General features: G+C 40.1%; 1 protein-coding gene and 1 long non-coding RNA gene across 4 annotated transcripts; both read left to right on the top strand.

Annotated features, from left to right (window-relative positions):
- The first annotated feature begins 17,374 nt into the window (after positions 1–17,374).
- Positions 17,375–48,477, top strand: LOC136170700 (uncharacterized). Of its 2 annotated transcripts, none has more exons than XR_010663665.1 (3): positions 17,375–17,473; positions 30,243–30,314; positions 48,350–48,477. It is a non-coding gene; the product is annotated as an uncharacterized lncRNA (long non-coding RNA). The 2 variants fall into 2 exon arrangements; XR_010663664.1 differs by having other exon boundaries at positions 48,347–48,460.
- Positions 48,478–48,479: 2 nt separating this feature from the next.
- NPY (neuropeptide Y) lies at positions 48,480–56,104 on the top strand. 2 transcript variants are annotated; one of them, XM_065939119.1, is made up of 4 exons: positions 48,480–49,194; positions 50,137–50,324; positions 54,047–54,127; positions 55,910–56,104. In XM_065939119.1, exons 2-4 carry the CDS (start codon positions 50,137–50,139, stop codon positions 55,932–55,934), a joined length of 294 nt encoding a protein of 97 aa, XP_065795191.1. In that variant the 5' UTR covers positions 48,480–49,194; the 3' UTR covers positions 55,935–56,104. The 2 variants fall into 2 exon arrangements, with proteins under 2 accessions (XP_065795191.1, XP_065795190.1); XM_065939118.1 differs by lacking the exon at positions 48,480–49,194 and adding an exon at positions 49,246–49,381.
- Positions 56,105–72,089: the final 15,985 nt, after the last annotated feature.

Raw genomic sequence — 72,089 nt, 5'->3', positions numbered from 1 at the left:
GCTCCAAAATCACTGCAGATGGTGACTGCAGCCATGAAATTAAAAGATGCTTATTCCTTGGAAGGAAAGTTATGACCAACCTTGACAGCATATTAGAAAGCAGAGACATTATTTTGTCAACAAAGGTCCGTCTAGTCAAGGCTATGGTTTTTCCAGTGGTCATGTATGGATGTGAGAGTTGGACTGTGAAGAAAGCTGAGTGCCGAAAAATTGATGCTTTTGAACTGTTGGAGAAGACTTTTGAGAGTGCCTTGGACTGTAAGGAGATCCAACCAGTCCATCCTAAAGGAGATCAGTCCTGGGTGTTCATTGGAACGACTGATGCTGAAGCTGAAATTCAAATACTTTGGCCACCTCATGCAAAGAGTTGACTCATTGGAAAAAACCCTGATGCTGGCAGGGATTGGGGGCAGGAGGAGAAGGGGGCGACAGAGGATGAGATGACTGGATGGCATCACCGACTCGATGCACATGAGTTTGAGTAAACTCCGGGAGTTGATGATGGACAGGGAGGCCTGGCGTGCTGCGATTCATGGGGTTGCAAAGAGTCAGACACGACTGAGCGACTTAACTGAACTGAACTGAACTGAATGAACTGAATGAACTGAATATGGACTGTTCTGATTTTCCACCACCAAATAGCCTTCTGTTCCATTTCAGCTTTTCTAGTAGGACTAACCCTTAATTAAGAAATTGCCGTTTGTTGATTATCAGACGTGGTTCTTTAGCTGCACCTGTAAACAAACCCCTATATTTGATATGAGGTGATATAGCTTATAAATTTGTCTGTGGTTAGTGCCTCTTAGGTGAGTCCCTCTTCCAGAGACTAATACATCTCAAGGCCAGTTTTTTTAAGTTTCCAAATCTGTAAAACTGATAATCAAAACTTGCACCAAGGAAATTAGGCTGAAAGCCCTCAAACAGCAGCACGAATAACTTGATCTTACATTCTGAATAGGAAAAGTGGGCTTGGAGAAAGAGACAAGGAGTGATGAACAGATATCTAAGCTGAAGATCACATACTCTTATAGACATGTATTTCTATAAACTAATTAGCTTGAATGAGATTGCTAAATAGGAGAATGGTGGCACTATGACATGGAGGCTGTGTTAGTTCATGTGTGTTTTTTCCCTAGAGTAGGGGAACCAGAGAGGAGAGGAACAAGGTTTAAAACCATCAATAGGATGAAAGAGTGCTTTGCTTGGCTGTGGGACTAGAAGATCCCTTTTAGCTGTGTAACATTGCATTTGAACAGAAATGCCTATTTTCACAGGAAAATAAACCATGGATATATGTAAAAGGTATATCTATATCTATATGCCTACACAAATTAGCTAACTTACAAATAGGTAATGAAGTACAGGGGAGCCTGGCCTGCTGCAGCCAGCGGGGTCACAAAGAGTTGCATATGACTTAGTGACTGAACAATAACAACAAATAATATTAAAGGATATTTTTGTTTAGTTAAAACCAGTGACATCCCTTGTAAAACTTTTTCTGAGCTTATAATCAGGTGAATATTCTCCCCATTTTACCTTAAATTCTATGTTTTTCAAGCTATTTTTTCCCTCTGAACTTGAACAGGTCCTACAAACCATTGTCCTAAACACTGATATGTTTTAAATATTGATAGATCAACTGCTGCGAGCAGGTCTTGTAACTTACAATCTGATTGACAGTGATCTGGTGGGTCCAGTGTGATGGAGCCCGATGGAGTTGTAGGACCATGTTCTGGCATGTCCTATGTGATGGAACCAGATGGAATTAGTAGGACAGTGTTCTGGTTGTGTCCTGTATGATGGAACCAGATGGAGTTAGTAAGACCCTGCTTCATGAGGCACAGCCTGAAAGACACATGCGTTACCTTATTTGGTAATTAGAACAGTCAGGTACTCAAGGGAGAGGAGAGCTGCCCATGATAATTTCCACTTCTGGGGGATATCCTCTGTCCCAGATTCAATGCTTCTGCTAGTTAGAGGTCATATCCCCATTTTATAGGAAATGTAGACTTGAAAGGAGTAACTTTCTCGTGGAATACACACTCCAGTTTCCAAGTTCTTAATATTATATGCTATCAAGGGATAGTGGAAGCTATGTATGGGTTTATGCAATTGATGTGAGTAGGGATAAAGACAAAAAAAAACCTAATGAGGGAATGTCAAGGCTGACAAATAGGCCCAATGATGTCACCACACGAAGGTCCTGGTAAGCATGAGTACTAGTGATTATAGACTTTTCTACTTTCTTCTGTCGTTTAGGATATAACTGAGATTTAGGCAGTCCCTGGCTCTCAGAAAATCATGCCTGGATGACCAGAAAAAGATGAACCATGCTCCTATCTGAGCAGTTCGTACAGGAAGCAGACTCATCACTGAGGAAATCAGGGCTTCTCTGGGGAAGGTAAGTTCATGTCTCTTCCCATCACATATATATTAATATTATGATGTAAACAGCTCCTGGTATCACACTCATGTCAGTTTTGCTAAGCATCATATTTTCAAATTTTATGGTCCAGATGGTGACAATCTATGGCCAGGATGCTGCTGGGAGTTGACTGCAGGCAGAAAAGTTCCAGAGAAGTCAGAAAAAGAGATTGTCATTCATGTCAATATTTAAATAAATTCTTCCTGGTGCCTGAAACACTGCCTGAAGAGTGAACCCTTGATTAACTTACATTCTGTTAACCAGAATTCTCTACAAACTCACTCTGCACATCTGTTCCTCACATATAGTTATGATGAAGATGCTGTGGGATTTCAAGAGAGAGTTAAAAATCACCCAAAAATGTTTAAATAAGGTTGACAAACATTATAGGGCTTAACTCACTTTTTTGGGTTTCAGATTCTTAAAAATTGGTATTCTGGGAAGTAAAGTACATACAGTGATTTTCATAAACAACTCCATGACAAAAAGGACCTCTCCAGTTGATAAGCTTGTTTTAATTTCCTTACTCTAATGTTCAGAAACTAGTTCTAAAGTTCTCCTCTTATAACTACAACCATGACAGTTCAAATTATAGAGTTGTAATAGTGAAAGAAAAATACAGTGATTCCTAGAAGGAAAAGTAGGGTATTCTTTGTTGTCCATCTTCACTAAGAAAGGGATAAAAACAAAATACAATTGAGAAGTTGGAAGTATGCACCCTGAATCATTGTGACAAAATGTGGAATATAAGAGTCTGATGTTTAAGTTGGTGCTTCACAAATTGAATTCCAAATGAATTAATGAAGAGAAACATTACCATGACTACAAAGATAGCTTAGAAACCAGAATGATGCCTTCTTATCAAATGCAAATACTAAGCATTAAAACCTATAAGGTTAGAAAGAAAATGATAAAGTGTCACTGTATCATTGACAAAGAAGAGTGAAGAGCTACAGTCTGCTGTCTCAGTGTTTGGAAGCACAATCCTGGTTCATTCCTTTACTTCTTTTTCTCTATAAAACTGAAAAACAAGAGTATGCAATAAGATCAGCAGAAATGGCTGCAAGAAGCAGGGTTGGGTACGAAAACCTGGACTGTAATTCACGAATTGCTGGAGGCTTAGTGTATACAAGTCTGAGAGTTGAAAACTCCTGGTGGACCCAATCACATGGGGCTCTCCACAGTATTGTGAGATTTACCTCCTGAAACTTGACCAGATTCCCACAACAAACATGGGAGAAAAATTGTCTCATGTTTCTGGCAGAGGGAGGGAAAAAGAAACCTTTGAGAAAGACCCTAGAGCATTTTATTCTTCTAAACAAGCCTGCCCTCAGCAGAAACTAGTTAACCAGAGCCTAATGTGCTGGGGAATTATCAGAGCCCTGCTGACCTGGGGGAAAGGAAATACCCAACTCAAGCCTGCTCTAGCCATCCCATTACATTTAAGGGGAGAAAAAATATTGAAAAGCACTTGTGAACTTCACAGTCTCACTTAGAAACTGAGACCTAATCACAGGACCAAAGAATGCTTCCTTTCCCCCATATCTAACCACCACATCACTAAAGGCCTATTTATAGCAGCTCGTTTTGCGTGGTACATCATGTCTGGCTAGCAAGAAAAAATTACAGGGCAAAAAACACAATTTGAAGAGACAGAGCAATCATCAGAACAAGACATGGCAAGGATACTGGAATTATCAGACCGGATTTAAAACATAGTATGATTAACATGCTTAGGGCTCTAATGGACAACTTGGATAGCATACATGAACAGATGGGCAATGTAAGCAGAGAGAAGAAATCCTAAGAAAGGACCAAAAGAAATGCTAGAGATCAATTATACTGTAATAGAAATGTGGAATGCCTTTAATGGACTTGTTAGTAGACTGGACACAGCTAAAGAACGATGCTCTGCACTAGAGAATATAACAATTCAGGCTCCAGTCAAAAGATTACTCTTGTAAGGCCCCTGACTTTCTTAAGAACAGTTGACAATATGTTCCTCTCTTAACAGGAGAGTTTGGAGGAATAATTAGTAATAAACTGTGCAAAAGATAACCACTAACCTTGAAAAAAAATTTTCATGGTAACCATTAACTTTAAGCATGTACTTCTGGCAAAGTAGTGCTTTTTGGTGTGCCAGTAGTAATAAAAGTGCCACACTTTTATCTTGGTTAAGTAATAAAGGTTATATGTGCTCAGATAATGTGCAATAGAAGCATTTTCTTTGACAGAAGACTCCTGGAAAAAATTATATTTAAAAAGACTAGTTTGTTCGGAGTAAACATATTCCACCATGTGTCTCCCACTGAATGCAGCTGTAAAACCTGGAAAGAATGCAATGAGGAACTGTTGGAGGGCTCTGAAAAGCAGTACTATTTAGAGGAAATTTACACCATTAAATGCTTACATTGGAAAAGAAAAAAAGTTCTTTAATCAATAAACTTCTTAAGAAACTAAAAAACAAGAGCAAAATAAAACCTAAGCAAGTAAAAGAAAGGAAATAATAAAGAGCAAAAATCAATGAAATTGAAAACAGGTAAACCAGTGAAACAAAAGGTTGTTTTATGAAAGAGCAATGAAATTAATAAGCCTCAAATAAGACTGATAAGAAAGAAAGAAAGAACTTACAATTATCATAAATGAATAAAGGGAAATCATTACAAGTCCCACAGACTTTATAAAGACAATAGGCAATACTATCAACAACTGTACAAATAAAAACTTAACAGCTCAGATTAAATGGAACAATTCCTCAGCCATGATAAAATAGATAACTTTATAGTACTATATCTGTTTTAGAAATGAATTTGTGGTTAAAGGCCTTCTGAAAATGAAATCTTCAGGCTAAGATTGGTTTCATGGGTGAATTCTATCAAAAATTTAAATAACATTAGTTCTACATACTTTCTTCCAGAAAACAAAAGAGGAGGGAATATTTTCCAGCTCATTTTATGAAGCCAACATTTCCATGATACTAAAACCAGACAAAGACAATACAGGAAAGCTATAGACCAAAGTCCCTCATGAATCCTCCTCAACACAGTCCTCCTCAACAAAATACTTTAGTAATATCCATCAGTGAAATCAAATCCAGCAACGTGAAAGAAAGAACAATATGCCATGGCAAGTGCAATTTGTCTTTAGAATGCAAAAGCAATTCAGTATTCAAAAATCAATCAAAATAGTCCATCAAATTAACAGTCTAAAGAAGAAAAAACACATGATCATATGCATTTGTGCAGAAAAAAATATTATAGAAATGTGTATCCAAAAAAGTAAAGTTTAAAAAAATCTCTGAGATATAATTTAGGCCATCAGCATTCTTTCAAGTGAAATAATATGTAATCATCTCAACTAGAATCTATTGCTAAAGATGGAGATTCCACAGTCTCTCTTGATGACAGTCCTAGGACCAAGCAGCCCTGGCCTCCCTTTCCACCATCCCTTTCCCACCTCTCTTAGATTTCCTTCCCACGCTCTGTCTCTGTGTGTGTTCACCTTTAAACTTGCTCCCAGAAAATATTCTTATGTCAACCACTGGATATGAGACAGAGAATTACTTTGTCCCAAGCTCTTTGCATTTTAAGTCTTCATTCTAAATATGGAATAAAAGTTTCTTTCTCCTTTTGAGGGATTTGCAACACCTAGCAGAAAGGAGTTGTTTTAGGGACATCCTTCCAATACCTCTGAAACCGCTTATTTAGGCAGCTCTTTGCCCATGGATAATATTGGCCCCACTGGTGGCTGTTTGGAACTCCTCAGCCTTGGCTTCAAACTAAGGCTCTTTTACCTCATATAACAATTGACAGTCAGTGGAGGTCAGGGCTCTGTGCCTCCTTATTCAAATTCAGCAGGAGAAAATGTTAACCTGTTCCTCAGTAGTAGAATGTAATGTACCATTTTCAGGAGACCCTAGAACAGATGGTTATCTCTAAACCAGTAACAATTGCCAAGGGAAGTAATGGGCTGAATGGCTTGGATTAATCAGCAGAGGGAAACTATCCCTATAGTGTCTTTATTAGTAAAGATGATTTTCGTACCTCCTAGACCCAGGCCCTAATCCTGGCTCTCTCCTAGCTAGTTTAAAGCTGATGATATTTTTTTTTAAAGATGTTATCTATAAATTGAAGTTATCTATAAACAATTTGGTAGCTGGGAGGTACTCAGTAAATGATAAGGTTATAACTATCCCAGGACCAGCTCAGTCAGATTAGAAAGCATTCTAGTGATAGAAACAAACATGAAGGGGAAGAAATGCTGTGACATGCATGGTGGAATTTGAATGGGGAATATAATTCACTATTCTCTAAAGTAAAACTTGAGCAAAAATATTTGTAGCCCATTCATCCCTGGATTTTTTTTTAGCAACCCCTAGTGTACAAAACAGATTAGAGAAATTGCTTCTCTGTCCACTCATATGTATAGAAATACATTAGTAGGGGCATCCTGAAAGTATCAGTCAGTCAGTTCAGTCGCTCAGTTGTGTCCGACTCTTTGCGACCCTATCCTGAAAGTATAGTGAGTCACAGAAATCTGCATAAACAAGGAGACTCGAATTTTATTTCTTCAGTCTGAAGGGGAAAATAAAAACTTTCTACAGCAGAGGTTCCCAACCTTGGCTTCCTTCCATTAGAATCATCTGTGGACCTTTTAAAAGCCCTGAACACTAGGCCATATCCCAAACTAATGATATCAGAAGTCAGAATGGGAGGCAGTGGGTTACAATGTACTGCCAGGATTGAAGGCTCATGCTATCCAGGTATATGGTGCTTTTTGATGATGGAGTGAATCCTTACAGGAATGGACCACATTATTAAAGAACTACCATTGAAGTCACTGAGGTGTTGTATTGTCTCAACTGCTAAAGATCCTTGAAACCATACCCTACTGGAACCTCATAGAAAATATAGCCACAAATGGTTTTTAGGTGCTCTCAAGAGAGCTGAATGAATATATTTTTGGTTCCAGTGAAGAAGTTAAATTTTTTGCCCCAGTAAGAGTTCCATCACTTTTTCTATGACTTGTCTATTTGCCACCAGTGAGTGAATTTTACATTTGCAGAATTGAAGGCAGTGGAGCCTGGTCGGCTGCCATCTATGGAGTCGCACAGAGTTGGACACGACTGATGTGACTTAGCACCAAGGAGCATCCTGAGAGATAGAAAGATTATGCACAATAAAACAGAAAGCCCTATGATTCAAATAAACATTTGTAAAACAAAAAAACTGTCACTGTAGCAACCTCAAAAAAGAGGTGGAAAGTAACTGTCATCAACATTTAATTTAAATGGAGAGCCTCACTCTCTCACTCATTGTCTTGCAGGAAGAAATATATATCTTAAATATGCCAAGATAATTCAGACCTGCCTTTGTAACTGTGAATTTAAATAACAATGGCATTAGCTTGTCATCTCTAATTTTCTCACTTTCACCTCTTTCTGGAAGCCCATTTTAATATTTGTCAAATTCATGTCTTTTTAAGTAATTGCTGTTGTTACAACTTAATCAATGGGTCTTTAAACAGTTTTGCTGAATTATGGGGTTAGTTTAATTGTACTAGAATTATCTGCTGTAATTCTACACATAAACTGAGGGTGAAATAGAAAACTTAATTTTTTCTACTAAATTCTCACAACATTCTAATAGATAAAGTTATTACAGCAAAAATTGCATTTCTAGAGCTTTTCCCAAGCCATTACAAAATGTTTTTTATAAGGAGAAGCAGGATATTATCAGTTTACCTTGAGAAAGTACTATGTGTTGCAAGAACTAAAAAGCAGAAAAGAATCCTCAATGGATGCTAAGTGGATATTTATATAGTCTCAAAGTTGTTGTTCAGTCACCTAGTTGTCCGACTATTTGCAACCACATAAACTGTAGCACACCAGGCTTCCCTGTTCTTTACTATGTGCTGGAGTTTTCTCAAACTCATGTCCACTGAGTCAGTGATGCCATCCAACCATCAGTCATCCTCTCTCATCCCCTTCTCCTCCTACCTTCAGTCTTTCCCAGCGTCAGGGTCTTCTCCAGTGAGTTGGCTCTTTGCATCAGGTGGCCAAAGTATTGGAGCTTCAACTTCAGCATCACTCCTTCCAATGAATATTCAGAGTTGATCTCCTTTAGGATTGACTGGTTTGATCTCCTTGCTGTCCAAGATGCTTTCAAGAGTCTTCTCCAGTACAATTTGAAAGCATCAGTTGTTCAGTGCTCAGCCTTCTTTATGATCCAATTCTCACATCCTTCCATAACTACTGGACACATAGCTTTGACTATGCAGACCTTTGTCAGTAAAATGATGTCTCTGCTTTTTAATATGCTATCTAGGTTTGTCATAGTTTTTCTTCCAAAGAGCAAATGTCTTTTAATTTCATGGCAGCAGTCATTATCTGCAGTGATTTTGGAGCCCAAGAAAATAAAGTTTGTCACTGTTTCCATTTTTTCCCCCATCTATTTGGATGGAACTCGATGCCATGATCATAGTTTTTTGAATGTTGAGTTTTAAGCCAGCTTTTTCACTCTCCTCTTTCACCTTCATCAAGAGGCTCTTTAGTTCCTCTTTACTTTCTGTCGTTAGAAAGCTGTCATCTGCATATCCGAGGTGGTTGATATTTCTCCTGGAAATCTTGATTCCAGTTTATGCTTCAACCAGCCCAGTATTTCACATGATGTACTCTGCATATAAATTAAATAAGCAGGGTGATAATACACAGCCTTGATGTACTCCTTTCTCAATTTTGAACTAACCCATTGTTCCATTTTAATTGTTGCTTCTTGACCTGCATAGAGGTTTCTCAGGAGGCAGGTAAGGTAGCCTGGAAGAAAATTCCCTTCTCTTTAAGAATTTTCCAGTTTGTTGTGATCCACATACTCAAAGGCTTTAACATAGTCAATGAAGCAGAAGTAGATGATTTTCTGGAATTTTCTTGCATTTTCTATTATCCAATGAATGTTGGCAGTTTGATCTCTGGTTCCTTTGCCTTTTCTAAATTCAGCTTGTACATCTGGAAGTTCTTGGTTCACGTAGCAAAAGACAAAGGAGAAAGGGAAATATACACCCAACTGAATGCAGAGTTCCAAATAGCAAGGAGAGATAAGAAAACATTCTTAAGTGAACAATGTAAAGAAATAGAGAAAAACAACAGAACAGGAAAGACTAGCGATCTCTTCAAGAAAATTAGAGATACCAAGGGAATACTTCATGCAAAAATGGGCACAATAAAGGACAGAAATGGTAAGGATCTAACTGAAGCAGAAGAGATTAAGAATAGGTGGCAAGAATACACAGAAGAACTGTAAAAAAGTCTTAATGACCCAGATAACCAAGATGGTATGGTCACTTACCTTCAGCCAGACATCCTGGAATGTGAAGTCAAGTGGGCCCTAGGAGGCATTACTACCAACAAAGCTAGTGGAGGTGATGGAATTCCAGCTGAGCTATTTCAAATCCTAAAAGATGATGCTGTTAAAGTGCTGCACTCAATATGTCAAGTCAACTTGAAAAACTCAGCTGTTGTCACAGGACTGGAAAAGGTCGGTTTTCATTCCAACCAAAGAAGGACAATGCCAAAGAATGTTCAAACTACTGTACAATTGTGTTCATTTCACATGCTAGCAAGATAATGCTCAAAATCCTTCAAGCTAGGCTTCAACAGTCTTAAAGTACCTTCCCACAAGTTATTATTAATTTCAAGGGAAGAAAGTAACATCGCAGTGGAAAACCTGGGAAACACCTAAGCTGAGTAATCAAAGAGAACAATACCAGTAATGGAACAAACACAAATCTCATGTCTCCCGTTATGATGCACTGAGAAGGACATGACATCATCCTCTGGTCTTCCTACCTGATATACATAACTTGAGTCTAATCATGAGGAAACATTGGACAAATTCAAACTAGGGGCACTCTACAAAATAACTCACCAGTACTCATGAAAATTGTGAAGTTCATGAAAGTTTCAAGAAGTTTAAAATGTGTTTACTGGATTTTTTTCTGTAAATACACTAGAGGATATGGTAATGATAATTTTCTGCTTTTGTCATTTAAACAGTGGTTATATAATGTCTCTTTTTTTAAAGAAAAATGCAACTTGAAGTATTTAGGAGTAAATACCATTAACTTGGTTTCAAGTGTTCATTAAAATACATACTTATATATTTTCCATATATGTATGTATACAGAGAGGATGATAAAAATGTTGGTAAAATACCACCATTTGGAGAATCTGGGTGAATGGTATTGAGTCATTCTTTGTAACCGCTGTCTTTTATGACTGTAATTATGTTGAAATACAAGTTAGAAAATAAAGGAGGCAGAGCTCTCAAGGCTTCAAGGGCAGTAAGATGCCAAGGCATAATGGCAGTTCCTGTAATGCTTAGCCATCTGGCACATCTGGAGAGTGTAGGAAGGTCCTGCTAAACTGGGAAGGACTTTGAGAGGAAAGTTTGACCAGTGCACAGTGGAAGCACATTGAGTGTAAATCTTCTTTTGATTTACAAATCAAGGCACTGAGAGTTTGTGCAACTCCCTGAGCATTGTGGAGATTTGAACTCAAGGTGCTGTAGCCATTTTTCATCTTATACCTCCAATGTGTTTAGTCAAAAGAAACACTGAGACTTTCTTCTAACACATCCTGTTTGGATTATATCAGTTAAAATGGTAAGATTTTTGAAACTGTGAACTATATAAGGTATTTGGATCTCTAGAAATAATGTCACTTGCTATTGCTATTATTTGTGAACATCCACGTAAATAAGTACAAGATTCAATAAATGAGAATGTTTTACCAGTCAGTCATGGTCTATAGAGGGAGGCTTCCCTGGTGGCTCAGATAGTAAAGAATCTGCCTGCAATGCAGGAGATCCCAGTTTGGTCCTGGGTCGGGAAGATCCCCTGGAGAAGGGAATGACAACCCACTCCAATATTCTTGCCTGGAGGGGTCAGGAAGATCCCCTGGAGAAGGGAATGACAACCCACTCCAATATTCTTGCCTGGAGAATTCCATGAACAGAGGAGCCTGGCAGGCTACAGTCCATGGGGTTGCATAAAGTTGGACATGACTAAACATGCACACATGGATGGTCTATAGAAATATACTCATAATAAAGTGAATGAAATTGCTGCTCTCTTCTATGTATCCAGAATGTATTTTTATCCATTTCTAGAGGTGAGTAGTCTTTTCTGTGCCCAACTTATTTTCTAGATGCTTAGCAAAGTTGCTTTCATAGAACTGACCCTAAAATCTGTTGGGAGAGATTATCTTAAGTGTACATTTCTTTCAACTGCCTTAGTCAGAACCTGTAGGGACCAATTTCTGGATAAAATAGATCTCTGTTCAGTGGAACAGTGATTCAGCTGCTGATCAATTGCTCATTGTTTCCAACTCTTGCGTGTTACCTTAACTCTGCATAGACCCGTATCTCTTAAACATCTTTCTCATCAAGTCATAGCTGTCAATATCATCCCAAGCTTAGTGTGTAAGTAATATTTATGACAGAATGTTTAGTTTATCAAATACATGTTATCTACTATATGCTTGGCTTTGTGCTCATTTATATGAAATGTGTTTATGTAAAAAATCATTTAAAATGAAAAAGAAAAAATATACTTACTTAGAATGGTAAGCCTCACATGCCACCTTCTGTAGAAAGTATAGCTTCAAGTATCCACCAGATATTCGCCAAACCTGGAATAGTAGTTTCCATCCAGCAAGTTGAAGGCAGGAGGGGGTTACATTAGCAGAGAAGGGCTGTAGAGCACATAGGCCAATGCTATCATCAGTCCCATTAGAGGGGGAAGGGGTGCAGTGAAGAAAAGGAAGGGAGAGTGATAAGCCCAGGGATAGTAAAGTTAGAGAAAATTTTTTTCTTATTTGACTAAGTCTCTAAGATTTAAATAAAATAAGGGAAGGTAAGTGGCACAAAAACCCCAACCACCAATAAAGGAAATTAGGTGAGTTATAGGGAATACTTGGGCCCCAAGTGGAACTTGAAATTTTAAGTATTTATGGGTAGAAGATTCACTGCTCACCATCCTCCACTCCTCACCTCCTATCCCCCACTCCGTCTCTCCCCACCATTAGCTAATTTTTGTAGGTATTTCAGTAGGAACTAGTGACAAATGAGTGCCCCAAACAGCAGATGTTGCAGTTACACCATGAGATTAAACATGGAGAGTCTCCTTCTTTCAGTTCTGTTGAGACCACAACACAATAAATGAGGTACATATTCAGAGAAAGAGGAGAATGACTGTCTTCCTGTTTCTATAATGTTAGGCTTGTAGGCAGTGTGCTTTCTGGGTAATGCCTCATGTCTTAAAAACAACACACAAAAAAACTGCTTGGGGCTATTGTGTCATCAGAAAATTATACTTACACTGTGTAATATGTGATTATTGAAAGCTCTCATGGCCATGAGCAGAGCCCTGGCTTGTTTATAGCACCTTTATTTTCTTATATTTGTCACAATTTACTCTCATATGGAAGTGCATTTTTTATAAAGGTAGCCATACTATTTCATCCACAAGAAGGCTTTATCAGTAGAGCTATAATTGGTGAGTGGACCTCTAAAATTACTCATACATAGAACTATTGCATTAGTGTAGCCAGAATGCAAACCCACTCACCCGGAAAACGGAAATTACTTGGGGCGGAAAAGTCCTCCTGCTGTGGTAAGGATGAACCTTTTTCTCATTTCAGCTTTCTTTCCCATTTAGCTTTAGTCCCATATCTCTGAAAAGCTCTGTTAATTTATTTTTAAATCACCAAAATATAATGACTTTAGGTACTTGTCCCAGAGTACCAATCTCATAAAATTTCCATATATATATGTACATTTTGTGGTCAACAGCCAAATGCAAACTTTAGTTACGGGCAATCTATGATGCCACAAGGTGAAATTTCTCTCCTCGTTGATTAAGGAGTCAAGCCCTTTTCTCCTTTTGTTACAGTGGGTAGAAGAAATAAGAGCAGCTCAGTTTAAGCCACAAGAGTTCCTTTATTAATCTTTTTTTAATTATTATTATTTTTATAAATTTGTTGGAGCATAGTTGATTTATAATGTTGTGTTAGAATTCAGCAAAGTGAATCAGTTATACATATACATATGTCCACTCCTTTTTTTAGATTCTTTTCCCATTTAGGCCATTACAGACTACTGAGTAGAGTTCCCTGTGCTATACAGCAGGTTCTTCTTAGTTATCTATTTTATGTATAGTAGTGTGTATATGTCATCTCAATCTTTCAATTTATCCTTCCTCCCACTTAGCAACTGGTATCCATGTTTGTTTTCTATATCTGTTCTACATCTATGTTTCTGTTTTGTAAATAAGTTCATTTGTACTCAATTTTAAGATTCCACATATAAGCAATATCAAATGTAGCATTTCTCTTTCTGACTTATTTCACTCTGTATAACAGTCCCATCCACATATCTGCAAATGGTATAATTTCCTTCCTTTTTATGGCTGAGTAATATTCCGCTGTATATATGTACCACATCTTCTTTGTCCATAACTCTTCAATGGGCATTTAGATTGCTTCCATGTCCTGGGTATTGTGAATAGTGCTACAGTGCACTTTGGAATGAATACATCATTTTGAATTATGGTTTTCTCTGGGTAGGTACCCAGGACTGGGATTGCTGGGTCATGGGTAGTTCTAGTCTTAGTTTTTAAGAAACCTCCATACTGTTCTCAATAAATTTACATTCCCACCAACAGTGTAAGAAGATTCTCTGTTCTCCACACCCTCTCTAGAATTTACTGTTTGTAGATTTTTTGATGATGACGATTGTGACTAGTGTGAGGTAATAACCTCATTTTAGTTTTAACTTGCATTTCTCTAATAATTAGTGTTGTTGAGCATCTTTTCATGTGCCTTTCGGCCGTAAGAATGTCTTCTTTGGATAAATGTGTATTTAGATCTTCCACCCATTTTTTGATTGGGTTGTTTTTTTGATATTGAGCTGCATGAGTTATTTGTGTATTTTAGAAATTAATTCTCTGTCTGTTGCCTCATTTGCAAATATTTTCTTCCATTCTGAGAGTTGTCTTGTTTTTAGTTTTCTTTGCTCTGCAAAAGTTTTTAAGTTTAATTAGATCCCATTTGTTCATTTTTGTTTATATTTTCTTTACTCTAGGAGGCAGATAAAAAAAGATCTTGCTGTGATTTATGTCAAAAAGTGTTCTGTCTGTGTTTTCCTCTAAGAGGTTTATGATGTCTGGCCTTACATTTAGGTCTTTGATCCATATGAAGCTTATTTTTGTGTATGGTGTTAGAGAGTATTCTAATGTGAGACCTGGGACCTGCCTGAGATATGGCAGACAAAGGCTTTAATGCCATAGTCTCCTGGGAGAAACACAGGCCTTTGATAAGAAACTAACTCTCTCCCTTACATGTCTATCTTTTGTCTTATATATTGGGTGTAAATAAAAAGCTGCTTAAATCAAATTCCAGTTTTTAGTTTGATTATTGTTACTTATTTTTCCTTATATTTTAATTTTTTGGTAAATCTAAAAGCAATATATATGTGCTACACACTAGAATAAATCAAAGATAATTTGAATTCATCCACACTCCTTTAAGCTAAGTATAATAAATTTCCTCTTTCATGATCAAACAAAAATACAAGCATAGGGTGATTTTTCTCTCCAAATTAAACTGTGGTGTGTATATATACACATATATATGTATAATATGTATATGAAATATGTTACAGTGTTGTGATTACATATCACAAGACCACAGCATATTTCATTTATCAATATTACATGTATATTCTCTAGCTATAGCTATGCCTTATTAAAAAGTAGCTGACTATGTTCTATACTGTGTATAGAAATTTAGTCCCCCATTTCTCTTTACTGGATATTCAGTTTTCATTCTTTTGCCAATATAGTGTTGCAGTTAACATTCTTATGCATAAATTCTTAAATTTCCTTATATTTCTTTCCTTCTCTTAGGTTCAAAAAAATGGGCTTGCTGAATCAGAAAGAATGAATACTTTCTTGTTCAGTTGCTAAGTCGCATCTGACTCTCTGCAACCCAATGGACTACAGCATTCCAGGCTCCCCTACTCTTCACTAAGTCCCAGGATTTGCTCAAACTCATGTTCATTGAGTCAATGATGCCATCCAACCATCTTATCCTCTATCCCCACTTCTCCTCCTGCCCTCAGTCTTTCCCAGCATCAGGGTCTTTTCCAGTGAGTCTGCTCTTTGCATCAGGTGGCCAAAGTATTGAAGCTTCAGCTTCAGCATCAGTCCTTCCAATGAATATTCATAGTTGATTTCCTTTAGGATTGACTGGTTTGATCTCCTTGCTGTCCAAGATACTCTCAAGGGTCTTCTCCAGCACAGTTTGAATGGATCAGTTCTCCAGCACTCAACCTTCTTTATGGTCCAACTCTCACATCTGTACTTGGCTGCTAAAGAAACCATTGCTTTGACTAGATGAACCTTTGTTGGCAAAGTAAGTCTCTACTTTTTAATGTGCTGTCAAGGTTTATCATAGCTTTTCTTCCAAGAAGGAAGCGTTTTATTTCATGGCTACGGTGGCTGTCCACAGTGATTTTGGAGCCCAAGAAAATAAAATTTGTCACTGTTTCCACTTTTTCCCCATCTATTTGCCTGAAATGATGAGACCAGATGCCATGATATTAGTTTTTTGAATGCTGAATTTTAAGCCAGCTTTTTACTCTCCTCTTTCACCCTCATCAAGAGGCTCTTTAGTTCCTCTTCACTTTCTGCCATTAAGGTAGTGTCATCTGCATATCTGAGGTTGTTGATGTTTCTCCTGGCAATCTTGATCCCAACTTGAGCTTCACTCAGCCCAGCATTTCTCATGATATGCTCTGTATAAATTAAATAAGCAGGGTGAATATATATAGCCTTGACGTACTCATTTCCCAACTTTGAACCAGTCTGTTGTCCCATGTTCGGTTCTAACTGTTGCTTCTTGTCCTGCATACAGACTTCTCAGGAGACAGGCAAGGAGGTCTGGTGGTCTTATCTCTAAAATTTTTCAGTTTGTTGTAATCCACACAGTAAAAGGTTTTAGCATAGTCAATGAAGCAGAAGTAGATTTTTTTTTTTAATTCCCTTGCTTTTTCTATGATCTAATAGATGTTGGCAATTTGATCTCCGGTTGCTCTGGCTTTTCTAAATCTAGCTTGTATATCTGAAAGTTCTCAGTTTGCATGCTGTTGAAGCCTAACTTGAAGGATTTTTAGCATAATCTTACTAGCATGTAAAATGAGTGCAGTAGTTTGAACATTCTTTGGCATGGATATTTTAAATATTAGTCAGTACTTTGCAGGGCTCCCCTGGTCCTCAGATGGTAAGGAATCTGCCTACAATTCAGGGAACCCAGGTTTAACCCCTGGGTCAGGAAGATCCCAAGGAGACGGGAATGGCTACCCACTCTAGTATTCTTACCTGGAAAATTCCATGGACAGAGGATCATGGCGGGCTGTAGTCCCTATGGTCTCAAAGAGTCAGTGGGCATGATGGAGCAACTAACATTTTCACTTTTTCACCTCAAATATCTTGCAGTTCCATCCCAAAACATTATAAAAATTCAACTTCAGCTAGCAAGCTATGAAAGTATTTGAGTTTCCACATTCTAGAAGTCATTGAATTGTATTACTCTTTTAATTTTTATCCATGTCTGGGCAGGGAATATATCCAATGAGATTAGGATATCTTTAAAACACAACGAGGCTTTCAGAGACTTATGCTATTCTGCCAAACAGTCACTTAAGCTGGTTAGAAGGATGTCACACTAACAAAATTGGGACAAATTAAGCATCAAAAAGAGTAACAGTTGTATTGAATTGAAATGTTTCATATAACGTACATATATATGTATATCTTCTTCAATTCCTTCATCAAAAGGCTATCAGGAACACCTGTAATTGAACAAATTGAATTAATTTTTCTCACTCATTGCAGAAGGGAAGAGCATATACCATGGGGAAGCAAGGTGTGAGGGGGCAGTGAAGGAGGCACCTCAGGAAGGAGAAAGAACCTGCTATGGACTTCTGGCTTTGGGTAGGTAATTTGGGGGCCGGTCTAAGGATATTTGTTCTCGATTGGGTGTTGTCAGAAAGCAGAGGCAATGCTATAATTGAATATCTCATAAATTTTATGTACAGGGAGGGCAGAAAAGCAAAGATAAAAGTTGAAATGGCTCAAGAAGCAGAAGTCACTCATACCAGCTGCCAGAGAGGAGTGTTTGGTATTTCATGGATTACATGGAGATTTTGAAGTGGATGTTCTGTGAGATTGTTTACTTCCAAGAGGAGAACAGCATGGCTCTGCTGTGAGCATTAGGTCCATCTGTAATGACATGAGGCCTGGCTATGGTTTTTGGGTTATTCTCGGATATCAGGGGCTGCTTGATTTCCAGGTAAATAGGTAAACAGAGAGCTAGGTGGATACAGAAAAAGAGAAAGCCATCTTTTTTAAAGTAAGAAAGAAAAGAGGAACCTCATGAGTCATCCCTGGAGGTAGTTATTAGACCCACTTCTTCCTCTGTAAACTGCTGATAAAGCAGGAGGAATTAGTGAGTTTTCCTGCCTTTTTGGTATAAATTCTCTACAGATTTCCCCCACTATCCAAAAGCAGAGCATTCCCTTGAAACTTTTCCTAAGCTGAAATGGCATAATGTGGAGAAGCAATTACCTAAGGATACATCTTGCTAATGAGTGCACAAAATAAATCAAGATCAAGCTCAGGTGCTCACACACACAGTTAAAGCTAAAGTGTGGCCTAATGATGAGATACTGACTGTGGTTCTAAGAGAAGGAGCTTGGCGGTGCCGGTTTCCCTGCCCAGGGTGTGTGCTGCCTCTGTAACCACTGGCTGTGAAACACACTAAATGTGTTTTCATTTTTCACTTTTTCCCTAAAGGCAAAAATCCTCTTCAGATCTCTTTCTATTAGTCAAAACAGGTACCATTATAGATCTATTATAAAAGTGAAGTGGCTTAAAGTGAATTTTCAAAAAGCAGGAGATACCTGTATAGGGATCACATTAATAAAGAGGGACAGGTCTTAGAGAATTCCAGGTAATAAATGTTGTACAAATAATAAAAATTTTGCCATTTTTCAACCCATGATGAAAAAATTCATTCAGGTTAAGATTATCAGTAGATGCCAAAGCAACTGGGGAGAAGGTGAATAGAGAACTGTATGTTTAAATGTTGCCAGAATATCACTTCACAAATAACATACTGATCACAGCTGGGAAACACAGCTTTACAGTATAGGATGAGGTTATTGCCACCTTGACCCAATGCATAATCCTAGAACCAGTAATAGTGGATACCAGACATTATCTGCCCCCCCTGCCCGTATGGTGGGTGTGACCCCAGTGAAATCTTCCTGCCCAATACTTAGCCTAAATCTAATCAAACCTTTAGATCTAATTTCAGTTTACAGAGAACACAGGGACAATAAGGAAAGCTATAAGGAAATAAGCCAGGAGGTGGGACATTCTGTGATTCAACTGGCCAGTCTCTCCAGCAGATCACTACCATGGAAAAAAGGTGTGGGGATACCACTGAGGATTAAAAGAGATTCAAGAGACATAATGAGCAGATGAAATAAGTGATTTTTATTGGGTCACACTTTGGATGAATCAGTTGTAAAAGATACTTTAGGGTCAGTTGAAGAAATTAGGCTGGGTATTAGATAATATGAAAGAACTACTGTTTTTTTCTGCTAGTTGAAACAGTATTGTGGTTATTTAAGGAAATAAGATATGATAGAAACTACAATAAATTAATTTATTAATTTGAGAAGTATAGTATACCTCTTCATGTTTTCAGAACTTGTATTATATCTCTCAATAAAATTTTATAATTTTTTTACACATATGTTAAAACTTTCTTTTTCAACTTACATAGATAACCGTTACTATGGGGAATAAATCACTCTCTCATCCTCACTTTTTCATAATCTAGTTTAGCATTTCTAAGGCCGACAATTGCTGTGGGCTTAATATATCAACTCACAATTCTTTCTTGTCTATGCTTTTGTAAGCATTAAGATAAGTCCAAGCATGAAAATGGAAGTAGGGTATAGATGAATGAGGAAGTAAAACACCTTGAAGAGAGATGTCATTAATAGCATTTTGATATATTAATAGAGAAATGAAAGTTCCATCCTGACAGATAAGAAGGAAAGCTATGCAGTAGAAGAAAAGAAAAACAAAGCTGAGCTTCCAAGTTAATTTGGGAAGGAAAGAAAACAAAGAAATAACCCCTGAATCAAAAATAAGGTAAAATTACATATTTTCTAGAAAGAGGTAAAGTATAAACAGCTCATAGAAAAGACTATTAGCACAGATACATTTCTAGTCTAAGGAAATTTTAGAGTTCCAAAATTTTTAGAAAAAAATAAGGAAATTAAAGAGTTTTTCAACCATAAAAAGTTAGAAAAAGAAAAATCAAATTAAACAGAAGAAACTAGAATATGGTAAATGATAAAGATAAAAGCAGAAATCAACAAAATAGAAAACAAAAATGGTAAAAAGGAAAAGTAAAACCAAAAGTTGGTTCTATGGGAAAAATAATAAAATAATCTTCTGACAAGTCTGATTGAGGATAAAAAGAACAAACACTATGTGAGAAATGAGAACATGAGACAGAATCCTGGATGCTGAAGAGATTAAATAAATTAAAAGATAATAGTATGTGTAAGTGTAAGGTAATAAATTTAAAAATCTAAGGTAAACAATTTTTTAGTTAAAAAAGTCTACTAGAAGTGATTGAAGAAGCAATACAAAATGTGAACAGACCAATAGTGATGGGAACAATGCAATATTTATTTTTTTTTAAATTGAAACTAGAAGGTTTTTATAGCTGAGCTCTATCTAATCTTTAAGGGAAAACCATTTCAATATTTAATTAAAGCATTCCAGACCACAGGACTCTAGCAAAATCTTAATATTAAAATCTTTAAAAGATAGAGCATAAATATGGAAACAGAACTATCTCATTTATGAATAAAACTATGGGATTTCAAAATAGAATATTATCATATCAAAGAATAGTAATTATGATAAAATAGAATTTATTATAGAATGTAAGGATGATACTGTATTAAGAAATCAGTAAAATAAAAACTCCTTGATTAATAGATGCTAAAAAGATATTTGGGTCATTTCAAGAACCATCCTTTGTTTTTAAAAAAAGTAAAAAAGAATAAAAGAAATATACAGTTCTTAAAATTGAAGAAGACTGTACCAAAAAAAACAAAAAAGGAAGCAAATGTTTTATTAAATGAGGGAATTTCAAATCAAGAATAGGAGAGATCTTTGCTACCACTACTATTATTGAATATTATTTTTGGAATTTTAATGAAAGCAATAAGACAAGAAACAGAAATTATCAGTAAACAGGAAAATCTGAAAATTACGTTTTCATCATTAATATGATTATTTACTGAGAAAACTATCAGAAAGCCAAAATCTGTTTAAATTAATGACATAATTTAGAAATTGGATATAATAATAAATTGCTGTTTTAAAATCCATAGTATTGTCTGCCCCAGAAATGATAATTAGAAATGAAAAGGCGAGGGTTTGAGACAAATGCTATGGTTCTCCTTTCCTTCTAGTCTCCCTCCTTCTCTCCCTTTCCAGTTCTATCAAAGTATATGGACTTGCAAATAGGATTAGCTGTTACCTGTCTCTTGTTTGTTTGTTTTTTCCAATGGAGAGAGCATATAATTTGAGAGTACAGATAGAAAAGCAAACTATCTGTTTTTAAACCCAGGCTTTGCCTTTTGCCAGCTCTGGGAACCTGGAGGGTACTATTTGGAGATATTTATCTAGATTTTCTTTTGTGCATTTATATGTGTAAGTATATGTTTATGTTGTCTTCACTTCACCCTTGCTGTCCTTTAGAGATAGATATTCAGAAATGCAGAGATTTAATTTGTTCAACTGTGTTTATGGAGCACCTATCTGTGTACAGGTGCCAATTTAGGTGCTAAAGATATGGCAATAAATAAGACAGACAAGGTCCCTGCTCTCCTTAAGCTGGTATTCTAGTGGAGGCAAGTGAGTGAAAGTCCCTCAGTTGTGTCTGACTCTCTGCAACCCCATGGATTATACAGTCCATGGAATTCTCCAGGCCAGAACACTGGAGTGGAAAGCCATTCCCTTCTCCAGGGGATCTTCCCAACCCAGGGATCAAACCCAGCTCTCCTACATTGCGAGCTGATTCTTTACCAGCTGAGTCACCAGGAAAGCCTACCAGGGAAGTCACCAGGGAAGAGGAGGAAAAATAGATGGTAAATAGCTAGATCACAGATAAGTAGATGGTGAATAGATACATAGATAGACACATAGAGTAACTAAATAAGAAAACCATCAGATAGTGATAAATGTTATACAAAGAATTGAAATATTGTGATAATGTTCCAGTTATCTATTACATGTGTATAACAATCTTTTATAAAGCTTAGTGGCTTAATAAAACCACCATTTTATTATCTAATAATCTCGTGGGTGAGAAATTCAGGGAGGGCTCGGTTGAGTGTCTTCTCCACGTGGGGTTGTCTGGGTGGTATTCAGCTGATGGTTGGTCTTATACAGATATGTGGTGCCTGCGGGGGCTGGCTGGGAGGCTAGGACTGTTGACTAGAGAGCCTAAACATAGCCTGCCCCTTATGGCAGTGTCCAAGGAAGCCAGGCTTCTTAAGTGGCAGCTCAGGGCTCCAGGCAGGGATGTTCTTTAAGTTCCGGCCATGGCAGAAAAGGAAAGATGACCTCATCAGAAGTAGGTTACCTTTATTCAGGCAAGGAGGGGCGACAGTCGGCCTAACAACCAGGCTGAGCACCGAGAGGGATCATGGAGGCTCCATATTTATAGGGAGGTTTGTGGAAGCGATAAGGAAGCTGATAAGGGATAATCAGGCGGGATATTTTGAGTATTCTTTAGTTGAGATGGCATTTGTAGTTGGGCAGGGGGTGATAAGTCTTCTGGGCAGGTGTAGGGGGTGGAAGGTTTTTGGACAGGGGGTGGTAAGTCCCAGATAGATGCAACTGGCAGAGCTAAAGTTCTATTTTGTTTTCTCTGCAGTTAGATGATTCAGCAAGGGCCTTTGAGACTGTTGTTTTCTTTCCTAGGCCCAAAAGACTCCTTCATGTTCCAAGAGGCCCAGGCAGATGTTGCAAGGAAACTAGCTTCAGAAGTCCTACAGTGTCGCTTTCACTGCATTCTATTGGTCAAGCAAGTCATTTAAGGCCAGTGCAGATTCCTGGGAAAGGATATTAGACCCTTCCTTTCAAAGTGAAAAATGACTTGAGTGATCAAGAAGGCTGACTGCAGAGGTAAAATTTAAGCTGAGAACTGAATATTAAGAAGTATTGGACCCTGAAGGTACAAAGAGAAAGCTTATAGTCCTGTCAGAGGGAATAAAGAGCAAGAGTATGCTGTGCATGAGAAACCAGAAGTGACTGGGAGGGTGATGAGCAAGGCAGTGTATGAGACAAGTATGAGATAAGTCAGCAAAGCTACAGGGGATCAGGTTATGTAAGATTTTGTAAGCCTGGCTGAGAAGTTTGGATTTTGTTCTAAATGCTTCTTATTCCAAGAATCTATAGTACTAAAGGGTTTTTAAGCAAAGGCCAATCAAATCCATAGATTATCTACATAGGTGCTGGTCAGGGAACCTGAGGCAAGAGCAGAAGCAGGGCGGTTAGCAGGAATTTGCAATAGTACAAGAAGGGAATGAGCATTGTGGCTGTGGGAAAGGACATATTCAAGATTGGTTTGGGAGGCATTATTGATGAATTACATGATTGGAATGTAGTAAAGTCAAAGATTCAAAAAAATCCCTACCCTGAAAACAGTTTTAAGGAATCTAAGAGCAGAAAACTTCTCAGCTGTATCTTCTTAATTTCTCTCCTTCTTTACTCCATACAATCCATCACCAAGTCCTGTTCATTCTACCTTCCAAACATATTCCCAGTCCTACTGCTTCTCATCACTTCCACCACTAGGTGCAGCTTCCAGCAACCTGGGTTATTGTAACTACCTCCTAAGAGGTCTCCTGCCTCTACTCTTGTTCCACCTTGTGAATTTCCTTGAAGCAGTCAGCATGATCTTTTACAAATGTAAATCATATCTCAGGTCTCAAAACTTTCCAATCATTTAGAAAACTTCCTATCATTTAGAATACAATGTAAAGTACTCACCATGGCCGGTAGGGTCCTTCTCCATTCAGCCCCTGGGTCTGTTAGCCTCACCCCCACTCTTCTCCTTGTCACTCTGCTAACACTGGCTGTACTATTTGGATCATAGGGAGAATACAGCTGCCTCAGAGCCTTTGCACTTCCTGCCCTCTCTGCCTGGAATGCTTTTTTGAGTTATTCACCTGGTCCCCAACTTCATTCAAATATCTCATCTCCAGAGACACCTACTCTGACCTAAGTTCCTCACCCCCTCACTATCTCCCTCCTTAACCCTCTTTTATAAATCTTTATTGAATAAATTACCCAGCTGAAATTACGTTTAATTTGTTTATCTGTTAAATGTGTATCTGTTATTTATTTAGTATACATCTTGTCTATTGGCATGTAAATTCCACAAGGAAAGCAGGCTGACTCTCTGGCTCATTGGTATATACTCTGGGCCCAGAACTGTGCCTGGTATAGAGACATTTGTAGAAATGAATAGAAGAATAAATGTTAGCTATTATCATTGTTAATATTATTATGAGTCACTTGCCATATACTCTCTTTTTTTCCCTTCTAAATACCTTCTTTTCATACCCATTGCTATCACCTGAATCCAGACCTCTCTCACTCCACACGTGACAACCACTGAAGCCTTCTTCCTGGGCTTCAGAAATCTAGTTACTCTCCTTCTCCAGGCATCTGCCATGTGACTGCCTGGTCACTCTTTCTGAAACACTGCCTAATTATTTCAAATCTCCTTTCTAACAGCCTGAGTCTAATCACAGTATAGTCTTGGAGTCATTTCCCTCATAGTTGGTCTCTCTCAATCTTCTTTTCCAGCTGCATTTCCCATTACTTCCTCATATGAACCCTTGCACCCGGACAGACTGTTACACTTGCTTGTCTGTTAGTCGACTTTCACCATTTGGCCCATCTATCCCAAACCTCCCCTGCTATTCAAAGTCAAGCTCAAATCTCACATTCTTGGCGACTGTCCCAGAAGCAAGCACACACTCTTCTATATATAGTCTTACATTTATTTCCCTATTTGAACCTTGTATTGGCTCAGTCTTTTTATTATACTGACTGTACACTTTGTGTATGAATGTATAGGTATTCTCAGTCCTGTCTTCACAGGTATAGAGCCGGTATGTCCAATCTGTATACTTTAGCTTTAAGTTTTAGTCATGTCCACTTTAGCTTAAGATTCTCAGTTATATTCCTGCCGTGTCTCTTATTATGTGTACTTGGACATATTCTATAATCTCTCCAAGTTTCTGTTTCCATTTCAGTAAAATGGGGATAATAGTCTCTTTCCCATAGTGCTGTCATTAGAATTAGATGAGTTCAAATGCGGTGATTAATACACAGTGGGCCCCAATTAATTGTTATTTCTTTTTGTGTTTCCCACAGTGCCACTTCATAGTATGGTTGATGGCTTTGTAAATAGGCAGGGAAATATCTGCAGTAGGCATTATATGACCCACTAGCCATGTGCTGCATATTTCATAAAGACTACCACTTCAAAATAAATATATATTCCTAGTGCCTTCCTATTCCTGTCTTGCTTTGGATATTATTGTTTTCACTTGATTGATGACACCTGAGTCCATCTGGGTGACTCTAAGCTCTCCCTAAATGTTCCCACTTCTGTGGGAGTACCAATCATGGTGTCTTTCCCACAGAGAGCATCTCAGTAATGCATGACGATGGGAATGAGGATAGGAATGACCACTTTTGCAACCAGATTTCTGGAAGGTAAATGATTCACGCAATGTGGTTCCAGAAATAAGCTTAGATACAAGGGAAATGTAGCTGCCAACATCAATATAACCCCATTTATACCCACAGATTAATGGTATCTGGAGCAATACAACTTAGGCTGAAATAATTTTTGCACATTGGTTTATGTAGTTCTTTTGTACTGTAGTTAGCAAGGTAATCCATCTAAATTTTAAAGCATGTTTTCCCCCCATCTTGTTCTAAATGTATTTTATAAGTTATATTCAGAGTAGAGGTCTTTGAACTTGTATTTATGATATAAACTGGTTTGGTAATCTCGTGAAACTCCTCCTTAGAAAAATGTTTTTAAATGCATAACAAGAAAAATTTCCATATTGAAAAACAGTAATGAAAGCTTTTAATGTTTTAATGTGATATAAAATATATGTGTGTATATATATATATTTATACTTAATGCATTAAGTAATGAAATCTAGCAGTGGGTCTAATAAAGTGGTGTATCTAGTAAACACCACACTTTTGAAGTTTCATTAGCACAGTGCTCTTTTGAAGTTTCTATATCAACTTTTATGTGATGTGAAACTTGTAATTTCTACTATTGTCAAAGTCAGAGGTACTGCTAACATGGCCATTGTCACTGCCCACCTTGATAAATGAAGGAAATGGCAAATTGAAGTTAAAGATTAGTGATGACAGAGATGTATTTTTCATTCAGGTTCATGTACATCCTGAATTCTGTCTACAAACCCCTTGTTAAGAACTCTTACTAGGATCTCCTAAGCCCTTTTTCAACTGAAATAGTAACAAAGGCAGCATGAGACTAAACTGTTCAGATGTATGGTTTCACAGGAGTCAGAGCATATCACACCTCCTAACTCCTCATCTCATGCCATGAAAAATTCTCAATAAAGATTAATGGGCCAGAGAGGAAGAGATAGAGCCACTCCATATTGAGGAGATGAGAAGAACGTTCTAGGAGACTCTGAGAGTCCTGAAGAGCTAAGTTGACTCCAAGCTTTCCCTGAAGCCTTGGCCATAGAGTACGCCCTCCTCCACCCACAAAGTTGGCCTGTTACACACTGAGCATTCAGTCTTTGGAGACACATTCTCTGGTCAATGCCTCAATCATCTGTCTTGTGCACTCCTCCTTCTCACATGGACCACCCACTAGAAGAAAGGGCTTGAACATCTCCCAGAGTAGTCAAAGTCCTACCTTTTTGACCAAAGTTGACTGAATAGAATTGATGTGATATAGGTAAAGATGCTTTCTGGAACCTGGTCCAATCTGCTGGACCTGGTCCAACCGGGCCAAAATAGAGTCTAAAGGGGACACTAATGACGATAGCTATTTTCAAATAGAAAATATCTGAAAATTAAATACAAACCCCACCCAGATGGGTGCCAAGTTATTTAGAAAAGTTATAGTAGTTGTAGTCAGCTGCATACTTGGATACCTCCAGCTTCAGTAACACTGCAGGATTTTGGACTGTTAAGCAAATCTAGGGAATAATTTACAGACTGAAGCTATGCTTGCAGGTGTAGGCCTGAAAAAGCCTTGTTGTTATCAAGAATGGAGGCTCTGGCTCCAAGACAGCTTCCTGGGCAGTGTTGGGCCAAGAGATAATGAAAAGCTGGCAGAAGATAGCATTTCAGTGGCTTGCCCTCTCAGTCACTCTTGTGATCCCAGAGAAGCCACACCTATCTGAAGAGAGAATTGTAATTCTAGTAACAAAGATTGAACTTGTTCAGTCCTTTAAGGGAAAAGTGACATAGGGGCAGTGAGAAATGTAGTTTATTACACAGGTCCTAAAGTCCTCTCCCGGAGAAGGCAATGGCACCCCACTCCAGTACTCTTGCCTGGAAAATCCCATGGATGGAGGAGACTGGTAGGCTGCAGTCCATGGGATCGCTAGGAGTTGGACACAACTGAGTGACTTCCCTTTCACTTTTCACTTTCATGCATTGGAGAAGGAAATGGCAACCCACTCCAGTGTTCTTGCCTGGCGAATCCCAGGGACGGTGGAGCTTGTGGGCTGCCATCTACGGGGTTGCACAGAGTCGGACACAACTGAAGCGACTTAGCTGCAGCAGCAGCAAAGTCCTCTCCACTCTCCCTAAGTGCTAGGAGGTCCTAAGAGTTTGCTGGGGGAGAGAAGAAGATAAGGTTGATGACAGCATGGTGAAGCCTTCTCACTGGTCCCAGCCTCTTTGAGTCCTCATGGAAACATGTGTGAAATTTTGGCTTAACAGTAGACATTTGAGACCCTACTTAAGAGAGGAAAACAGAAGACTGAAGCTCAACTCCTCCATTTTGTATATGGGATACTAGGACTCAGAGGTAAAGTGATTTGACTTAGATGTGACATTTTAGGGCAAATAATACAAGACTAAACTGAAGGTTTTCTGATCTCTGATCATTGTGCTCTTTCCGTTATTTAGAAAAAAGTCTGAGCAAACCACAACCACTGTTTACGCCTTGGCCTTCATTGCTCAACCTCAGCAGCAGTAATGAAGGATGAAGATCAACCTGGAGCAGATTGGACCAGGTTCCAGAAAGCATAGACCTAATAGGTACACATTGTAAATTAGCTCATTCAAAACCCATTTGCATACCTTGTCTTCCTATACTATAAAGCTGGAAAGTTAAAACTTTCCTTCCCAGACTCCCTTGAAACTAGAAGAAACCATGTGAGATCTGGGGAGTAAGACATAAGCTCAAGTCAGCTGGTTCTGTCTCTTCTGCTGCTTCTTTCTCTCTGACTAGAATATGAGCTTGATACTAGAGGGGTATCCATCATTCTCAGGATGCTGGGGCAAGCCCCTTGATGATATTTCAAGGTGATGTACTAGCCCTGATTTGCTTAAACCCAGACTTCTTCTCACTGGGATAAAGAAATCCCTTCCTTTAGGGAGTAAGTCCATACTCATTAGATTTTATGGTACTTGTGTCGAGCATAACCCTAACTTGTATCTCAGTCTGTGAATCAAAACTGGACTCAAGGATGGCAAATATAGACTAAAACAGATTTTAGCAGGGTAAATCCATGTGCCAACTGAGTTTAATGTTGAATGGTATGTAATATTAGTTAGCAAAGAGATCCAATTAAGGTAAGAAAACTGTCTAGATATGAAATGCTGTTTGTATGAAGTGGTTCTGAAGGCATACAGTGTGACCTGTGGATATGTCTTTGTAGGCTAACTCTCCAGCATTAAATAATCAAGAAAGCATGATTCAAGGCCATCATTACTTATTTGGAGCCATCTATCCTTGTTCCTCTTGTAAAAATGAAATAAAATGGCCATCAGAAGGTGTGGGCAAGGAAATACTGAGGTGAAAACATGCCTGCAAACCAGACTGCTCTAAGGGTTGTCCCAGTGGGGCCTGAGCTAGCCTATGACCTGTTGGAATAAGAGGGGATAAAACACAGCCTTAGAATGAGATTAGAGAACTTTGGTTTCTTGTCCTAATTTCATCCCACTGGAGACAATTATCTTATGAGGTGATATTAGCTGTAGCATTAAAGTTTAAAGAATAATGTTCTCATGGGTAGACAGCTGTGGGTTTCTGAGTCAGAGAGAATTCTCTAATGGTTTGGTGAGAGCAGCTGAAGTTACATACAGTGTGTACTTCATTTATTCCTGAAGGGCTTCTTACTTAGTTGTGTATTAAACAACCTTCACCAGGGACTAACAAGTTAAAAAAAAAAAAAAAAAAAAAAGACAGAGTGAATTTGAATTGAAAAAGAGGCTTTGATCAACTAAAACAAATGTTTCCAAATGTAAAATCAACAACTATGTTAATTTCTCAAATTAAGAAAGGGGACAATTAAAAAAGATAAAATTAAGAATATCATGCAGTAACATTCCTTGGGAAGCTTGCAAACTGATCCATCCTTATGGTACTAAAATATATTTATAAAACCTAACCATTACTTCCCAATATTGCAAAACCCTCATATTTCTGTAAGGGGAAAAACAGGTATTTTAAAATTTGAACTCTAAAGTTTTTGAAAGTAAAAAGAACTTTCCTTGAACCAACACTTAACCAACTAGAACCAAGGGTACTCTGAAAAATACTTCTGATGAGCTCAGGTAACTCCTATCAGCTTAATTAAAAACAACAGGAATTCTCTAGCCTCATTTTGGGTTCATTCATTAAATATGCTCTGCCTTATGGCTGAGTTAATTTTCATTTCCCTGGGATTCCAGTCCTACTAAGGACCAAGCTTGTATTTTCACTTTGGAAAAAGTCCCTTTCATCCTGTCTCGAGGCAAGATGGAGGGACCAGAAATTTAAGTGGACACATTCATCAACCTAGCCTCAGGTGAGCCTCTGATCCACCACCACTCACAGAGGTAGGCCCTCTACTTCATCCATAAAAGTACATACCCTCTTTCAGAAAACATTCTGTCTCATTCATTACTGGTTGACACATCTTTGGAGAAGGAAATATGGCAAGAGGTATCAACATTTCAAATGCATGCTTTCTTTGACCAAGAAGTTCCATTTCTAGGAATCCAACAGTTGCATCTGCCTACATGGGCAAAAATGAATATCCAAAGTTACTCATTGATATATTTTTTGTAGTACAAGAAGATGGGGGGGGAAAGTAAATGTTCAGTAAGAAAAGACAAAGTAAATAAATTTTTTTCTTTAAAAAGATGGCAGTATGTCTGGAAGCAGAGTTGGGGCTAGTCTCTAGTTCAAACTCCTCACACCTAGATGGTGCAGCAGACGATTGAAAGAATCTAGGTCTTGATGACATAACTGAACTGCAGAATTAACTTTTAGTAGAGATGCCCTATCTTTTGGCTTCTGATTTTGTGAGATTATAAATTTTCATCATGATTTTAGACAACAGAACCTGATTTCTCTTACTTTCAGCAAAATCATCCCAAGAGGGTATCCTATGCAGAGGAAGGTTTGGGGAAAGGCCCTGAGATGATGCTCCTACAGGTAAGGTGGAGGGAGTTCCATGGCTCTGTATGCACTGTCAAACTTTGGGATATCAGCTGCTACCCCAACATCTTATATCTTTAATAATGGCCCACTGTTTCCCACATGACAATTTTCCATCACTTTAAATGAACCCATGGACGTAACTAGGTGAGGGGAAACACCTCACAGTTCAGTTCAGTTCAGTCTCTCAGTTGTGTCCGACTCTTTGCAACCCCATGAATCGCAGCACACCAGGCCACCCTGCCCATCACCAACTCCCAGAGTTCACTCAAACTCATGTCCATCGAGTCAGTGATGTCATCCAGCCATCTCATCCTCCATCGTCCCCTTCTCATCCTGCCCCCAATCCCTCCCAGCATCAGGGTCTTTTCCAATGAGTCAGCTCTTTGCATGAGGTGGCCAAAGTATTGGAGTTTAAGCTTCAGCATCAGTCCTTCCAATGAACACCCAGGACTGATCTCCTTTAGGATGAACTGGTTGAAACTCCTTGCAGTCCAAGGGACTCTCAAGAGTCTTCTCCAACACCACAGTTCAAAAGCATAAATTCTTCGGTGCTCAGCTTTCTTCACAGTCCAACTCTCACATCCATACATGACCACTGGAAAAACCAAGCCTTGACTAGACGGACCTTTGTTGGAAAAGTAATGTCTCTGCTTTTTTATATGCTTCCCTTCCAAGGAGTAAGCGTCTTTTAATTTCATGGCTGCAATCACCATCTGCAATGATTTTGGAGCCCAAAAAAATAAAGTCTGACACTGTTTCCACTGTTTCCCCATCTATTTCCCATGAAGTGATGGGACCAGATGCCATGATCTTAGTTTTCTGAATGTTGAGCTTTAAGCCAACTATTTCACTCTCCTCTTTCACTTTCATCAAGAGGTTTTTTTAGTTCCTCTTCACTTTCTGTCATAAGGGTGGTGTCAAATGCATATCTGAGGTTATTGATATTTCTCCCGGCAATCCTGATTCCAGCTTGTGCTTCTTCCAGCCCAGCATTTCTCATGATGTACTCTGCATATAAGTTAAATAAGCAGGGTGACAATATACAGCCTTGGTGTGCTCCTTTTCCTATTTGAAACCAGTCTGTTGTTCCATGTCCAGTTCTAACTGTTGCTTCCTGACCTGCATATAGGTTTCTCAAGAGGTGGGTCAGGTGGTCTGATACTCCCATCTCTTTCAGAATTTTCCACAGTTTATTGTGATCCACACAGTCAAAGACTTTGGCATAGTCAATAAAGCAGAAATAGATGTTTTTCTGGAACTCTCTTGCTCTTTCGATGATCCAGCAGATGTTGGCAATTTGATCTCTGGTTCCTCTGCCTTTTCTAAAACCAGCTTGAACATCTGGCAGTTCTTGGTTCAGCACATATTGCTGAAGCCTGGCTTGGAGAATTTTGAGCATTACTTTACTAACTTGTGAAATGAGTGCAATTGTGCGGTAGTTTGAGCATTCTTTGGGATTGCCTTTCTTTGGGATTGGAATGAAAACTGACCTTTTCCAGTCCTGTGGCCACTGCTGAGTTTTCCAAATTTGCTGGCATATTGAGTGCAGCACTTTCACAGCATCATCCTTCAGGATTTGAAATAGCTCAACTGGAATTCCATCACATCCACTAGCTTTGTTCGTAATGATGCTTTCTAAGACCCACTTGACTTCACATTCCAGGATGTCTGGCTCTAGGTGAGTGATCACACCATTGTGATTATCTGGGCCATGAAGGTCTTTTTTGTACAGTTCTGTGTATTCTTGCTACCTCTTCCTAATTTCTTCTGCTTCTATTAGGTCCATACCATTTCTATCCTCTATTGAACCCATCTTTGCATGAAATATTCCCTTGGTATCTCTAATTTTCTTGAAGAGATCTTTAGTCTTTCCCATTCTGTTGTTTTCCTCTATTTCTTTGCTTTGATCACCGAGGAAGGCTTTCTTATCTCTCCTTGCTATTCTTTGGAACTCTGCATTCAAATGGGAATATCTTTCCTTTTCTCCTTTGCTTTTCACTTCTCTTCCTTTCACAGCTATTTGTAAGGCCTCTTCAGACAACCATTTTGCCTTTTTGCCTTTCTTTTCCATGGGGATGGTCTTGATCCCTGTCTCCTGTACAATGTCACGAACCTCCGTCCATAGTTCATCAGGCACTCTGTCTATCAGATCTAGTCCCTTAAATCTATCTCTCACTTCCACCGTATAGTCATAAGGGATTTGATTTAGGTCACACCTGAATGGTCTAGTGGTTTTCCTTACTTTCTTCAAGTTAAGTCTGAATTTGGCAATAAGAATTTCATGATCTGAGCCACAGTCAGCTCCTGGTCTTGTTTTTGCTGACTGTATAGAGCTTCTCCATCTTTGGCTGCAAAGAATATAATCAATCTGATTTCAGTGTTGATCATCTGGTGATGTCCATGTGTAGAGTCTTCTCTTGTGTTGTTGGAAGAGGGTATTTGCTATGACCAGTGCGTTCTCTTGGCAAAACTCTATTAGCCTTTGCCCTGCTTCATTCCATACTCCAAGGCCAAATTTGCCTGTTACTCCAGGTGTTTCTTGACTTCCTACTTTTGTATTCCAGTCCCCTATAATGAAAAGGACATCTTTTTTGGGTGTTGGTCCTAAAAGGTCTTGTAGGTCTTCATAGAACCGTTCAACTTCACCTTCTTCAGCGTTACTGGTTGGGGCATAGGCTTGGATTACCATGATATTGAATGGTTTGCCTTGGAAATGAACAGAGGTCATTCTGTCATTTTTGAGATTGCATCCAAGTACTGCATTTTGAACTCTTTTGTTGACCATGATGGCTACTCCATTTCTTCTAAGGGATTCCTGCCCACAGTAGTAGATATAATAATCATCTGAGTTAAATTCACCCATTCCAGTCCATTTTAGTTCGCCGATTCCTAGAATGTCGACATTCACTCTTGCCATCTCCTGTTTGACCACGTCCAGTTTGCCTGGATTCATGGACCTAACATTCCAGGTTCCTATGTAATATTGCTCTTTACAACATCGGACCTTGCTTCTAACACCAGTCACATCTACAACTAGGTATTGTTTTTGCTTTGGCTCCATCCCTTCATTCTTTCTGGGGTTATTTCTCCACTGATCTCCAGTAGCATATTGGGTACCTACTGACTTGGGGAGTTCCTCTTTCAGTATCCTATTATTTTGCCTTCTCATACTGTTCATGTGGTTCTCAAGGCAAGAATACTGAAGGGGTTTGCCATTCCCTTATCCAGTGGACCACATTCTGTCAGACCTCTCCACCATGACCCATCCGTCTTGGGTGGCTCCACATGGCATGGCTTAGTTTCATTGAGTTAGACAAGGCTGTGGTCCTGTGATCCGATTGGCTAGTTTTCTGTGATTATGGTTTCAGTGTGCATGCCCTCTGATGCCCTCTCGCAACACCTACCACCTTACTTGGGTTTCTCTTAACTTGGACGTGGGGTATCTATTCATGGCTGCTCCAGCAAAGTGCAGCTGCTGGGCTTACCTTGGAGGAGGAGTATCTCCTCACGTCTGCCCCTCCTGACCTTGAGCATGGAGTAGCTCCTCTCGGCCCTCCTGCGACCGCGCAGCCACTGCTCCTTGGATGTGGGGTAGCTCTTCTCAGCCGCTGCCCCTGACCTTAGGCGTGGGGTAGCTCCTCTCACCTCACCTCACCTCACCTCACAGAGGCCTGCATTTCCCATCTCTGAGACTCAAGAGACCCAATATGTGGCAGCTAAATTCCTGACTTAGCATTGTTTCTGCTATGGTCCCACTCAGAGTTTTTACTTTTAGCTCTCAGGATCTGTTCCAGTTACTTCACTCAGAAAAGAATTTATTAAAGGGTAGACTCTTTGGGAATAAGTGCTAAAAAAAAATAGACTTTAGATGAAGCTTCAATAAACAACCCCTCAAATATCATCACAGAAACAGACCACCAAGAACACTGCTATCTTTGCCTCAGGCAGGAAATTGCTGAATCTGGAATCTTCCATCATGGCCATCTGCTCCAGGCCACTCTGTTCCTGTTCTGTTTGGGTCAGGAAGAGGATATTCACACTTGTTTTCTTCCCCACATAACTTAGTTCTTTCATAACTCAAGGCTGTTTAAAACTTTTATTATGTTTAATAATATGCCTGGAGAATTGAACATCTTTATTCAATTTTAAGGCTTCCCTGGTGGCCCAGATGGTAAAGAATCCGCCTGCAATGCAAGAGACCTGGGTTCAATCCCTGGGTGGGGAAGATCCCCTAGAGAAGGAAGAAAGAGGAGGCAACCCCCTCCAGTATTCTTGCCTGGAGAATCCCCATGGATAGAGGAGCCTAGCATGCTACTGTCCATAGGGTCACAAAGAGTCAGACACGACTGAGTGACTAAACCCAGCATTCAGGTTTGAATCAAGATCTCAAACAACTGGATCTGAACTAAGCCACATCTGAATCCTAGTAGCAAGTGAGGCTGGGAAGCTAATGATTACCTGCCAGCCTCTGGAGTCCTGGGAACTGGAGGTATCCTGCAGTGGGTCTCCAGGAACATCCAATCCACAATATCCACGGTCCCCAAAGTGGAAACAATATAGCCTCACACCAAAAATGGAACTGTTTTCAAACTCAGCTCTATTAGGAATGAAGATAAGACTCCTCAAGGGGCCTACCAGGTAGTCAATGCTATCACCTGAGGGGCAAGCTTCTCTACACAGCATTTTAACCAGCTACAAAAAAAAGAAATCAATACTTTCCTAGAAAGTCTGCTTTCGATGTGGTAAAATGTGCTCTTATCCCTACAATCACATTTAAGGTTCTCTTTTCAGCAAAGTAAGTGTTCTGCTCTTGCACAGGTTGTTGTGACTAGAAGCAGGGGACTTGAGTTAATAAAATATCAACAACTTACTAGAAACTGTGGTGAGAAAAACACAAAGCCAGTGTCAACTCAGCATTGTGGGTGCTATTTTGGAATCTTCAGTTTCTTCCCACATATGCAAAGTGGAGGAGAGAATTGCAGCAATTATCAGAATACTTTCAAATTTTAAAAATGATATTTTCCTGCAATTATCTAGATATTTCAGATAAATTTGGGGGTAATTTTGGTCCAAACAATCTTTATAATTGCCCAAATTCTCTTGTACATGTACTTCTAGACACTGCTAAAAATACATAGCAATCAAAGCAGTGCTGTTGGTAAACCCTGTTTCAATTTCACAGAAAAGCTGGGAAAGAAATACAGGAATCAAGAAACTTCTCTTCTCTCAAATGTAATAAAATGCAGAAAAATCTATAAGAATAGCAAAAAAAAGTCAGAGACATCCAAACAAAGGAAGAAACACAGCCTCATAATGTCACCATTTAAAAATAATATCTACTGAGGAAAGATTCTAGAAATTGACCGTAGCTTCTACTTGGCTCCTCCAGAAGCTGAACAATGGATAAAAATGTGAAGAAATAAAGTCCTGAAAAAATGAACTCTACCTCTCATTTGTAGGGTAGTGGGCCAATGGGGTGAGGGATGGAGTTTGGAAATGAAGCTCAGAAGAAAAGTGTCAGAAGTCTCTTTAAACGGTTGCTTGTCTCAGTGTGAGAGAAAAATGACTCATTCATTAGAGACGGGGAGAACTACTAAGAACTGGCACTTTGTTTCACTATCTAAGAGAAACACAGGATATAAATAGTAAAGGGACACATGTGATGAATTCCTAGTTTGTGTATTTTTTTTAATGCCTTTTCCACCCATATCCCAGAAGGAAACGGGAGACAAATAGAGAAGAGAGGAGGAAGTCACCGCTAAGGCAGTTTGTCTTTGAGAAATGAAGAGGCACTGGATTTCCCCGGCATCTGGTGAACAACCTAAAAACCAAATATTTTTATCACTGGATCAGATGCACCCTTAACTAGTAGAGTAAAACTCAGTACAGAACTTTTAACTAAGTCACAGCAAAAGCCTTCAGTGACAAAGCCCTCCAACTGTGATACCCACAGCCCTGGTTCCATCCTCCCACCCCAGACTCACTTTGGTCCCATCCTTGCCCCCTCCTCAGACCACTGAAGAGCAGATGTAACACAACCCATGAATACAACAGCCTAAGTTAGGCCCAGGAGAAATGCAAAGAAACTGATTACAAGTAGAAACATAAATACAAGACTCAAATAGAGGTTTTCCTTATCTTGGAAAGGTACTCCTTTCCCAATTTGGAACCAGTCCATTGTTCCATGTCCAGTTCTAACTATTCCTTCTTGTCCTACACACAGGTTTCTCAGGAGGCAGGTAAGGTGCTCTGGTATTCCCATCTCTTTAAGAATTTTCCACAACATCTAAAAATAAAAAAGAATGAAATACCAAAAGTAATAGAGGAAAAAAGTAAAGAAAATCAATAATTAAAAACTGAGTTCTAATTAGGAATACTTTTGACTGCAAGTAGCAGAAAACTCAGCTAACAGTGGCTTAAACTATGCAGACATCAATTGTTAAGACATCCAGAGGTAGGCAGTACCAAAATTAGTTTGGCAGCTCACTGAGTTCATCAATAATCTAGACCTGTCTGATGTTTACATTCTATCAGCTTGCATGTATTTGTAATATTGCTCCTCATGACCACAAGATGGTTGCCGTAGCTCTAAGATTCACAGCTGCATTCAAAAGTATTCAAAGCAGAACAAGAGGGGAATCAAAGCAAAGGATATTCCTCTTCCTTTTGGGAAAGGAAATACTTTTGTAAAAGCTCTCAGCTTATTTATCCTGGTATTTCATTGGCCAGAAGTGGATCATATGTTCACTCCTAAACTAATCACTGGCAAAGGCAAGAGAATTGTCATAAATCCATCCCTTGCTGGAAATATTAATGTCAGAACCAAACTGGGATCTGTTAGCAAAGAAGAAGCAGGAGTGGCAACTAGGTGGGCAGTCAAAATAACAGTCATTATTGAATTCAGAGTATTCTAACTTGTTACAAGAATCACTGGAAGAAATAAAACAGATCATACACTTTCTAAAATGCAAGAAATAGCATATAAAGAAACTACCATAGGTTCCAACAACACAAGAGATGATTCTACACATGGACATCACCAAATGGTCAATACCCAAATCAGACTGATTGCATTCTTTGCAGCCCAAGATGGAAAAGCTCTATACAGTCAGCAAAAACAGGACCGGGAGCTGACTGTGACTCAGATCATGAACTCATTATTGCAAATTTCAGAATTAAATTGAGGAAAGTAGAGAAAAACACTAAACAATTCTGGTATGACCTAAATAAACTCCCTTATGATATACAGTGGAAGTGATAAATTCAAGGGATTAGATCTAATAGAGTGCCTGAAGAACTATGGACAGAGATTCATAACATTGCACAGGAGGCAGTGATCAAAATCATCCCCAAGGAAAAGAATTGCAAAAAGGCAAAATAGTTGTCTGAGGAGGCCTTACAAATAGCTGAGAAAAGAAAAGAAGTAAAAGGCAAAGGAAAAAAGAAAAGATATATCCATCTGAATGCAGAGTTCCAAAGAATATCAAGGAGAGATAAGAAAGTCTTCCTCAGTGATCAGTGCAAAGAAATAGAAGAAAACAATAGAAGGGGAAAGACTAGAAATCTCTTCAAGAAAATTAGAGATACCAAGGGAACATTTCATACAAAGATGGGCACAATGAAGGACAAAAACAGTATGGACCTAACAGAAGCAGAATATATTAACAAGAGGTGGTAAGAATACACAGAAGAACTATACAAAAAAAAAGATCTTAATGACCCAGATAACCACGATGGTGTGATCACTCACGTAGAGCCAGACATTCTGGAATGCAAAGTCAAGTGGGCCTTAGGAAGGATAATTATAAACAAAGCTAGTGGAAGTGATGGAATTCCAGCTGACCTGTTTCAAATCCTAAAAGATGATGCTGTTAAAGTGCTGCACTCAATATGCCAACCAATTTGGAAAACTCAGCAGTGGACACAGGACTGAAAAATGTCAGTTTTCATTCCAATCCCAAAGAAGGGCCATGCTAAAGAATGTTCAGACTACCATATAATTGCACTCATTTCACACGCTAGCAAGTGAAAGTTGCTCAGTTGTGTCTGACTCTTTGTGACCCCATAGACTATACAGTCCTTGGAATTCTCCAGACCAGAATACTGGAGTGGGTAACCTTTCCCTTCCCTGGGAGATCTTCCCAGCCCAGGGATCGAACCCAGGTCTTCCACATTGCAGGCAATTCTTTACCAGCTGAGCCACAAGCAAAGTGCTACTATATGCTAGCAAGGTCATGCTAAAAATCCTTCAAGCTAGGCTTCAACAGTATGTGAACTAAGAACTTTCACATGTACAAGCTGGCTTTAGAAAAGGTAGAGGAACCAGAGATCAAATTGCCAACATCTGATGAATCATAGAAAAAGCAAGAGAATTCCAGAAAAACATCTACTTCTGCTTCATTGACTACCCTAAAGACTTTGATTTTGTGGAAAATTCTTAAAGAGAATTGGGAAGGGAATATGTCAAGACTATATATTGTCACCCTGCTTATTTAGCTTATATGCAGAGTACATCATGTGAAATGCTGGGCTGGATGAAGCACCAGCTGGAATCAAGATTGCTAGGAGAAATATCAATAACCTCAGACATGTGAATGACATCACCCTTATTGCAGGGAGTGAAGAGGAACCAAAGAGCCTCTTGATGAAGGTGAAAGAGGAGAGTGAAAAAGTTTGCTTAAAACTCAGCATTCAAAAAACTAAGATCATGGCATCCAGTCCCATCACTTCATGGCAAATAAATGGGGAAACAATGGAAACAGGATGAGACTTCATTTTCTTGGGCTTCAAAATCACTGCAGATGGTGACTGCAACCACGAAATTAAAAGACGCTTGCTATGACAAACCTAGACAGCATATTAAAAAGCAAAGACGTTACTTTGTCAACAATGGTATAGTTGGCTTTGGTTTTTCCAGTAGTCATGTATGGATGTGACAGTTGGACCATAAAGAAGGCTGAACACTAAAGAATTGCTTTTGAACTGTGATGTTGGAGAAGACTCTTGAGAGTGCCTTGGACTGCAAAGAGATTGAACCAGTCATTCCTAGTGGAAATCAGTCCTGAATATTCATTGGAAGGACTGATGCTGAAGTTGAAGCTGAAGCTCCAATACTTTGGCCACCTGATGCAAATAGCTGATTGATTAGAAAAGACCCTGTTGCTGGAAAAGATTGAAGACAGGAAGAGAAGGGGATGACAGAGGACAAGATGGTTGGATGGCATCACTGACTCATTGGATGTGAGTTTGAGCAAGTTCTAGGAGATAGATGGTCAAGGACAGGGAAGCCAGGCATGCTGCAGTCCATGGGCCCGCAAAGAGTCGGACATAACTGAGCGAGTGAACAACAACAGCAACCATAGGTTATAAAGCAAAAGACAGCAAACAAAAGGAAATAACCTATATCATTAAAGATATTAACCCATATCATCAAAGCACTATGGTACTTGTATCGATACTTGTATAGACAGAAAGACTAACTGAATAAAACAGAAAGTTCAGAAATTGACACAGATATTTATGGAAATTTATTACTGCATACATAAAGGTAGCATCCCAAAGCTATGGGGAAAATTACAAACTTTTCAATAAGTTGTATGGGAAAACTAATAGACAATCTAAAGAAAAATAAATTTGAAATCCTAATTTATTCACCATACCCAGGATAAATTCCAGGTCTTAATATAAGAAAAGAGAGAGAGAGAGAGAGAGAGAGAGAAGGGAAGGAAGGAAGGGTGAAAGGAAGGGAGGGAGGAATAAAAGAAGAAAGAGATTATAAAAGTACAACACAAATAAAAAAGGGCAAATTCTTTTTTTTTTTTTTTTTATTATAGAACAGGAATTGGCAGTATTTTAACTGGTTGTTCACATAGTAAAAATGGGTTTCCCAAGTGGCACTAGTGGTAAAGAACCTGCCCACCAATGCAGGAGACATAAGAGACGTGGGTTCAATCCCTGGATTGGGAAGATCCCCTGGAGTAGGGCACAGCAACCCACTCCATAATTCTTGCCTGGCGGGTTACAGTGCATAGGGTTGCAAAGAGTCAAAAACTACTATAGTGACTTAGCGCACATGCATGCACATAGTAAATAGTAGCTTCAACTACAAAATTCTGCCACTATAGCAAATGAGCATAGCTGTTTTTCAATAAAGCTCTATTTACAAAACAAATGAAGGGCTGGATATAACTTTGAGCCATATTTCACACCCTGATATAGCATGTGAAAAGTGTTTTAAACTAAGACCCAAAACTCAGAAGCCTCTAAAAAAATATTGATACATTCAACTACAAATTAAAAACTTAAACAAGGTAAAAAAAAATATGTTAAGGATAGTCAAAAGATAAAATGATAAACCACAAGTAAATATTTGCAACTCATTTCAAAATGGGATAAAATTTCTAATATATAAAACTTCTAGAACTCTGTCCATTATATTTTGCGCTTCTCTCATTATTCCCTTTAGCAGGCGAACCTACTCCTTTTCCCAGTCTTAAAGTCTTAAAAAAACCTTTCTTTTGACCCCATTTCTCTCACCAATTACTACCTCATGTTCTACTCCTTTTTGCAGTGAAACTCTTGGAAAGAATTGTCTCCAAGATCTTTCCTCTCTTTCTCCTTTAAGCTCTGCTGGTCCACCAAAACTGCTCTAGTCAAGATCCCTACATTGTTCAAGACAGTGGTCAATTTCAGCCTGTATCTCAATTGACTTTTCATCAGTATGTGCTGTAGATATTCACTTTTTATTCCTTAAAAAAAAAAGAAAAAAATGCACTTGGCTGAGAGAACACCAAGCATCAAACTCTTGGTTGTCCTCTACATCCTTGGTCCCTCCATCACAGGCTACTGTGCTCATCCCTTCTCATCTCCTGAACTCATCAGTTTTCACTCACTGCAGGACTTCAGTGGGGGCTCTTGTCTTTCTTAACTGGGTTCCTGGTCAGTCTTACAAATTGTCACAGCTTTAAACATCACCTAAGGGTAAATACCTCCTGAATTTAAGTCTTAAAGCTAGATCACACTCCTTTACTCCAGATTCATACATATACCTGACTTCTCCACTTGCAGTCTAATAAACATTAAGATCTTACCATATTTTCAGCTGAGCTCCCAATGCTAACCTTAAATATACTCTACCCAAGGTTACTTCCATTATGATGGGAGGCAACCCCATCCTTTCAGTTGCTCAGGTCAAAATATCTGGGACTATCCTCTGCTCTTTCTTTCACACTCTTCACCCTACCTTTAAAAAATATCTGGAATCAACCATTTCTCACCTCTCCTCTTCTACCACCTTGGTCCTAGTCACCATGATGTCTCATTGGATTACTCTACTAGCCTCCAAACTGGCTTCACTACTGCTGCCCAGACCCTCATCAGGTTCTCAATGCAGCAGCCAGAGTGATTATGTTAAAAATAAGTCAGATTATATCACTCTTCTGCTTCAAAACTTGCAGTGAACTCTCCAATTTGCTGATGGAAGTGCTAAAATATGTACAAAGCACTCTAAGAAATTTTTCTCTTCCATTCCTCTCTAACCTCATTTTTCTATTATTCTTTTTTCCTCTTACTTTGCTCCAGCCCCAATAGCTTCTTTCCTGATCTTTGAAAATGCCAGGCACATAACTGCCCTAAGGTCCTTACATCAGGCTTTCCTCTGCCTCTGTGGCTCTGCCCCTGTCATTTGCCTGGTTCACTCCCGCACTTTCTTCAAGTCTTTGCTCAGTGTCATCTTCTCAATGAGATCTGCCCTGACCACTTGTGTTATAACAAGAAATATATTTAGTCTTTGTTCCTGATTCCTAGAACAGCGTTCCTAAAACCCTTGTTATTTTGAGTGATAAGGGTGTTAGGTGCATCTTTTGTTCTAATATTTGGTCTTTAACTCCAGTTCCTGACACAGGAGCTTCTAAAACCTCTGGACTATCCAGAGTGAGAAGGGTGTCTTTTGTATGCTAATGAGATGATTGGTGTCTGGAAGGTCCTAGAGGGCTTCAGGTTGGGGGCTGGTCACAGAAAACCAAGTCATAATTAGAGGCTTGGAACTTTCAGTTCCTACCCACCAACCTGCAAGGAGGGAAGAGGAGCTAGAAATTGAGTTATCACACCTTTCTGATAAAATCTCCATTAAAAAACCCCCAAACTGTGGGGCTCAGACAGTTTCCAGGTTGGTGATGACCTGGGGGTGCTGGGAGGGTAATGCATCCAGACAGAACATGGAAACTTCATGGTGCCACTTTCCCATACTTTGCCCTTCATTTGGCTGTTCATTGTGTCCTTTACAAAATCCTTTGTAATATACCAAAAAACTTAAGTAAATGTTTCCGTGAGTTTTGTAAGCCATTCTGCCAGATGTTTTGTGAGTAACTGGTGGTTTGTGGGAACCAAGTCCAATATAAATTGGTTCAGGTTAGAACCCCAACCTGAACCAATTTATTGCTGGTTGGCTAGAAGTATAGCTGACAATCTTAGACTTAAGGTTGTCACCAGAAGTTGGGGGCAGTCTTGTGAGACTGAATCCTTAACTTGTGAGAGCTGCACTAAGTCCAGGCAGGTAGTGTCAGAACTGAGTTCAATGGTAGGAAATACAATCAGTGACTACTGAGAACTGAAGGATTGCTTGGTATAGAAAAACACACATTTGCTATCAGAAGTGCTGTGTAGAGAATAAAAGAAAGTGTTTTCTTTTACCACACAACTTTCCTATCAACCCCCCATTTGCACTTTCAATCTTCTTTCTCTGACAATTAATTTTCTCCATAGAACTCATTATTATATGTTATGGGAGTATTTTTTGTTGTTCTTTAGTTGCTAAGTTGTGTCTGATTCTTTTGCAACCCCATGGACTGTAACCCGCCAGATTCCTCTGTCCATGGGATTTCCCAGGCAAGAATACTGGAGTGGGCTGCCATTTCCTTTTCTAGTGGATCTTCCCAACCCAAGGATGGAACCCATGTCTTCTGCTTTGGTATGCAGATTCTTTACCACTGAACTACCAGGGAAGCCCCACTGGGAGTATAATGATGAACAAAACATATGCTCTCATAGAACTTACACTTATGAAATGTCGAAGATACCAAGCAAATAATAATACATATGATAATATAGCTAATTAGACAATGACAGCTATGAAAGTATTTCTAAAGGGAAAGATTAAAGTGCTATGAAAATATACAATGAGGCTAGATGGAGAGAAACCTATTCTAGATTCAGAGATTATAAAGAAATGACAGGTACAGTAAAATATGAAGGATAAGTGGGAGCTGGCCAGTAGAGTCAAAGGAAAGGAGAGTGTTCCAGGCAGAGAAAGCATGTGCAAGAGTCCTGGGACGGAAGTAGTCTGGCATATTAAGGACCCTCAAATTGTGATTTATGCCCAGCTATGTCCAACCCTTTGTGACCCTTTGGACTATAGCCTGACAGGCTCCTCTGTCCATGGAATTTTTTAGACAAGAATACTGGAATGGGTTGCCATTTCTTCCTCCAGGGGATCTTCCCAACCCAGGGGTCAAGCTCTCGTCTCTTGCATCTCCTGAATTGCAGGCAAATTCTTTATCAATGAGTCATTGGGGAAGCCCCTTATGTAAAATATTAAAGTTCTAAGCCAGATGTCTGCATACTTTCTATAGGCTTCCCTGGTGGCTCAGTGGTAAAGAATCCACCTGCATTGCGGGAGGTGCAGGTTCAGTCCCTAGGTTGGGAGGATCCCTTGGAGAAGGAAATGGCAACCCAGTATTCTTGTCTGGGGAATGCCATGGACAGAGGATCCTGGCAGGCTATGGTCCATGGGGTCACGAGAGTCAGACATGACTTAGTAACTTAACAACAAAATACTTTCTATAGAGAGCCAGAGTAAATACTTTTGATTCTGTGGGCCAGGATTACAACCCCTACAGTACATCTGTCATAATTTTTCAACTTTGCCATTGTAGCAAGAAAGTGGCCTTAGACAGTATGTAAATGAATGGGCATGGCTATGTTCTGGTGAAGGTGAAGGTGAAAGTCGCTCAGTCGTGTCCGACTCTTTGCGACCCCATGGACTATACAGTCCATGGAATTCTCTAAGCCAGAATGCTGGACTGGGTAGCCTTTCCATTCTCCAGGGGATCTTCCCAACCCAGGGATTGAACCCAGGTCTCCCACATTGCAGGTGGATTCTTTACCAGCTGAGCCACCAGTGAGGCCCTGGCTATGTTGTAGAACTTTATTGATGGAAGTGGCTCAGACTATAGTTTGCCAACCCCTATTCTTAATAATAGGCTCCTATGAGACAGTTTCATAAAAATATTTCTGATCAAGATGTATTCTTTAGGGATCAGTTTAGTACTGGGAATCACACTAGGGATACAGAAATAAATAAAAAGTGTGTGGTCCCTTCTCTTATGGCATTAATAGATATTAAAGATATCAATATAATAACTAGATAATACATTCAAACTGTAGCAAGGGGCAATTAATAAGTTCAGGGTCCTCTGAATTTATAATAGGGGGTCTAATCCAGCCTCGAGGACTAGGAAAATCTAAAGTGACGTTTCAACATAAAACTAGAAGGATATGTAAGTGTTGGCCAGGTAAAGAGTTGAGAGAGAGAATGTCTCAGAGGAAGAATATAGCACTATGAAAACTCAAGTTGAAAGGTTACTTAAGGAGCAGAAAGAAAGCCCATGGGCAGGAATATAGGGAATGAAGGAGAAAGTTAGGTTAGATAAACCTGCTACTGCTGCTAAGTCACTTCAGTCGTGTCTGACCGTGCGACCCCAGCCCTGAGATTCTCCAGGCAAGAACACTGGAGTGGGTTGCCATGTCCTTCTCCAATGCATAAAAGTGAAAAGTGAAAGTGAAGTCGCTCAGTCATGTCTGACTCTTTGCAACCCCATGGACTGCAACCTACCGGACTCCTCCGTCCATGGGATTTTCCAGGCAAGAGTTCTGAAGTAGGGTGCCATTGCCTTCTCCGAAGCCTAGGAGGTACATAAGGCTCAAAATATGTGAGCCCTGCATTTCAATTTAAGGATTCTGAAAATATTTTTGACTTCCTATGAAATTTAAGAATTAGGAATTTCAGAATTAGAAAATTAGAAATTTATGTTCATGGAAGCTCTGTTTTGGATAATCTATACTCTCGGCTTGATCAAGATTTTCTGATTTGGACATTTAGCACTGGATTCCAGGTATGAGCCCTTAGCTGGAGGTAGAGATTTCAGACTCATAAACCATAGGAGTAGATGAGTTCACTTGTTTAGTGTGTGCAGAATGGAAGGGTTAAGGGTAGGGTTTTAGTTACAGAAGGGAAAGTTAGCAGAGAGGAGTGTGGCCAGTTCAGAGAAAAAGGAAGTGACCCAGAGGACAGCAGTGAAGGCAACAGTCAAGAGAAGTTGGATAACTAGTAAAGGTCTTTGCAGCTTGCAATTTCTGATAGCAGGTTCAGTAGCTAGATTCAGACAAATTTATATTGCTATGGTTTTATGACCAAACCAAAGTGAAGAAAAAGGGACAATGAGTATAAACATCTTTTTTCCCCCAAAGCCTCACTACGAAACTTCTACTTCTGGGTAAGAAATAAAAAGAGGAAGATTTGCCCTCCTGTTTGAATATCTGAAACATCAGACAAAAATACATGAAACAATATTCAAATACATTGGACATCAGGCAGCAAAGGACAGTGATCTCTTAGAGATGGGAAACAGTTGAGGGGAGCTCTATGACTGTCTCAGCCCACTGCAGGAAGAAATTATCCAGGTTGCAGTGTAGAGGGAGAAACTGAAACAGCTGAAGTTTATGAGTAGGGTACCAGATAAGAGAGAGAACACTCAAAATCTTCAGAGTGTCCAACTCAGATATATAATGACTTGCTGATCAGATCGTGCACATGAAGAAATCACCTGAGACCAGGAAAAGAACTGCTTAAAAGGATGAGAGGAAACAGTGTCCAGTGTCCACAATATAATCCTGTTCCAACAGTCAAGAGGGAAAAGCTTCACAATTCAGCAGACATCAGCTATTAATTAAAGTAAGAAGGTGCTTTTCTCAATAGTGGGGAAAATTAAACCTAGACTAAAGCCAGCTCTGGGCCCATGTGAAAAAGAAAAACCTTAGATGCAATGGATCAAACTACTCCCAGTTTTTTAAACAGTGTCCCAGAACAAGGCTCAAAAATAGTTTTAGAACTATAAAAACATCCAACAAAACAGCAAGGTAGAATTTACAATGCCTGACATCCTTTCCAAAATTATCAGGCAGACAAAAAAGGAAAATACAAGTCATAGCGAGGTAAAAATAAATCAATCCAAAGTAGCACAGAAGTGACACCAATCAGAAATAGTAAACAAATTATTATTAATGTATATCCAAGAAGCCAAAAAAAAGATTGGACATATTAAGACACGAAAGAAATTAAAAAAATATCCAAATGGAAATTCTAGAGATAAAAGCTATATGGTCTTTGTAGTGATTACACATTGCAGAGGAAAATATTAGTCAGCACACACAATGAGCAAAGCATACAAAAACAAACAGACCAACAGTGAACTGTGGAACAACATATACCTACGATGTAACCTAGCCATTCTATCCCAAGCATTTCCCTAAGAGAAATTAAAGCATATGTTGGTACAAATGTTTGTAGAAACTTTATTTGTAATAGTCCAAACTGAAAACAACCCAAAGTCCATTAGCAGTTGAATAGATTTTTCAAGTTTAAATTATATCCATATAACAAAATTCCACTGAGCAATAAAAAATGAATTATTGATACATGAAACAACATAGGTGGATCTGAAAATAATGATGCAGGACGAAGAAAGGCAGACAAAAGATTACCGTGAGATTGCATTATAGTACAGCTCCAGTAAACGCAAACAAATGTATAATGACCGGAAGCAGATCAATGGAGAAGGGAAACAGGGACAGGCAGGAGGTAGGAATTATAAAGGGACATGAGGAAACTTGATTGTAGTGATGACTTCACTGGAATATGAGTAAGAATATACCCAATGGAATATGCTAAATATGTGTAGCTTAGTGTTAGCCATTCAGTCATGTTCGACTCTTTGCAACCGCATGGACTGTAGCCCGCCAGGCTCCTCTATCCTTGAAATTGTCCAGGCAAGAATATTGGAGTGGGTAGCCAATCCCTTCTCCAGGGGATCTTCCTGACCCAGGGATCAAACCCAGGTCTCGCCCATTGCAGGCAGATTCTTTATCATCTGAGCCACCAAAGAAGCCCCATTTGTAGCTTAGTATATCTCAATTGTATCTCAACAAAGCTGTTAAGAATAAGCATAAATAAATGATTTTGAAACAAAGGAAAGAAATGGTTCTGCAGCTAGAAGTGCCTCTCTTTTTATCAAGAATGGAATCAGAGTTAGAAAATGTTTTGCTGTAACTTTAGCAAAGACTCTTTCACATACGCATTCCTGAGCAGCCCCAAGACCTGGCATTTGTGTTCCTGGCATATGTTTGTCTAATGCAGAAAGAGGAAGTCACCTAAGTGAAAAGGATGTTGGTCTTCAAAACCACACACACACACACACACACACACACACACACACGGGATTGCTCGCTGCACAGTAATTGATATTTAATTCAATGCTGTTAAAACAGCACAAAAACATGTCAGTTTAACAGAATCACTTGTCATTTTAGCATGGAAATAACTTGTAACTTAGTGCTTTAATTTCTTAACATGCCATTTATTTAGGAAGATTCAGACTTCTAGAAGTATTCATTCAGGGAACTTTAAGACCTAATCCACTACATGAAATCCTGATCCTGTAAAAATAGTTTATGAATCTTTCATATTCATTCTGTAGGTTTAATGCGACGGGCAAATTAATGATTTTTTTTTTACCTGTTTCAATTAGAACCCACGTTCTCAATCAACGTTAATAAAACCTATTTGACACTATTCAACGGCCAGCAGATAAAAGAAAACTGCTGTTCATTTCACTACCCGGTCAATTTGGACCAAAAAATTTCGTTCGCGCTTTAAGGAGTCTTTCCGAGCTTAAAACTCCGCTCTTTTTCAGCAGACGCAGAAAGTGTCCCGCCTCTAAGGAGTGCTCAGTCGCTACACACTCTCGGGTACCGACTGGACTCCCAGCGTTCGGGCAAGTTCTTGAAAAGGGCCGATCTCCACCAAAACCAAGCTGGGAAAAGGGACGAAGCCACAGAAGGTTTTGCTCAGCCCTGGGGGAGTGGAGAGTTGGGGTCCTCTAGCTCGGGACTTCGGGCAGGCTTCTGGGAGCTGCTTTAGGCGCAGGAAAATCCCGGCACCAAGTTGTCTCCCCCGAAAGCGCTCAGAAGTCGTGTCCGCGCCCTAGCCACACGGATCCCAGAAAGCCTTCACCCCGTAGAGGATACGGGTACCCCAACCCTGGTGCCCAGCTGGTGGTAGTCCAGGTGACGGGCGACAGAGATGATCTGGGCTGCTCCTATCTCTGGCAGGACTAGACCGGGCGTGGAGGAAGGCAAGATTTGGCCGCCGCGGGAGGGCAGGAACTTGTGCTTTGGCGTGGTCCTGCGCTCTCGGAGCGCGCTGCTGCGCTAGCGTCCTACTAACTTCCCTTTCCTGGGGCCTGGCTGGCTCTGGCAAATTGAGGTGTGGGTGGCTCCCGGAGCCGAGGCTAGCGCGGCAGCAGCTCCAGACCCCCTCCCTCATCCCCCGCCAACGGGGGCGGGAAGCTGCGGGGTGGGAGTAGCGGAGCGTGATTGCCCGAGGCCCCTCCTGCCGTGGAGAGGGAGAGCCATAAAAACCCTGTTGCAACCTGCTCTGGACACCCCCTTCCGCCGGCTGTCACCCCTAGAAGAGACGCGCCAGACTGCTGAGCCCTAGGCGCCCAGCCACGCCCGCCGCCCAGCCAGCCAGCCCGCCACCGTGAGTGCCAAGACCCGCTTACTTGACGCGAGCCGAGGGAGAGGGGGTGCCTGTGAACTTGCCGGGGGCGCTGGGAGGGTCGCGCCCGGATCCCTAACCCCTATGCGCCGGGCTTTCAGGCGCCTCGACGCGCGCTAGCCCCTCTTGGCGGCTGAATTCCACCTGCCCCTTCCTGTCCCCTCTGATGGTACAGCTGCCCTCTCCCCGACTCTCCTGGCTGCGCCGGCCCTCTGGGTTACCTTATGGTGGATAAGGAGGGAGAACACGAGCCCCATCCCAGGGCAGCTGGCAGTTTCCTCGAGGGTTGCCGCCTGGAGGGAGGTTTCCTAAGCAGCGCTCCCCGGATGAGGAATCCCCGGAGCTTGGAAGACCCGCTCCCTGCCGCTTCTTGGAATTTTCGGATCCAATCTGAGACCCACCGGCGAGGGAGCCGTTCTCTCCCCTCTCCCCGCCAGTTGCCACCCCGAAGTACTCTTTGCCATCACTGTGGAGCTCCTGCAGTGGGGCAGACCAAAACTGAAAAAAGAGAAACTTCTCTCTAACAGAGAGAAGCGTTTGGGGAAGAGGGTAGGAAAGGGGTACGTTCTCAACGCAGGGAGAGGAACTTCTAATCTGTTGTTTAAGTGTTTTAAATTGGCGCCGGAGCCTCCCTAACTCAGCTCCTATCACCACCAGGTCGTTGGCTCTGCTACTGGACCAAAGTTGCTCAGTTTTCGGGCGGAGCAGCGGGGCCGGGCCAGAGCAGCTCTTGACCTGAATCCGCAGGATAGTCTCAACCACTCTCTGCTCTCTCTGCGTGACTGGGTCGAGCGGAGATTTAAGGTTGGGGCGGGGGGGGGGGTCGTAGGAGCGGGATGGGCGCTGGGGCCAGAGGAGGAAGATGCGGAGCATGGGTGCTCTGAATCCCCTAAGTCCCCTTCGCTGCACCTTCGGTGTCCGCAGATGCTGGGTAGCAAGCGACTGGGGTTGTCCGGACTGACCCTCGCCCTGTCCCTGCTCGTGTGCCTGGGCGCGCTGGCCGAGGCGTACCCCTCCAAGCCTGACAACCCCGGAGAGGACGCTCCGGCGGAGGACTTGGCCAGATACTACTCAGCGCTGCGACACTACATCAATCTCATCACCAGGCAGAGGTAGGTGGGTCGCGCGGGACTCATGACTCCGGGAGCGCCCCACTTGCACACCCGGAGATCATGGGCATCTTAGAGGGCAAAGACCTTTTCTTTTTCTTTTTTGTATCCCAGGGCCAGACAGCATCAGGCACATACTCAGCTCTCAGTAAATGTTTGCACAGAGAGCAACTGCCTCTGCCACTACTGTCACAAAATCCTGATCCCCAGACTCAGGTCCCCCAATCTGGGTGGCTGGCTGACCATTTCCTCACACCCATCCCCTTGTCTTTTTTGTTCTTAGAGCAGTTGGGGGACTGTTTGGAAACCTGGATAGGAAAGTACCCAGTGAAAGTGGTCAGGAGGGTGCTGGGGAGGTGGCTGTAGCTGAGAGGGCTGCAGGATATCTAGAAAAATAACAGCACAAGCTAAGGAGGAAACAGCTGGGTTACCAAAGACATTGCCAGATTTTTCAACCTGCCCAGACTGAAGCGAAAAGACAAATAGAACTATTTTCCCCCTATAGTGTTTTATTTCAGTCTGAACCCCTTACCTGAAAATCCTGCTCCTAATAAGTAGAGATTTAGCATGAAAACATTAGTCTAAAATGATGAGACTTTTCCCATTTCATAGCATTTTCAAAGAAAATGCCCACCTGGTGCTTTTTTAAAGAGAAACTTACAATGATCTGTTCACTTTAGGGTGAATCCAAGGATTACATGTAATTTGAGAAATTGTCATCTTTATTCTGAACCCCTAGAAAACTAAAATGAAAGGCCACATTTCACTCTCAACATTAAATCTTAAGCAAAAAATCAAATCCAAACTATTTTAGAAGTAACAAAGGATTTAAAATTTGTTTCCAAAATTAATTCATCTTCGTTTTGAATCATACAATTTTTTAAATTACTGAGATCAAATGTCCTTAATAAGCTGAAAACAATGAGCTTTTTACAAAGTTTAGTGTTATTTAACATATTTATGTTTTTGAAGTATTGTTTTTTGTTTGTTATTTTACTATATTTCAAGGAATAGTTGGAAAGAATTCAAAGTGGGGAAGAATTTGTATTTCTTAAAGAAAACTCTAGATTTGATGAAACTTTCTGTTTCATCAAAAAGCTTCTAAAGTACCAATTTATATGAAGTTAGAAATAAATGAAAGTGATAGAATTAAATAGCATTGGTTTATGATCCCTGAAGTCTGACAATTTTCATTAGTGAAAAGCAAGAGTGTCATATCTTAATAGACCTTCAGAAAGTTAATCGCTTCATATTCTTGCTTATGCATCATAAAGACCAGAGAAAAAACTGTACAAATTGTTTTTTTCCCTAGGAAAGACATTGTTAGTTATTTAGTCTGTTAACTATAGCATATAGTGGAACTTAGTTTTACAAAAATGATTGATATAAACCTTTACCATTGTGTAAAGCTTGGCATTTCAAAATGCTTTCCTAGGCATTACTTTGTTCAGTCTTTACCTCAAAGCTTTGAAGTGAATATAACTATCTCCAGTTTACAGATCATGAAATTAAGGACATTTCATGAAAACTTTTTTGGAGTGGTTAAATTGGAGCCCTCCTCTTGATCTCTGGATGTTGTCACTTCTATCAGCACTCAGAGTGATCTTCAACACTTTTGATGAGGAGAAGATAAGGGAAAGGGTTAAGATTCAGGTTAGCAAGTGTTCCTGAAGCTGTTTCCTCTCTCCTCTTCATGTAAGTTCTTTCTTAGAAACACTCAGAGGTTCATAATCTGCACCCATCACCTCCATTCTATACTCTCATCATCTTCCCACCACACACATCCACTCATTTGCACATTTGTATTTTTTTTGCACATTTGTATTTTTTAAAAATTATGTTAAAATATACACATACATTTTAATTTGGTATAAATGGTACTTTGATATTTTCTTTCCTCCCCTTTTCTACTCAGTTCATGCTCTTGTTTCCAAAGGTAGCATCATTTATTCTAGAGCATAGATCTACCACATTTTATTTTTACAGTCCTCTATATCAGTGATTCTCAACTGGAGTTGACGTTATGCTCCCCAAGACATTGGGCAATGTCTGGAGACACTTTCAGTTATCATAATGATGGGATGGGATGAGGTGGGGTGGGGTGGAGTGGGGTCGGATGGGATGGGGAGGGGTGGGGTGGCATGGGGTGGGGAGGGGTGGGGTGGCATGGGGTGGGGAGGGGTGGGGTGGAGTGGGGTGGGATGGGATGGGATGGGATGGGGAGGGGTGGGGTGGGGGGGGTGGGGAGGGGTGGGGTGGCATGGGGTGGGGAGGGGTGGGGTGGCATGGGATGGGGTGGCATGGGGGCTACTACTGGCATCTAGCGAGTAGGGGCCAGGGATGCTGATGAACATCCTGCGGTGCCTAGGACAGCCCTTGACAATAAAGAATTATCCACCTCAAAATGTGCACAGTGCCAAGACTGAGAAACCCAGCCCTGGACTAGAGTTTCTTCCTCCTGGTCTCATTATTATCATCTGGGGAACTTTTAGAATATACTGATGCTGAGCTGCACCCCTGAGGAGTTAAATCAGAATCTCCCAGAGAGTGGGACCTGGGCTTTTTCAAAACCCCCAGAGATGCAGCCTAGAGATGCTGTCTTTAAAGATAAAACATTATCAAGAAGGATAATCCAGAATTAATTAGAGATGGGAGAACAGTCACTGATGCTGCTCTGGATACCTACTACTCTCTGACTACAAATTCTGCTATTGCAGACTTAGGTTCTCTAATGGTAAATTGGAGAAAACATCCACCAGTTCTTTAATTCACTGCAGCATGATGAAAATAAATGAGTTAAGGTTGCCCAAGAGTTTTAGGATTAATAAAATCAACTGATGGACAGAATAAATACATATAAATTGCCGCCTACAGTCTGATATCACAACACCAGAAAATCTTGGAGGAAATCTCACAAATGATGGATGGGGCAGGAGAGTTGGCTTTGCTTTTGTATCCCTTGAGTCCTTGCAAAGGAGCAATAATAGGAACTCTTTCCTCCAAATTTAGATTTAATTATGCTTGATAGGCAGCCAGCATATACTCTCTATCAGCTTTGTTCTGCTGTTTTATCTGATATCTAATCAATCCACAGTGGACTATTTTTTTATTTGTGAAAAAAGCAGCTACTGATGTCCAATGCTTTTTTTGAGAAAGGGAAAAATAGTGTCTTCAAAAAAATACAACTTGGTGTAGATTTCTCAGCTCCTTTGGCAGAGAGAGAGAGAGACAGACAAACAGACCAGGTCCTTACTCACCTGGAGCCAGCAGCATATACTACCCTGGCAGGAAAACATAACCTTGAATTCATATATTGTTCTACCCATACCCTGCTATGGGAGAAAAGAGACCAAGAACATTTCTATGGACCAGTAGGTTTCCTTCATATTTTCAGGGCAGATTAAAATCACGTCAGGAGAGAAGACTTTTAGCTTTTGGCACCCCGAATAAACATGAAAAATATAGGATTTAGAATCTGTAGCTGTGAGAATGGGTGCATTTCAGCAGCAGTAATGCGCATTTTTGTGTATCACTCTGCTGCTTTCTGAGCATTGTGACTTACAGTGGATATTCATCAAGATTCTAATTTTAAGCGGAGTTATGATTTTGTTGATGTTTTATGTTTAATATCACAAATCTTTCTTTTCTAAAGGTGTTTATGATTTCTCCAAACTTACCTTAAAGGACTCTTACTCCCCCCAATCGTTCTTTTTTTTTTTTCCCAGATACGGGAAACGTTCTAGCCCCGAGACCCTGATTTCCGACCTCTTGATGAGAGAAAGCACGGGAAACGCACCCAGAACTAGGTATGAAAAGACTTATGTGGGAAGACTGCTGCAGAGCTCAAGGTGGTCAGGGAAAGGAAATCAGAGAGGGCAGCTAGAAGAACGTGTTGGGATGGGATCCTCCAGACCAGGTAAGATTTGGGCAGAAAGAATGGTGGGGAGCAGAGCATGGAGGACCTTTCTCTTCACATACTCATTTACAAATCTCTGAACTTGTGGGGTAATATTTTCTGATTCAACTTAATTTGATGCTCCTTTGAAATTTTCAAATATAAATGACTTTTGCCTCAAAAATTACTCTATAGAAAATTTCTAACTGGCTTAGATTGGGGAAGCATAGGATATGCCCTAATATCTACATTGAAATAACCAACTGTCCGTCTTTGGCTGAGGTAATCTTTAGTTTTTATAGTCGACGTGGAGGATCTACACATCCTTGGAAAGTCCCTCCTGGCTTCACTCCAGTCACCCTGGTTTTACAAGAAGCTGTAGATAAATCAAGGGGTGCTCCTATTTACTTTTTGACTTATTTTAGTTCATCTGATGTCACATTGTAATGTATCACATTCAGTGAATGAACATTGAACAACATATTATTCTTAGGGCTTGCTTGGAAACTTGGGGCTTTCTTGGAGTGTGGAGCTGCCTTAGGACAGGTGCCCTCTAATATCTAGGTGTTAAACATTGGGCTGGGGTCATTCTAGATAAAGACTGCAAGTGAAAAGATGCCTGCCCCTCCTCCTTTTCCATAGCAGGCTCTCCTGTCCCAGGCCTGCTGTCCCTTCCCCCAGTAAGATGGCCTGTCTACCTTAAACCCAGAGCTCTACAACATCAAGAACCAAACTCCCCAGAAGAGGTCGCTAGAACACATCTGACTGGCTTGTCACTCTTCATTGGGTTCTCCCTCTGTTCTCTTGTGAAATGGCCAGCCAGAGTGAAGGTGCAAGTCTAGAGTTGTCAGGTTTGTTTTCTCTGAAGGACACACAATTTGGATTGGACTAAAACTCCAGCGCTCTTGTCCCTGGCGGCACTAGCACAGACTTGAACAGCAAATGCGAGGGAAGCAGGTAGAAAACTCACAAGGGTGGTTTTGAAATCCTAAGCAATACATGCTTTAATGTTTCATTGGTAGGCATATGAAGTTTGTCACAGTAATAAGTTTAGGATATGCTCTATCTACTCAGGATTAGAAATATAATCATCCAGACGGACCTACAGCCTTAATGCTGTTCTTTGATTTGTGGCCCAAAGTCACATGGCTGGTGCAAGAAATAGAGTTAATTGTACTCTGATTGACAGCTTCAGTCATGTGCACTTAGAAAAAGACAAAACTTGACAGCCTTGAAGTTGCCTGTGAATACGATTTTATTTAAAAGGGTTCTTTATAGTCTATTAAACAGCATCTCACTACATAAAAAGGCTTGCAGGAAAACACAGGAAGCATATTCAGAGTTGAATAACAATAACTTTCTTTTTACAGTTTCGTGTGATTCCTGTAGTTTTGATCTTCAGAAATATTGCAGAGTTCTTCGGCTTCTTTGATAAATACAGAGCCTTTTAAATATTCCCTCTGAGATTTGCCTGAGACTCCCGTTAACATGAGTGAAGCTACTCAGCTGGGTCTCTGTACATTATGCCACTGTCTCCCACTCTGATATTCTACATGGTCGCCTATTTAGAATGCCAGCAGCCTTTTCAACAGTTTCTGATCGTCTTTCAGTTCTGAGTTGGATGTCTCACTCTTGCAAGCCTCCCAGGGAGTTAGAAGCTTCTCTTACGTGCTTTGCTTTTTGTGTTTGACAGGCTGGAAGACCCTTCTATGTGGTGATGGGAAATGAAACTCGCTCTCCAGTCTCTGTCTCTTTTTCAACCCCCATTTCATCCTGTAAAACTAGAGTCTGCCCGTCCTCCCAATGCATGCAGCCCCGTGCTCACCTCTGCAGGGTTTCCCTTTGTCGTCACTGTATATATGTGTGTTTAAATAAAGCACTATGCATTCAAAAGTGTATGCTCCTCAATGCAAAATCTGCTGTTGCAATAGTGAGAGATATTTGAAGTTATTCATTAAATCACAGTCTCCCTCAAGTAGCAGATTCAAGGTTTGTTTCACCAATATTAAAGCAGTGGCTATGGAAGATATAAAGATATGATTTGTGATGACTAAGACTCAGCTGTGGGGGGTGTGTGTGTGTGAATAGCAGATATATCTGAAACACTGGGCAGGGCAATGCTAATTTGGAAAATTTTGCTGAACTTTTCCCCCATTTACAGGGAATTCTTGTTAACCTTATTAGCCTATGCTGTCAGAAGAAAGGGTTGTTGTCTAATAGAACCTTCTGCAAAATGTCCTGAATCTCCTCTGTCGAGTATAGTAGTCACTAGGCACATGTGACTTTTGAGCACTTGACCGTATCAAGTGCAAACAAGGAACTGAGTTTTACATTTTAGTGTATCTTAAATAGCCATGTGTTTCCAGTGGCTACCATATCAGACAACTCAGATCTGCACATTTCCTTAGGCCACTACTCTTAGAATTTGTGTCATAAACAGAAACACACTGAGTAGGATAATTATCTTTTCACACAACATGGGGTATGTTAATTTAGCTACAGGTTATTAAACTTCCCCTCTCTTTCAGGTATTTATCTGCATAGGCTTAATGTTATTAGATTCTTATGTGTAATTTCTAAATCAAAGAAATGGGTCTCATTCTATATTTGTACTTTGAACTACACTCTAAAAAACATGCATAAATATTTCTATGTGATGTCTTAAAACTGCTTACCAAATCCCTGTAGCACATCATGACTTAGGGAATTATATGATATACAAGATATTCTGTGTTCATAAAACATTCTAGTGTTTTTCCAGTGCCCTTATGAAAGGAACCAAAAAGGCCCCTCATCCCTCCCATCACGTGAGGACATAGCAGGACAAGGGTGGGCTATGAATCAGGAAGCAGGCTCTTACCAGACATCAAACCTGCTGGTGCCTTGATTTTGGGCTCCCCAACCTCCAGAACTGTGAGCAGCAAATCCATGTTGTTTTTAATCCACAAAGTCTATAGTAATTTGTGATAACAGTCCAAGTGAATTAAGACATTCCTAATAAACAAAAATTCACTTTAAGAAATACAATAATGGTAAACTTTAAATTTAAACTTTAATTGCAAAGCTACATTTGAAGAGATTCCATAGTAGTATTTTTGAAACATTTACAGCCTGATAACCTTTCTTGGAATGGGTTTAAATGCAACATGTCACCCATCTATCATTGCAAATTAATCATCTTCACTAGAGTTACAGAAAGAACAAATTCAACCTTCATTAATGAGATGCCTATGAGCAATATAGTCATTATGAAGTAAATGTATAAGAATTTATAAAGCTCTCCTCTGATCCTAGATTTATTTGACATTCTATGAGGTATAAATTGTGTATGCTTTTTGTAGATGCCACTGTGTTTTTATTTTGATCCTTTCAATGCTCATGACACGTTGAAGTAGAGGATTATTCCACCCATTTTCACCAGTGAGGAAACTGAGGCCCAAGGAAAGCAAATGACTCTTCCCACCTCATTCAAGTTAGGGAGGTTTGATGGTAGCTGCTCTGTTTACAAACTCAGGCCTGGCTGGTGATGTTTCATGGAAGAAGTCAGTCAAGACTAGGTCACATATAGTCTAATTAAGAACATAATCATGACAGACTTAAATTAGAGAATAACAAATAAACCATGCAAAAGGCATTAGAAGAGGGAATGAGTGTGGGCAGAATTAGCTAGAAGAGACTTCACAGAAAATGTGAATCTTGAGCTGGGATTGAGTACATTCTGGGTAGGGTAACCACTTAAGCTCCACACAGAGGTGGGTCGGCTCACAGAGTGGCCAGGGTTGGATTGGAGAAAGTCCGAAAATGACCAAACTCATCCATCCATTCATTCATTCACACACTTACCATGTTCTGATCACCTAGAACCTATTGGACATTACACTGAACACTGGGGATCCAAAGATCAATAACAGTTTCTCAGGGAATTTGTCATCTAATGAGGGAGACAGGTAGTTATGGTGTATCATTGGAACTGCAGAGGTGGGCCTGGTAGAGTTTAGGGTGTTAGAGGCCTCTTTTCCACTCATCATGTTCCCTTTGCAGGTTCCTGACAGAAGAGCTATAGATTTAACAATCGATGGGCAAATGGAGAAAAAAGTAGCTGATAGGCAAGTATCCAGTGAGGTCAAAGGCAGGGCTGCCCTAGGCTAACTCAGGATGCCTCGCTGAGGTCTAAGCCTCCAGAGTAGCCCAGCCCCCACACCAGATCTCAGCTCCCTGGTAGGGAGTGCAGGAATAGTGAGGTCTGTGTCAGCCTCCCAAACACACTTACCTAAACAGACACACAGACAGGAAGAGCTAGCCTGCTATGTCCAGCTGCAGATGGAGGAAGAGAAGGGACATTCATGAAACCATGTTACCTCCCAGTACAATGCCCCTGCCCATGGAGCAATGTGGTCTCAAGAATCAATCAGAATAGCAACTTCCTTCCATGCAGATGCAGACAGCAAAAGAGAACAGAGGAGGAACACCCAGAAGCCTCTACTAGCCGAGACAAAACTTGGGCTTCTCAAATTCAATACACTCAAAGCTGTAATTCCCTGTTTCAGGGACCGTGATATCTCCTCACTCTCCGACAGGGAAGTGGGCATGAGGTGTTTCAGGAACTGTGCATGGACACCCATCCCAGGCTGGGATGAGTGGAGGAGGAAGGTCAAACTTCCTGGAGTAACTGATGCTTGAGCAGAGGTTTGAAGGTGGAACACCAATTGCCAGATGAAGAATGCAAGGTAGGAGGTGGAGGACCTGCAGGTATGAAAGAACAATACATATTTTGAGTAGGTTTAAATTATTCGTGTTTCCTGTACTTTGAAACTGACCATGTGCTAGGCTCAGACGCCTGGGTTACTATTCTAAAAACAGAATCTCATGGAGGATGGAATCAAGCCCCATAGCCGCTCCAAACTCTTTTCCCCAAGGCATTCCTCCCCTCCAGCCCCACCTGTCCTTCCTATAGACTTGGCTCTGGGAGAAAACCAGCCCCTCTAATAATATTCTTCATTTAGCCAAATCAGGACTCAACTTCTCAGCCTGGGAGTTCCTAATCATGATCTTATGGACAAACCTACAAGTTCAGAGAGTAAACGTTTTAGACTTGGTTCTACTCCCTAATTCAGGAGAGTTACAACTCACTCTCTTTAACTGTATTTTAACGGCCTAAATACCTTCCAACCTCTTCCCCCTGACTAGATAAGGAACAGGACAGGAGAGCAGATAAAAAGAGATGGAAAAATCAGCATTTGTTTGGGACTTCCACATCATGATACAACGTTTCTTCCCACTAGGCAAAGAGGGCTATCCAGAGCTAGGTCCACACACAGCCTCCATGTGCCCTACTGATGTCAGGAAAGCAAATAAGAGGGCAGATAATCATTCCTCTCTTTCTAATATACCTGCATTATGCTAGCAAGAGAGTTCCAGAAAAATATCTATTTATGCTTTCTTGACTATGCCAAAGCCTTTGACTGTGTGGATCACAACAAATTGTGGAATATTCTTCGAGAGATGGGAATACCAGGCCACCTGACCTGCCTCTTGAGACATCTATATGCAGGTCAGGAAGCAACAGTTAGAACTGGACATGGAACAACAGACTGGTTCCAAACAGGAAAAGGAAGGAGTATGTCAAGGCTGTATATTGTCATCCTGCTTATTTAACTTATATGCAGAGTACATCATGAGAAACACTGGGCTGCATGAAGCACAAGCTGGAATCAAAATTGCTGGGAGAAACATCAATAACCTCAGATGTGCAGACGTCCACCCTTATGGCAGAAACTGAAGAAGAACTAAAGAGCCTCTTGATGAAAGTGAAGGAGGAGACTGGAAAAGTTGGCTTAAAGCTCAACATTCAGAGAACTAAGATCAAGGCATCCAGTCCCATCACATCATGGCAAATAGATGGGGAAACAGTGGAAACAGTGGCAGACTTTATTTTGGGGGGCTCCAAAATCACTGCAGATGGTGGCTACAGCCATGAAATTAAAAGATGCTTGCTCCTTGGAAGGAAAGTTATGACCAACCTAGACAGCATATTACAAAGCAGAGACATTACTTTGCCAACAAAGGTCCATCTAGTCAAGGCTATGGTTTTTCCCGTAGTCATGTATGGATGTGAGAATTGGACCATAAAGAAAGCTGAGCACCAAAGAATGATGTTTTTGAACTGTGGTGTTGGAGAAAACTCTTAAGAGTCTCTTGGACTGCAAGGAGATCCAACCAGTCCATCCTAAAGGAAATCAGTCCTGGGTGTTCATTGAAAGGACTGATGTTGAAGCTGAAACTCCGATATTTTGGCCACCTGATGCGAAGATCTGGCTCATTTGAAAAGACCCTGATACTGGGAGAGATTGACGGCGGGAGGAGAAGGGGATGACAGAGGATGAGATGGTTGGATGTCATCACTGACTCAATGGAGATGAGTTTGAGTAGACTTTGGGAGTTGGTGATGGGCAGGGAGGCCTGGTATGCTGCAGTCCATGGGGTCACAGAGTCAGACAGGACTGAGCAACTGAACTGAACTAATACTTAGATGGTTACTTAATACTGTGTATGCAACAGAAAGTGGTTTTTTTTTTTCCCTTCTATGTAGAACATTGAAATCAGTTACAATGTCATCAGAATTCAACAAATACTTTTGCCATCATCATAAAAGAAAACAACCTTTCAAATGAGATGTTTCAGTGAAATATTATTTTATTGTATTTTGTCAGTAGGAGGATTGTGATATTGTCACAACTAAATTATTGCCTTTTTTTCTGTCTATTAGTAAAATTAGCACAGTGTGATTTCACACAGAATCTTTTTCTCTTTTTAAAATTGGAGTGGAATAACATATAATTAATCATATGTCATCCAGGCTCATTTTTTTTAATGTTCTAGTAAGAGTTATCAATTTAAACTTGTTCTAATGCTGCAGGATTGAGACGCATGCAATCATGGGAACAGGGTGATGATGTGAATGGTACCTGCTCTGTTGCCTACCACACAGTAGGTGTGCAGTGAGGGCCAGTGCAGCCTGCAGCGGATTAGGATGACTAGGAGTGATCCCGGAGGAGCCAGAAGCAAGGTGATGTTTGATGAACAAACTCAAAGGATTTTTTCGTCATTCTCCTGACCCAGGGATCCAACCCAAGTCTTCTGCATTGCAGGCAGATTCTTTACCATCTCAGCCACCAGGGACTAGGTACTGTTTTTGCAGGGCCTTGACAGAAGTAGAAGAGTTTTTGTAACAACATCTTCCTGGTGCTCTCAGAGTTATTGGTTAATAGACTGTAGTTTCTATGATCTTAGAAGTTCTAGTCACATTAAGTTATCTTTAGTATCACGTTTAAAAAGAACCTTTTTTATTCTTGAATATTGTGATCCTGGAATTCCCTGAAACACCTTTGCATGCATGCATGCTAAGGCACCTTATTCGTGTACAACTCTTCGTGGCCCTATGGACTGCAGCCTGCCGGGCTTCTCTGTCCATGGAATTCTCCAGGCAGAAATACTGGAGTGGATTGCCATGCCCTCCTCCAGGGGATCTTCCTGATCCAGGGATTGAACCTACGTCTTCTGGATTGGCAGGCGGATTCCTTACCACTAGTGCCACTTGGGAAGCCCATGGAATACATTTAGGTCACTGATATTAATAATTTTTCCCTGGCTTTGAGTTTAATGATAATTTTGGAGTTCTCACAAATTGTTAACACTTACATTGCTAGTGTATTGATATATTACAAGTATGTCATGTTGGCATAGTACACTTCTTACTAATGTATTGATTTTAATTTGGGGGAACTCTAGTTTGTCCTTAGACAGATTATTTTGATATTAAAATTTGTTAAGGATTTGAGCCTTGAAAAAAGCTATTTTATATACAAGACACAGATTCCTCTAATTCTCAATCTAGTCCTAATTTCAGTATTCTTCGTTTTCCCAGAAGTTAATTGAGTTTGAAACTTGATTTGTTCGGTGTATTTATTTGAAATCTGATTTGACTCATTAATTTGGCTGCTATACTAAGATGTTATGAGGCAATTTAAAGTTAAAATAAGACACTTTGAGTAGATATAAAAGCCACCTTTTGCCCTTCCATCTCACTCAATGTGTGTTTACTTGCTCAGTCATGCCCAACTCTTTGCAACCCCATGGACTGCAGCTCACCAGTCTCTTCTGTCTGTGGGATTTTCCAGGTAAGGATACTGAAGTGGGTTGCCATTTCCCTCTCCAGGGGATCTTCCGAGCCCAGGGATTGAACCCGGGTCACCTTACCTTTTGGGTATTAAGTTATTTGGGTATTATCCACTAGAACATGTGTGCATGCTCAGTTGCTCAGTCATGTCTAACTCTTTTTGACCCCATGGACTGTAGCCTGCAAGGCTCCTCTGTTCATGGAATTTTCCAGGCAAGAATACTGGAATGGGTTGCCATTTCCTCCTCCAGGGAATCATCCCGACCCAGGGATCAAACCCACGTCTCCTGTGTCTCCTGCATTGGCAGATGGATTCTTTACCACTGAGCCACCTGAGAAGCCCACTAGAGAGAATAGCATTGTTCCAATGATTTTTCAATTAATGTTTGTCAAGAGTAATTTGAATTTTATTTATTCTGATTTCTCTATCTTTTCTATCACAGGCAGGTCTTTTCAAATCATAGCGAACTGTTAAGTCAACCAGTCTGTGAATTTCAATGCAAGAATAAGCAGTGTTGGCAGAACAAATTTAATGTAGTCATTCCTCCTAATAGACTGAATTATTGACCAAGTTATAATGGAGGTAGCTGATCTCTGATGAGTTCCTAGAGTCCCAAGGTTATCAATTCCTGAGACATTTATTGAATAATCTGTCTGTGACAGGTACTCTGCAAGGTTCTGAGAGTCAGATAAAGATGAGTGAGACAGTTTCTCTGCTCTTAAAGACCTGGCAATTTATGGAGACAGACACAAGCTTGAGTGACTGCACTATAAGGCAGATCATGATTGAGATTTAAATAGAAACATAAAGTAATTGCAATGATAGAACAGGGGAGGCTGAAAGCGCTTCCTTTCTCTACTGTGTGTAGGGAGAGGGGGCTGTTATTTGAAGTGGACCTTGGTGAATGCCAGCTGTTCAATAGGTTACTCTTCACTACTGCTAACCTCAGGGTTATTATTAACTATGTCATGGTCTTAGAAAAAAGGTTGTGTAGGTGCCCAAGCAAGCTTTCCTGAGATAAATGTCGAGATATCTTGGGATGTGGTGATTGGCCATCCATCTTGGAGTCAGCATTGATTATATAAATTGGTATAAATAGGAGGTGACATGAGAGAATAAACACCATGGAGGGGATAGGATGGTGTCTGATGTTCTCCTAATGGTTGAACCTCCACCCTGAAAATCAGGGATTCATTTGGACAACAATGAGTACACAAAGCTAAAAGTGCCATATTTTTTTAAAGAAATGATATTTTGGCAGAGGAGTGGCCACACTGGGATCTAAGTGACAAAGTTTAACAGAGAGAAGATTATTTCTCTTCTCCCAGACTCAGACCCCAGAGTAACAACACCCACAGCTCAATCGACTGTCAGACATCAAGTGCTGAGCCCAGAAATACAGCAGGAGAAACTCTATCACTTGGCAGAACAGGCTTCTCATGAAGGGTTCCTGCAATTGTGGCTAACACTTGGCAGATCAGTTTTGGGGTGTTTGACTTGTAGGGTCACCAATTATTCTGGTCATTTAAATAGTTAAGAACACAAAAGTGAATCAAAGTCTGAAGAATGAGTCACTATGAAAAAATAGAAAAAATTCAAAATAATGAAACAGAAATTCTAAAAATAATAATTTAACACTACAGTCATTAAAGCAAAAGCTCAAAGGATGGGTTGAACTGCGGATCAGACTTGCTGAAGGGAAAGTTAGAGGCAACAGAACATATTTGAAGAAATTGTTCAGAATATGCAGCATAGATAAGTAAATAATAAAGTCATTCATGACTTTTTAAGGCTTGGCACTGAAAATCCTTCATTCCTAGAAAACCCTTCAGCTCCAGGGAAGGCAAGGCAGCTAGCGGGTCACCCCCCACCCCCCCACCGGGGAACAAAGACTGTGATCTCGTTTTGAGGGAAACTACGCTCTGAGTGCTCTACTACGTATAAGTGAGCCTCTCAACCTGCCATCTGCGTTCACACACCTGAACACAAATGCTCAACTGCACGCTATTTTCCTAATTACTTTACAGTACACTATTCTCTCTAGATCACTATAAAATGTGATTTCAAAATATTCCCATGAGAGAAAAGATCATCAGCTGTGAAGATATTAAGAATGTTTTATAATTTCTAGACTAGCCACTTCCTTATTCTGACATTGGTTCTGTGAATGCATAAATGTTTAATTTCATGGATAATTAACTAGAAGAAAAATTATTTCAACTTGAAATCTTAAATGGCTATTTGCCTTCTGAAATTACAAGTTTTTCAGGTTTTGTTTTTTGTGACAAGAAATAGGATGAGAGATCTAACACTTGTTGAGAAGCTAGTATAAACTGGAATTACTGTAATTCTTTCAATCCTCAAACAAAACATGAGATGCAAGTATGGCTGGCCATACCTTACAGATGAGGAAACTGAGGCACAGAAAGGTGAAATGAAACAAGGCCACAAAGCTAGTAAGTGGTGGAGCTGGAACTCCCACCCAGACCAGTCTGACTACCTATGGGGATTTTAGATCATTGCATTATTATTCTCTCAGTAAAACTCCACCCTGCTGTTTTATTACATATAACCACTATGCTCATAAGGGGCAGGCAGCATAGAGAATTACTGAGCTGGATCATGGAGTCAGGAAAGAATGGAATCCTTTATCTTTGGGCAATGACTCCCCTCTATTCTCTAAATGCATATTGCTGAAAAGTCCAGTGTGTCTAACACTAATACAGCTATCCTAGCTTTTCAGACATTAGTATTTACCTATATTCTTTCATCCATTTACCTTCAACCTTTCTGAGCCTTCAAGTTCTGGTAGCAAAATGAAGTTATTCGAAAAAATTAGTAAGCTCTTTTACTATCAAGTTTAGGCTGTTTACATTTACTATGATTATTAATGTACTTAGATTTATTTCTACCATCTTATTTTATGATGTTTATCGTGCTTTTGCTTTACTTCTTTTTTGTTGTTGTTTTATGGAATAAATCATTTCCTTGGTTTTTCCTTCTACCAGGTTACATATTATGCTTCCTGCTGTTGTTTTTCAGTCACCCAATCATGTCCAACTCTTTGCAACCCCATGGATTGCAAGCATGCCAGGCCTCCATGTCCCTCACCATCTCCCGGAGTTTGCCCAAGTTCATGCTCATTGCACAGTGATGCCGTCCAGCCATCTCATCCTCTGATGCACTCTTCTCCTTCTGCCCTCCATCTTTCCCAGCATCAGAGAATTTTCCAATGAGTCATCTGTCTGTATCAGATGACCAAAATACTGGAACTTCAATTTCAGCATCAGTTGTTCCAGTGAATATTCAGGGTTGATCTCCCTTAAGATTAACTGGTTTTATCTCCTTGCTGTCCAAGGGACTTTCAGGAATCTTCTCCAGCACCACAGTTTGAAGACATCAGTTCTTTGACATTCTGCCTTCTTTAAGATCCAGCTGTCACAACTGTACACGACCACTGGGAAGACCATAGCCTTTACTGTACTGACCTTTGTTGGCAGAGTATCTCTGCTTTTCAACACACTGTCTGGGTTCGTCATCACTTTCCTGCCAAGAAGCAATCATCTGATTTCATGGTTGCAGTCACCATCACAGTGATGATATATTTTCTATCCTTCTTCTAAACAAAATAAGGAATTAGAATAAGCTCAGCTCCAATAACCTTCCCCAGCCATTTTGTTCATTTATCCTCCCAACTAGACATTATTATTTCTTTTATTCAGGGTAGTCAATGGTTATTTATATTTACCTGTGCTTACTTTTTTTTTTTTAATCACTGTTGCTATGTTCATTGTATACCTTCTTTCCATATTCAGTTTCCTTCTTCCTATTGTAGTATATGCTTCAGAAGTTCATTTAGATAGTGTCTTGAAATCATATATTTTTTCAGTTTTTTTCCAATGAGTAGCTTTATTTCAGTTTAGCTGGACACAGTGTTCTACCTCTCCACTTATTTTTTTTTTTCAATACTCCATAGCTATCATTCCATTGACTCTTAGCCTCCTTGTTGATTTTCAGAAATCTGTAGTCTTTCAAATGTTTTTTTCCTGTAGATAATCTATTTTTTCCTCTATGGTCGCTTTTAAGAATTTGTCTTTTTCATGGTGGTCTGAAATTTCACACTGATGTGTTACTTTGTAAGGTTTTCTTTTTATTTATTCTTTTAGGGATTTTTGTACTTTAAAGTCTAAGGATTTGGGTCTTTTATCAACCCACATATGCGCTCTCTTTAAACAATACCTCTCTCTTATTTTCTCTATTCTTTCATTCTGGAAATTCTATTGAATGAACCTTCTTATTTTATGTTTTAAAATTTTAAATCTCTCTCCTATTTCTCCTCTATTTATTTATCTATGCTGCATATTCTGAACAATTTCTTCAAATATGTTCTGTTGCCTCTAACTTTCCCTTCAGCAAGTCTAATCTGCTGTTTAACCCATCCTTTGAGCTTTTCTTTTAATGACTGTAGTGTTAAATTATTATTTTTAGAATTTCTTCTCCATTATTTTGATTTTTTTCTATTTTTTCATAGTGACTCATTCTTTAGACTTTGATTCACTTTTGTGTTCTTAATAATTTAAATTAATTTAAGTATACCTGTATTATGTACCCTTTCAGATTGCTAATTTGTATTTCAAGTCCTTGAGGCTTTACTGTCCCAGCATGTTGGATTTTCTTATTCTTACTCCTCTTTTTTTTTTTCCTTATTCCCTACAGGAGCTCCATACAACTTTAACTAGGGGAATATTCCTTCAGGATAGTTTTGTGTCTATATCTGCCATGTGAATCCCCAACCAGTTTATGTTAATTTCTTAGCTTGGTGGGTCCTGGATTATGGGGTTAGTATATATTTTTCAATCCACAAGATGTTTAATTTGGGGTTTTAGTTTCCTATAGAGACCTTTTTCCCATTCAGAACCTAGGCATTGGAAGGCAAGCTAAGCCAGATTTTTCCTATTCCATCCTTTCATTCTCTATTATATTTGCAATAAACAGATATTTGAAGATCCTGCATTTATGCTGAAATCTCAGTTCTACCCAAGTGAAGTCAAGGGCTGAAAGCCTCATCTACTGAAACCGGAGCTTCTGCATTCCTTGGACTTACTCCCAGTGACACCTTAAAGAGGATGAGGCGTAAGCATGGATGCTAAGATCTTTGCTTTTTAGTATCCTTATTATTTCTGGCACCTGGATAATTCTTCCACTCTTTTTTGTGAGCTCTGTTCTGCACTTCTAACATTATATATTTGGTTCAGTATTCCTAGTCTATTTGCATCATTTTCATACTTGATTTTTTCTGAACTGGGGCTCACAGTCGTTAACTGTTTACTCATTGCTTGTTCTATGTGTGCACAAAAGGGCAGCCATTCCTTGATATACATGTGAGAAAGAGTTATGGAAATATATTTAAACTAGTGTATTAGAAAGACTGTTATCAAAACAAAGATGCACATAGGTTTATGCCACAAATAGTTAAGGAAACTACAAATTAGTGAGAAAGAAGTAGGAAGTACTACTACTAAAGAAGTAGGAAGTAGAGGACAGCATAGGTAGTTATATTCCTGCTCCATCATTGACTACCTGAATGACCTTGAGTGAGTCACAACCTCTTTCTTAGTTTCAGCTTCTGGAAAAATTATTAATACCAACCTTGCCTAATCCTTAGAATTAAATGAACAGATGTGTAAATACTTGTCAAAATACCTGACAAATAACGAGTACTTAGCAAATAGCTCGCTCCCTCCATCAAGACACAAAGAATAGACATGTACATTGTCATATCATTAATTAGAGATGATCTGATAAAAAGGGATTTCAGCAGTTAATTTAGATGCTTGGTGAATCTAGCCTTTAGAAATCTGGAGTATTTAAGGATTCAACTGGGGGAAAAAAGGTCAATAAAGATGCAAACCCTGACTTGTGCTTCACTTCCAACACCTAGTGCATTAAGTTTCACAGCCTTTGAGTCTCAGCTTATAGAACCTCTCTATGACAGCTGGCTGTCTCTGTATTTGGAATATGAGTGGGGTCATTGCTTTAAATTACTGTTGAATCTGATCTTATCAAAGAATAATGACTTCCATGTAGAAACCATGTAAAACCATAGAACGGTTCCCCTTGATGTAGCCTGCCCCTCCCCCCATCCCAGCTGTTAAGGAGTGCAGGAGGCAGTAAACAGAGAAGACAGCCACTTTCCTGGAAACCTGGGTCAGAATTTCACAACAACCAAGAGATAGAAAGGACTTTAGAAATCATTAACTTGTTGGGAATTGTCAAATCTTGTTCCATGTATCAATCCTTCACATACCTGCTTGAGGTTATTCATAACAATATGATGGATAATAATTACATCCTGAAGGAATACAGTGAAGTTACTGGTTAGGAACTGCTTATACTAGAGAACTAAAAGTGATCTTCTACATTATTAACATTGTATTTTCTAAGGTTGGGATTTGCCAGAATATTAAAATAGGCTGCTTTTCTCATCTGTTTTAGTAAAGAAATCTCCTTGAGGCATGTACTATGTATTCTTGCCTAGAGAATCCCATGGACAGAGGAGCCTAGTGGGCTATAGTCCATGAGGTCACAAAAGAATCGGACATGACTTAGTGACTAAACAACAACTGTGTCTCAAATGCAGAAAAAAATGTGGAAGTAGGAGATTCTTTATTCCAAGAAAACAGGGAAGCCTAGTGTGCTGCAGTCCATGGGGTCACAAAAAGTCAGACATGACAGAGAGACTGAACTGAACTGATCAATTTAAGTGTTAAACTCCTGTTAAAATCTAAACTGTTTCTTTCCTTCATAGGTCCCCCTTCTTCCTTCTGAGATACAATCTAAGTGCAAGGAGAAGCTTGGTGTTGGGGCACGAACTCTTGGCCCCAAAGCCACCCATCTCTGGAGACTCTTCCTTGCCCCTGCAGCAACTATAATTTCCTGCCCCGGGTATATAGGCAGCAGTGGCCTCTGCTCTCACTGAGTCCTCTGTTGAGGTGTTCTAGACTGGAATAACTTGTGATCTCTCTCAGGGTGGCCCAGCAAGGCAGGTCCCATCTGGCTGGATCTTCACCTGCCTCTCTCTATGTGCCTCCCCTCTGAGGCCCGGCTGTGAATCCCAGCTGGCAGCTCAGACAGCCCCCTCCCAGCCTTCGGCTAGAGGGACATTTCCCCTCCATCTTAGCACATGAGTCCCAGCCAGTATGTTCAGCTGCCTTCCCTATAGCCTGAGAACTTCAAGATCCTTTCTGAGCTACACTCAGAAAACAGGGAAGCATGGGGGGTGGGGACAGAGACTGTCCTAACCCCCTGTCCCGTAAATACTCCAGATCACCCTTTCTCTCCTACTCTGGATACCTGTGTTTGAGAGGATCAGCTGATTAACCTCTTCGCTCTTTCTGGACTTTCTGTAATCTCATTCCACCACCAACCCCTACTGCCATACACACTAAGTTAACCCAAGGAGCAGCAGCATCTGAACCCTAGTCTTATCTATCTTTTGCTCTCTCCCTTTCAAAAGGGACTTTGTGTCATATTCTCCTTTTTCCTACTTTCTTTGTTCTGGGAAGTACTCACCCTCCCCTTCCCTGGCAACATTCATGCCAGAAGGGACTACATTTTAAAAATGAATCACTGGGAGGAGAAATGCCTCAGGAGGTAGTTCAATGATATTATCCTTGTTTCATATTTGAGGACAAGCCAAAGTAAAATATGTAATGACCACTATACATATAGGGAAGAGCTGGCCACCAGTATCCACTGATATTAGTTCTGTGTGCTGCCCCTATGCACCAGGGGAACCTCCTGGGACTCAAGTGAATAGAAATGTGAGCCCTGCAGGGCAATGAATTCTTGGTGTCACCTTTGAACCATCTCCAACTACAAGTTCCTCTAGCCAAAGTTTATCAGAACTGCTATAATACTGAAAAACATCAATTCCATCTGCTTAGTTAGATAGTGAAGAGGTCAAGGTAGGCAAAGTTAAGTACCTAGACAAGAGTAGGAACTCAAATCCAATTCTTCTGACACCAAGTCCAGTACTCTGCGGGGCTTCCCTGGTAACACGGTGATAAAGAATCCGCCTGCCATTGCAGAAGACTGAGGTTTGATTCCTGTGTAGGAAGGTCCCCTGGTGAAGGAAATGGGGAAAGAAGGAAATTTCATGAACAGAGGAGCCTGGCAGGCTATAGTCCACAGGGTCACAAATAGCTGGACATGACTGAGCACACACACATATGCTTATGCCAGTGCTCTACGTGAGTGATGCTCATCAGTGGAGCAGTAAAATAATATAACATGAATGGGGTGGGGCAGGAAGTTGGGAAGATCCTCTCTCTCCAAAATATTTTCCTTATTAACTTGTTCCATATTCCAATACAATAGAAAGTGAAAGTCACTCAGTCGTGTCTGACTATTTTGCAACTCCATGGACTATACAGTCCATGGAATTCTCCAAGCCAGAATACTGGAGTGGGTAGCCTTTTCCTTCTCCAGGAGATCTTCCCAACCCAACCCAGGGATCGAACGCAGATCTCCTGCATTGCAGGCAGATTCTTTAACAGCTGAGCTATCAGGGAAGCCCTCCAATACAATAGGCTCTTATTAAGATGCAGATATACCTAAGAGTATATATATATATATTATATATATCATATTTATCTCATGTATATCATATATATATATATATATATATAATGCATTCAGATACCTGGGGATAATATATACCTGAGAATGGGTGGATAAGGAAGTTTATTCACCATTGTTAACATTAATAACTTGGTATGAAATAGTTTATGTGTCCCTATCTCAAGGACAGCCAGCTGAAAGGCTTCAATAAAGATAAGTAGAGAAAGATGAAGGAAGATACAGGTCCTTCCGAAGTAGAGGAGACCTTGGTTGGGGAGTGTGGGTGTTTAAGTGTATCAGCAGAGAATGAGCTTGGAACCTGGAGCAGGTGAGAGTGTGTGGAGCTGGGGAAGCAAAGGTCGTCGAAGGGGAGGGAGGCGTGCTCTGGAGACACTGCAGACTCCCCGCATCTTGGGCTCTGGACAGAGCCATGGGTTACTTTACCTCTCTAAGCCTCAGATTCTTCATAATAATTCCTGCCTCTGATAAGACTCAGCAAGTTGCTGATATGAACTCAGCAAGTTGTAAACACTGAAGCACTGTACAAATGATAGTCACAATTATCAGGGCATCATTCCAACCCAGGGATTGAACCCTGGTCTCTTGCATTGCAGGTGGGTCTTTACTGAGCCACCAGGGAAGCCCTATTGAAGAACACATGAGTAATTTTACATTTTTTGACTCATTTCAGAATGCCCTTGTAATATGTAAAATGTGCCAAGGAAACATGCCAATAATAGTTCAAGGACATAAAAGGGTTTCTTTTTTTTTATGTGAATTTTTCTAATTTATTCGAATAATACATTTAAGGATCTTAGTAAAAGCATAATTCTGCAGCCATGTTCTTGATACTTGGCTTGTGAATTCGGATTGGCTTGGAAGAAAGGAAATGTTATTTGAGAGTTTTGCCTGAAAGGTTAAATACAAAAGTTCAGCGGTGTACTTGAAGGTATCTGAGTTCTCAGCTCATAAAAAAGCCGAGAGATACAGGGAAAGGTCAAGAAGGCCCCGCAGTGGATGCTGTGCTGTCAGGATATCCCTCATTTCAGGTCCGAGGCACTCGGTTTCCTAGGT

This window comes from Muntiacus reevesi, chromosome 6 (assembly GCF_963930625.1).
Source record: "Muntiacus reevesi chromosome 6, mMunRee1.1, whole genome shotgun sequence".
NCBI lineage: Eukaryota > Metazoa > Chordata > Mammalia > Artiodactyla > Cervidae > Muntiacus > Muntiacus reevesi.
This window is presented reverse-complemented; position numbering and strand designations above follow the sequence as displayed.

Bases quoted from the DNA above. Each gene is read 5' to 3' on its own strand.
- NPY (XM_065939118.1), top strand. The intron at 50,325-54,046 runs GTAGGTGGGTCG...TTTTTTTCCCAG, and splicing joins AATCTCATCACCAGGCAGAG to ATACGGGAAACGTTCTAGCC. The intron at 54,128-55,909 runs GTATGAAAAGAC...TGTGTTTGACAG, and splicing joins GGAAACGCACCCAGAACTAG to GCTGGAAGACCCTTCTATGT.